The sequence below is a fragment of the Sorex araneus genome, chromosome 1 (assembly GCF_027595985.1).
Source record: "Sorex araneus isolate mSorAra2 chromosome 1, mSorAra2.pri, whole genome shotgun sequence".
NCBI classification, from domain to species: Eukaryota; Metazoa; Chordata; class Mammalia; order Eulipotyphla; family Soricidae; genus Sorex; species Sorex araneus.
In genome coordinates this window covers 449,577,054-449,649,142 of record NC_073302.1, presented here as the reverse complement: position 1 = coordinate 449,649,142, position 72,089 = coordinate 449,577,054, and the positions used below count along the sequence as shown (strand labels likewise).

Genomic DNA, 72,089 nt, shown 5'->3' with positions numbered 1-72,089 from the left:
ACCGCGCAGTCTCTATTGCAGCCTCACGACCTCATATCTTTTTATTCTCAGCAATGGAAAACAAATTATCAAATGCTTCCCTTTCAGCAGGTCCGACTTTGGGGGGAGAAACTCCAAACAAAAATAGTGAGTTTTTTTTTTGTTGAAATATTGAATGTAATCAAAGTAAAGAGAAAGTAAAGTGGGGCTGGAGCAATAGCACAGAGGGTAAGGCATTTGCCTTGCACGCAACCAACCCGGGTTCGATTCCCAGCATCCCATATGGTCCCCTGAGCATGGCCAGAAGTGGTTCCTGAGTGCAGAAACAGGAGTAACCTCTGTGCATTGCCATGTGTGACCCAAAAAGAAAATTAAAAAATAAATAATTAAATAAATAAATGGGAGAGAAGAAAAATGTATTAAAAAAAGAGAAAGTAAAGTGAAATTTATCAGCTACACAGGTGGGGTAGGGGACTGGGAGAGGTGGGGTTTTGGGGGGGAGGTATACTGTGATTCTTGGTGATGGAATATTTGCACTGGTGAAGGTGTGGGTGTTATAACTGAGACTTAAACCTGAAAGCTTTGTAACTTTCCACATGGTGATTCAATAAAAAAAAATAATTAAAAAAAGAAACCTATTAAGAAAAGACATCTGAACTCCTATTCGTAATAGCAAAGTAGCCAAAATATAGAAACACCTAAAGTGCCCAATATCAGAAGATTGTATAAAGAAACTATGATGTAGGGGCTGGAGCAATAGCACAGCGGGTAGGGCGTTTACCTTGCATGCGGCTGACCTGGGTTCGATTCTCAGCATCCCTGAGCACCGCCAGGGGTAATTCCTTGAGTGAAAAATCAGGAGTAACCCCTGTGCATCACCGTGTGTGACCCAAAAAGAAAAAAAAGAAACTGTGATGTATATATACACAACTGAATATCACTCTACTATAGGAAAATATAAAATCATGCAATTTGCTGGTAAATGAGTGGATCTGGGGTGAAGTAAGTCAGAAGGAGAGAGAATGCCCTCTCTCAGATGTGAGATATAAAGAAACTAACATAGTAAGGGAATCACAAAGGGCCTGAAAACAGAAAAAAAGAGCCTGAGAACTGGTATACAGAACAGAGATTTCAGGGGGTAATAGCTATGGGGGAAGGAGATACTCTGGTGGAGAGTGTGGTGTTGGAATACTGTAAGCATGAAATTCTATCAATAACAGTAGTTTAAAATAAAAATAATAGTAGCAATAATAGTAAAATAAAATAAGTACCTTTCACTTAGCTAATGATTTTGAGAATAATCCAATTTGTATGTAAGAGCAATTTGTTTCCTCTTATTGCTTGTTTTGTCTTACAGGTGGACAAAGTTTGTCACTTTTTTCCTTATTCTAAAACCACTAAATGATTTCTCTTGTCTAATTGCATTGGCTTAAGTCCATGTTATAATACGGGTAAGTAGTGGATATGCATGCTTGCGTTGTTCCTGGATACACTTTCTAGTTGTTCCCATTTAAGTAAGATACTGACTACAGTAGTATGCAACACATGTATGCTGGTGTGTGACAAGTTAAACAACTCTCCCCCAATGACTCAGTTCTTCAAGTTGTATTATGAATAACCATTAAACTTTGTTAAGTGTTAAGTATTTTAGTTGTTGTTTGGGGGCCAGACCTTGCTGTGTTTAGAGCTTACTCCTGCCTCTGTGTTCAGAGGTCACTCCTGGAAATTTGGGGGGACCAAATGGGATATCAGAGATCAAATTTGGGTCAACCGCATGCAGGCAAGCACCTTACCCACTATGCTATGTCTCTGACTCCTAAAGATTTATTTGTAATTACCTTGGAAATAATTCTTTTGATTATTGTTTTACTTTAAGTCTATTTGAGATGAATGATACACATTGATATACAAAAGGTAAACAAGCTTTTTAATTCTTTTTAAGATTACATTTATATGGCCTTCACAATAGTACAGTTGTTAAGGTGCTTGCCTTGCACAGGGCTGACCTGAGTTCGATCCCCAGCATTCATATGTTTGGCCACAGGCAACAGATTCCTTACTAAGAGGCAAAACAAAACAGGGTTTGATTTCTTTTTAATAGTGTAGGAGTACTGGTACACTGTGTGTGGGACCTGAGGATGAGACCTCCAAGCCTACTCTGATTGGGACTGGGCCTCTTCCACCCAGATTTCCCATTTTCCAGTAGCAAGGTGATCACACCCAGGGATTTCCCCCAGGGCCATGAAATCCCACCAACGGCCAACATCCAGAGACTTAAAACCAAGCTCCCCAGAAGCATGTGGTCGTTTTGAGGCCACATGACATCTTATAGCCTACTTCTCCCTCTGGGAGAACCTGGCAAGATACCAAGAGTTTTCTGCTCGCATGGGAGAGCCTCGCAAACTCCCCGTGGCGTATTCATATGCCAAAACCAGTAACAATGATGGTCTCATTCCCCTGACCCTGAAAGAGCCTCCAATGCGGCATCGTTGGGAAGGACATGTAAAGAGAGGCTTCTAAAATCTCAGGGATAGGATGAATAGAGACGTTACTGAGACCACTTGAGAAATTCGAAGATCAACGGGATGAAGATGATGATGAGGAGGAGGAGGAGAAGGAGGGGTACTGCTATTTGTTCAACCATTGATTAAGATCATTTAATTGGGCATGAATTCCACATTACTTTTTATTTATGTTTTAATTGTATCACCGTGAGACAGTTACGAAATTTTCATGTTTGAGATTCAGCCATACAATGTTGGAACACCCATCCACCCACCAGTGCACATTTTCCACCAGCCACATCCCAGTCCTCACCCTGCCTCTGTGGCAGACAATTTCCCCAATACTCTCGCTCTAATTTTGGGCAATATGTTTTTCTCAAAAATTTCCCACTACCATTCAAGCCTACCTGCCAAGAAGAGATACTAGATAATTTATTTTCCATTGCTCATTTTGAATATCATGAGCGCTCGCACAGCCATGATTGTAAATGTAAATTTCTAGATTGTAAATGGTTGGGTTCCAGAGACATCTACTTTGGGATTCAATTGGGAGTCTTGGGGCTAGGACTATTTGGTCCTGGAACCCACATACAGTGTAGGGGGTGAGGGAGGGTGGTCATCCTTGTGGAAGCTCTCGGTCACTGGGATTTCATCTGGAGTAGGCGGGAAGACTGTAGCTGCTCCATCTGGGGTGCCCCGAAGAAATTGGTCTGATATGGAGCCCAGAAAGATATCCAGTGCTGTGGTGTCTTCTGGGACTCGCTGCTGTGTCTCTGGGTCAGGCCTGTTGGTGTGCTAAGATCCACATTACAAACTTTTCAGCAGATTATATCTTGGTGATGTCCATCCTGAGGTGGTGGAGTCGGACTGGGGGTGTGACAGCAATTTTAGATTGTTGGAAGCAAGTGGCTGCTGGAGGCTCTGCTTGGGCAGGCACAGGTCAACCTGCTCTCCTCCAATTTACCCTTTGGGTAAGTTCAGCCATGCACAGGTCCAAGCTTTTCTGCAGCTTTTAATCTCTTTCCAGATTTATTTACGGGTCTCTGAAGCAAGGCTGGTTGTAGAGCTTACAGGATGGTGCTGGAGTTGGTTTATGTGGGTGACTGCCAGTGCTCCTATCTGTATTGGGAAGTGGGGGGGAGGTAGCCCACCCCAACTCTGAAAAAGCCTGGAGATTTCAGTCACAAAACACGCATACCAGAATTCTCAGCAGATTATATCTTGGTGAGGTCCGTCCTGAGATGGTGGAGCCTGGCTAGGATATGGCAGCGATTTTGGATTGTGGAAGCAAGTGGCTACTGGAGGCCCTTTTGGCAGGCCACCAAGCAAACCAGCCCCTCTCTGACTTATCCAAGTCTGTTCAGCCATGTGCATGTCCGAGATTAACTGTGGCTTTTGATCTCTCTCGAGATTTATCTGTGACTCTCTGAAATAAGACCAATAAATGAGCTTGTATAGCTGAGCCATGTAAAAAACTAAAGAACACCGAGGGGCGAGTGCACTCGCGGGCTCTCTGGGCGGCTCTGTCTCACTACTTGCGTTCGGTGCTCTGGAACCGCAGTGTGTGGACTGGATCGGGACGGCCGGTGGTCAAGGAAAGGTGAAGGAAGAACGAGGACCAAGCTAGTTGCTGATTAGTTACTGTTTATTCAATCTTCCATCTTTCTCATCTCCCGCACTCCCAGCTCCAGCCTCTCTATGGATCTACTCCCGCTGCCTTCTCTAGTCTCTCCTCCCCTTTCTCTCTCTCTCTCTCTCTCTCTCTCTCTCTCTCTCTCAGAACTCCTTTTTATTGATCATGGCACTTCCAAAGGGCGCAATACATTGAGATCACCAAAGGCACCAAAAGATGTTACAGGAAGAACATCGAGGCAACATTATTCTCTTGTATCTGCAGGCCAGTAATCTAGGCCTCCAGAAAGAAGATACCAAACCAAAACCAAAGCCTTCCTTGGGCTGAAAGCACTCGGATTTACATCCCAAAGACCTGGCTGGGCTGCCACATGAAATCTACATTGTTAATTACAAACTAGGCAGCACCTGAAATCTACATCCCAAAGACTAGGCTGGGCCAGAGCCTGGAATCTACAATGTCAAGTCAGGCCTGGCTAGCACCTAAGATCTGCATGTCAAAGACCAGCCAGGCTTCTGTGAGAAAAGGAAAACTGCCTCTGAAATTATTTCCAGAAGACAGCTGAAAAGGGGAAAATATTCCTGTCTGCAATACAGTGTCTCCAACATCTCCCCCCTTTTTGTTTAGGACAGATTTTAACCATCATAACAATTCAAGCTTAAAATAAAATGCTAGGCACAAAAAGTTCAATAACAATAGCAGAACACCTATTCTCTAGGACAGATACTCTTTCAGCAGGACCCATCCAATGATGAAATCCCATGGTTGTGTTTCTCCTCTCCTTGTCCAACAAACATATAAGCATTCATAATATTATTCATTTTGTATGGGCATATCAAGAGATGCATTAAGCTTTTAGAATTGCTCTCCTGGGGACATCTCAATCTCAGACTATAGTGCTCAGGCCAGATTAGTCTTTCCTATCCCTAGCAGAGTCCTAGTCTCATCATTACTTTAAGATCATGACAGCACTTGTCCATGATCAAACTCTTAACTTATAGTTAAGCATTAGGCACTTTGGCCAGGCCCATCTCGATGCCAGGGTAGCACATAACTTAACGCTTGCCCTGGGTCCTTCTCGTCCCACGTCGGGACCCTGCTTTGGGGATGCTAGGAAGTAAGGGCAGCTGAGACTTAGGTCAAGAGAACAGATACCCTGGAGGAAAATATCATGTAGAGTCAAATGACTCCCAGGTTACAAAAGCATAACATTTGTTAAGTCTTCCTGTGTCCATACAAAAAGGACTTGCTCTGAATAAACTATGCAAAGGCCTCAAGGAGAGGAGAAAAACATTATTTAAAAGTCAACAGAACACTAAGAAAGAAGTTACAAATAAACACAGAGAAATGGGAGCACTGTGACGGGAGTAACCCAATAAACCTAAACTACCTGAAGCTATGTTATCCTACAGAGCCAGAGATGGTTTGTGGGTGTGGCTCCCACATGCCTAACTTTTGGCTGTTTAATATCTTGGTAAACTTGGTCCCAATCTGTTGGGGTCTGGCCATAGCACAGCGGCAATTTTGGAGTATCAGGAAGCCTGAAGGCACCATCAGGCTGCTGATACACTCGCACCACAAGTACAGGTTAGTCTGCTGGTGGCACCATACGCCCAGGGTTTGAGTTTGATACAAGAAGTCCACCTATGGTTAGCTCAGAACTGACTTAAGGACCCAGGAAGCTTTTATTCTTTTTCTCCTATCTGCACCAATTTCTTGGCAACTAATTTTTGTCCTCAACTGGCTGTTTGGGAGTATACCTCAAAACTTCTTGTCTGAATTACAGATATAGTTAAGTGAGAAGAAACAAGACATAACAACATTTATGTTACAAAAGATAAGCAAAACTCCAAAATCCTCACAAGGGTGCCTGCTGAAATGCCTAGACCCCACAGTGACATGGCTGTGAGATTTAACCACTCACACGGGCACGCTGCTTTTAGTGCATAGTAGTTTTGTTGATAAGTAAGAGGAATCAATGCTAAACAGAGGACCAGATCTGCACTCTTTACAACTGTGACTTTGCTTGCGGTTTGGACCTTCCTCTCAACAGATCTCATGTTTTCTCCTATACTTAATCCCTTTCACAGTCTCACACCCAAGTGTTACTGTCATTTTATTTTTTAAGGATTCCTGTTTCTTTTATTTGATTTTTATAATAACATCGTTATTAACATCATTATTTATAAAGTTGTTTATAATGCACTTGTTTCATGCATTCGCTGTTCAATACCAACCCCACCACTGGTGTGACCTTCCCTCCACTAATGTCCCTAATTTCCCACCTCCATCCAAGCCTGTCCCCTTAGCAGACACAAACAAGTTTACTTTATGTTGCTTGTTGCAACAAAAAGACAAATGAAATTATCAAGAGACAAATCAATAAAAGGCAGTTAAGATGAAGGATCCATGTTACATCTCACAATGATGTTATTGAGGATTCACTGAACTGGTTGGTGCTAGCTGGCTTAATGGGGTTCAGTTGTGGATCTGGGCCATTTCTATGCAGGAAGACGTCAAGTGTAGGTGGATTCATGTCATTTTAAACTGTTGTCCATTTGATACATGATCCAAGGAGTGGAGATGAAAACAAAGTCTCAGTCCAAGGAAAGTCTGGTCCCCCCCAAAAAGAAACAGAGAGCAAAGAAATGTCCTAAAGATAAACCGGAGCAAACGATTTCAAATACTAAAAAGCACTGGAGGGGACCATAGTGATATCACAACAGGGAGGGCATTCACCCTGCACGTGGTCAACCCAGGTTCGGTCTCCAGCACCCCAGACGGTACCCTGAGCACTGTCAGGAGCAATCCCTGAGTACACAGCCAGGAGTAAGTCCTGAGCACAGCCAGGTGGTGCCTCCCACCAATAAAAATGCTAGAGAGAAAACAAGGCATTATAGAGCCTGTAGGTATTTAGATCCTTAAGCAGAACCCAGGGAAGTATTCCCTTTGAATAAATTTTCTCCCTTCAGGCCTCTCCACACCACCTCAAGGAGCAAGTTACAAGTCAGTTATTTGACATGAGGCCCCCATAGCTTTGCCACCAGACTCTGCACCAGACTGTTTCACTCAAGGCACCCCAGAAGGGGGCAGATGAGAGCCCTCCTTTTCCCAAGGGACCCCGTTCCACCAACCGAAAGCCTCCACAACCCAACCACCGCCATGTTCAAGGCCTCTCCCCACACGGTCAGGCTGAGCTTCACGTATGAGTAAACGGATTCCTGGACATGATAAGACACTCCTTACCTAAGCTCCATAATTACCACACCATATTGGATTGGGTACAGATATAGGCAGCATATCATAGAGGGAAAAAAAAAATATATATATATATATGCATACATACATCACTTGTATAACTTGTCTTCCTGTTGGTCTTCAATGTGCTCGAGCAGGTGCCAGTAATGTCTCCATTAGTCCGTGTCGCATGCTAGTGTAGCCTAATGATATCTGCTCGCTCCAGGAGCAGGAAGAGCCTCAAACCATTCATTCAGGATTTTAACGAAGAAGTCTGACCATCTCTTTGGTGGGTGGTCACGCGTTCTTTTGAAGTCCTGTGGAATCCAGCCTGTAACAGCTCTGGTCCAGCACTTGTCTCTGAATCGCATTACATGTCTGGCCCACATGATTTTTGATGTCTTGGCAAACGAGACAGCATCCTTGATGCTTGACCGTCGACAGAGGTTAGAGCTCCGGATTCCTTCTCTCACTTGAGTGAGACGTGATACTCCAACCATAACTCTTTCGATTCCTCTTTGGGATACGTGAATAGCATTCTCATCCTGTTTGCATAGGACCAAGGTCTCAGAGGTGTAAGTTAGCACAGGAAGAATGGTGGAATTGAAAAGATGTGCCTGGAGTCAGAGGTCCTTCGTCCTCTTAACCACTTCTTTTATGCTCTTAAAGGCATTCCACGCTGTTCTCTTCCTCCTGCGCAGTTCTGGCGCCAAGTCGTTTCTCATGTTGATTTCTTGACCCAGGTACACATAGCTGCTGCATTCGGAGATGTTCATTCCATTGAGAGCAAATGGAGCATCAGGGACTAGTTTGTTTTTTATGAGCATCATCTTGTTGAGGTTCAGCTGCAATCCTACCTTTCCACACTAGTTGTCGAAGTCGGCCAGCATTTGTGCCGCTTGGCTAATGTTTGGCGTTATGAGAACGATGTCATCAGCAAAGCAGAGGTGGTGTAGTTGCCAACCATCTAGCTTCACTCCCATTCCTTCCCATTCCAGTAGTCAGGGTGACACTGAAGAGTTTCAGTGAAATGGTATCGCCCTGCCAAGCCCCTCTCTTTATGTCAATGATCACTTCCTTGTAGAATGGTGAGATCCTGGTGGTGAATCCATAATACAGCTCATGGAGGATCTTGATGTATTGAGTTTGAACGCCCTGTTTGGCTAGAGCTTCGATGACTGCTACAGTCTCAAAAGAATCAAAGGTCTTCTTTAAGTCGATGAACATTAGACAGAGTGGCATCTTAAACTCTCAAGAAACTTCAATGAGTTTGGTCACTGTGTGAATATGGTCGATCGTGCTGAATCCCGTTCGGATCCCGGCTTGCTCTCATGGTTGTACTTCATCTAGTGTTCTGCCTATTCTATTCAGGATGACATGAGTGAACAACTTGTAGACAATAGACAGCAGGCAGATTGGATGATAGTTGACAATGTAATGGATGTCTCCCTTCTTGTACAACAGAATGGTTCTGCTAGTTTTCCACTGGGACGGAACTTTGCATTCAGACAGGTAGCATGTGAAGAGCTGAGCAGAAGATTCTTCAGGTGTTCAGGTCTGACCTTTTCTGGACCAGGTGCTGTTCACGTCTTTATCGACAAAACGGCGTGTCAGATTTCGGAAGGGAGGATGTTGGAGATGACATATCCATCCTGCGGAATTTGGTATATGTGCAGGTGGACATGGCTGTCAAAGAGATCTGAGTAGAAATCGTGAATAATCTTTGCCATTGCCTTTCTGGAAGATGTGATAGATCCATCAGGATGTCTGAAGGCAGTCATCTTGGTCTTGTAGTTGGTGAAGGACAGGTGAGCATTGCGAATACTTTTCCCAGCTTCAGTTGCACTGGCCAACACTGCTGCTCTTCTCTCTTTGAGGTCTTCCTTTATCGCTTCTCTGCACAGCTTCACAAGCTTGGACATTAGATTGTGGTTTCCTGATGTTCGCGCCAAACCACATTGATGAATGAGCTCGAGAGTTTCCAGAGACAGGCATATGTTTGTGGCTTTCTCACTCTCGGCATTCTTCGTGCAGTCATGGAAGTGCTGAACCAATTGATCGCATTCCTTGTCAATGTTGTCAAGGACGGCATCCTCCCACTTGCCACAATAGTGCCAAATACCTGCCAGTTGGTGGTCATTCTGGGAATTCTTTTCTTAAGCTTTAAATTTGCAGACCTCTCTCCCCACTCGTTGAAGTAGAATTTTGCTTCGTTCTACTTCATTCTGCTTCATTGAAGTAGAATTTCGCTCCAGAACGCTCTCCAGACTGCATGGCAACTTTGCGGCTGTGCGACACACCGTAAGTCACTTAATACCTATTTCCCATAATTCCCGCACCGTATTTGATAGGGTTCGAATATGGTGTGAACCATGGAAACACCTCTAAGGGCGATTGGAGGCCACCCTAAAAGCCTCTGTCCCTCTCGGAGAGCCTGGCAAGCTACCAGGAGTACCCTGCCTGCATGGCAGAGCCTAGCAAGCTACCCAATGGCGTATTGGATATGCCAAAAACAGTAACAACAATGGGCCTCATTCACCCGACACTGAAAGAGCCCCCAATATGACAGCGTTAAGAAAGATGAGCAAGGAGAGGCTGAAAAAAATCTCAGGGATAAACTAGACTGCCAAAGCGAAGAAAGACTAAAATGACTATCTGTACTTTCAACGCATGTACACTGGCATTGGAAGTATCCATCAAAGACCTGATGGTGCAAGCACAGAAGATCAAGTACGACATCATTGATCTGACTGCAACGAGAAGACATCAATCACATCATGCCATTTTCGACACTGGAGAAGAATTTTTCCTCGGAACATGTGACAACAGAGGTGTCAGTGGCTTTGGTGTCCTTGTCAACACGAATTTGGCCATAAGCATTTATTCATTTGAATGCCTAACAACCTGAATAGGATGATTACGCTTGAATAGATGTGGCTCACTGCCTGCAGTTTCTATCTTCGTCGTCTATGCACCAACATCCAACTATGATGAAGAAATTGAGAAGTTCTATATGGAACTGGAGAGGTTCTATAAAGAAGACCACACTTTCTACAAGATCATTGCTGGTGATTTTAATGCCAAGATAGGACCAAGAAGGTCACCCGAAGAACTCCATATTGGGACCCAGGGCCATATTGGAATGATCAGGGTGAGAGACTGTGAGTTCATCATGTCGACCAAGACCATCCATGGTAACTCACAGTTCCAGAAGGCCAAATATAAACGTTGAACATGGGAGTCTCCCGGTGGACAGTTCCACAATGAAATTGACCACATCATATTCAATCGAAGGTTTTGCCTGACCTATGTCACTGTTGTCCCAAAATTCCAAACGGGATCAGACCACAGTCTCCTTTGTGCATACATACATATTTTCAGATATATATAACAGCGTTCACATCCCCAAACTTTAACAACATGTTACTGATATCCTATAGGATGTCTTAATGGCTCCTGCCAAAATAGAACAATCTTCACAGTTTCCTATATAAACACTTTTATGTAAGCTTGTTCAGCAGTCCTTTATAACAGACAATATGAAATATATGATTTCAGTTGTGTTTTGGGACAGGGACTGTGGCTTGGGATGGAAACATCCTGAATTTGGTGGTGGGAAGATGTAATGGTTGGTGGGATTGGTCTTTGAATATTAAATGTAATCAAATATTGTGAAATAACTTATAAAATTAAATAAATACTACTATAAGTCAGTTATCTGATCTACTTCTTTCAGACCAAGGGATTTGTGACAAGTCCAATTAATATTCTCGTCTGGCAGGTTTAAAGATTTAAGGGTCAGTGAGATAGCTCCATCAGTTGAAGCGCATGGTTTGCATGTGGAAAGTCCACATTTGACCCTTAGCACCACACAATCAATTCCCCTGGGCACTGAGCCAGGAGAACTTCCATCACAGTCAGGTGTGACCCAAAAAATACGTTAAACTAAAATTTAAATATTTTTATCTATAAAGCAAATTGTTTTTTATTTTAAATTTTCAACATCTCTTCATAGGATTAGGGATATTAAGACATTCAAAGAAAAGACAGTGTCTTATATTATACTTTTCATAAGACTCCAAGGAGAAGTACTTGAAATTATACAAGTTTTAAATCAATACATCCTTGATAATACTAAAAAATTATCATCCTCTGAAGATAATTGTTTGGTACATTTATGAAGAATGTAATTTCTTTGTTCTTATAGTTTAAAGTTTTCATCTCCTACTAAAAGTTTCCAACCAAACTTTCCTCTACCAAAGGATAGTTTCTTTTATCACCTCTTCAACTAGTGTCTTAATTTTTTGTGTAATAATCTATATTGTTTTAAATCTGTTCTAAGACACAAAATAAGGTGTTTGACTAATTTTTTTATGTTAGAGAAAATGTTTTAACAAATTTGCTATGGTTTGCTATAAATGACTCTAATTGCTCTTTTTTGTTTTAGTCTTCTAAAGAAGAGTGCAATTGTTATTGGTTATAAATTCTGTATCCTGTCATCTTCCAGTTTTTTTTGTCTTGCCAGTTTCTGTCATGATACTTGCCTGCTCAGCTTCATTCATTTCACTGTTATAATTTAGGAAATTGAGTGATACCTAGCAGGACTTAGGGATGTCCATGCGGTGCTGGGTAAGTGGAATGGAACTTCAAATTCTGCCTCTGCTTATGGCAACAACTGCTGACCTCTCTGAGCAGTTTTTCCAATCTTTCAGAAAGTTCTCCATGGGCACTTTAGAGGTGATAGCTCCTCGGTCAGTCAGTAACCTGAAGAGAGTTAGATACTGAATGGCCCTTCCCATACATGAGCTTTGTTCTTTCAGAATACTCAGTAAATTTGAACCTAACTTCTTTGTCTCTTTTTCTACAACAATAATACTATTAATTCATCTTTGGTTTGGTGTCTGCTATTTCTCTTCCGTGTATTTGAAGACTTCAACCTCCATAGCAGCGGCATATATATTTTTTAAATTATTACTATAAGTCATAACCCCATGGTAAACTTGTGCTAAGTAAACAATTGACAAAAACAATCTCCATCTCTGAGCATAATTTTTTAAACAAGCAAAATAAAACCAATCACAATCACATATTCCCAATACACACACACACACACACACACACACACACACACACACACACACACGGATTTACCACCCTGTCAGTCACTGGGAAGATTCCCTCTCTCCCAGAGCCAGGTTCTCTTATGAATTCTTCTATTCTCCTTTTGACCGTTAACACGTTGTAATTTTCTGGGAGACTTCAATGGAGTGGGGAGAGTTTCCTAAACATATAAATGCATATATGGAATAAAAAGCTGTTACACTCCAAAACCCCACTGGAACTATGAAACGTGTTTACTTACATTGTGGTCCCTGGTAGTTACAATACGTGTGAGAGACATGAGAATCAGGAAGAAGACGGAAATTATAAGAAGAGCAAACAGAACAAGCCCAACAATGTCAATAAGTGTTATTTCAACCTAAGATACAGCAGCAAATCAGAGCTGTGAAACTCATCGCTCTCATAAGATGCTGTGCCTGGAGAACAGCGGTTCAGAACCCGCATCAGAGGAAACGCCAGCCTGGTGCTGTGCACTTGGATCCTTTTTTTTTTAACATGTTTATATTTCTATTTTACTTCTCTATATTTTATTTCCTTTTATATGTACAAAATATTCCCATATTTCTCCAGATCATATAAAAATGTTCTTAGATGATGTTATCAGTCAATAACTACATACTATTTTGTAATAAAGATGTACATTAGAATGCAGAGTGATGCTACAGCACAAGATCTATTGTGAGTAACACAATAGAGACACACAACTGCAGAGTCTGAATGACAGGGATGGTCCTGAGCAGTCCTGGGGGTCAGTTGAAAACTCTCCAGAGCTGGGTGGCTTTCCTGGTGTCTGGATCCAGGAGTCACCTCTAGGATGGAGGCTGCTCCACTGTCTTGGGTACCTCATCTATGTGGCCCAAGGTGGTCAGTCATCACACATACCTTCCTGTCCTGTCCATAGGAGTAAGAAAATGGCCAGGGGAAAGAAGAAGGGCCTGCTGCCTGCTATCTTCTGGGTACCATCTAGAACTGCCATCACTTCCATTCATTCATATTTGTGTTCTACCATTCATATTGGTAGAACTTGTTCATGTGGAAATAATTACATGCAAGAGGATGCTGTAAAATAGAATTAACCTTTCAAATTATGGGTACCTAAAAGTTTTCTTCCTATGGAATAGGGGGGAGAAGGAATGGATTGAGGGGAGCCTTGAGGAAATCGTGACTAATAGAGGGCTCTGGTGCTTAGACAAATGTAATCACTATTAGCGGTCCTTTAAATTCTCATCTCAAGATTCTAATAAGATGAAATCCTCCAGGTTTGATAGCACAAAACATTAGTTTGGTAATTTATAATGAGTATGGAGTCCAGATTCTACCAGAACAATTATAGAAATCTAGTCTTGTCCTTTCTTAGAGTAATAAATAGCTTAATTAATGCAGGACCCTTTTCTGTAAATCTCCAATAGTGTCAGTTTCCCTACTCCTTTATCTTAACTTTTAATTTTAATGTCCTCCTTTCACCGCCTTAGAGTGATTTCAAACAATCTCATGTCGCTCAGTGACCATTTACTATTACCTAAATTTGATCTCAGTTCCCTAAACTCATCCTGGAAAACTGGCCTAGTGACGCGAGCTATAATATGGCTTAACTCGGTGGAATTGTGCATCAGTCTTCAGTAGCCAAGGGCAGGACAGGACTTGGCTCTTAACTCTCCATTGGGACTGCTGGGCCTCTGCGGGCTCCTTAACCTCCTCCTCAGTATCTCTTTGTGTCTCTTCCTGAGCCTGAGCACTGTCCTGGTGGAACCTTTCCTCATAGACAGGAGTGCTCAGGGGAGCAGCCGCGATGGTGGTGTGGAGGGGATCCAGGTCTTGACCACACAGGACACACTGGCCTCTGCACCCTCAGTGGCAGCTCTGCGTCTTGGGGTTTCTGATCACAGATGAGAACGTTGTTTTCCATACTTGGTGGAAATTACCAGAACCCAAGTTCTTCAAAACATACTGTTGGCCTCAGGGAAAAGTGAAAACGAAAGAATTTCAAGCAGAAAGTGGGTGGAGAGGAAGGAAAGGGCAGAGCTGGACCCTGATCAGAGGAGGGTGACGGGAAATAGACTGAAGAACTGTTTCTTCCTGAGGAACAAACAGGATGAGGCTTTAGTGAGTGAGGGGTGAGGAACTGAGCAGGCCTCACTCAGGAGTCACAGCGGGCAGGCCCCTCTCCAGCTCACATTTTATTTTAATGTAGGAGTATTGCTATTTATTTAGCCATTGATTAAGCTGACTGAAGCGGGCATGAACTCCACATTATTTTTTAAATTTTTTAATTGAATATCTGTGGGAGAGACCATTACAAAAAGCTGTTCATAACTGGGTTTCAGTCACATAATGATCCAGCACCCATCCTTCCACCAGTGTACATCTCCCACCACAAACTCCCCTATTTCCCTCCCACCATCACCCCAACCCTCCCTCCACCCCAGCCTGCCTCTATGGGAGGCACTTTCCTTCTTGCTCTCTCTCTCCTTTTTCTCTTGTGCATTATGGTTTGCCATACACGTGCTAAGAGGTCATGGTGTTTGTTCAGGGCATTCAGTACTTTTATTGGGATGGTAAGGCTGAATGGAGCTCACATTTTTGTTTTGTTTTTTTTTGTTTGTTTGTTTGAGGACCACACCTGGCCATCCCCAAGGTTCACCCCTGGCTCTGGGCCCAGGGATCATGCCTGGCAGTGCTGGGGGGTGGGGAACCATACAAGAAACAGAGGATCCCTGAAAGAAGAAACCTCAGATTTTCCTTACCAGCTTCTCTTAGCAGTCCAATTTTTTTTACCGCTCTTATCCTACATTTTTAATATTCCTGCAGCCCCTGGCTCTCTCTAATAAGATGTTAACAGTTGCCAAAAATCATAAATTCTGCCCCAGGTCTTAAGCTCATCAAGTCTAAGAGCCTATATCTCAGGTCAAACAGAAAACCCAAAAGACCCAGAGCGCCCAGGCCACTCTGCAAGTTCCCTGCATTCTCTGTGACCTTATGGTCACTGGGCAAGTAACACAAAGACCCAGTTTCTCTATAAAAATCCCCAAAATGAGCCTTACTAAACTTAGTCCTATAACTAAGTTCCTCCCCTTTCGGTTTTACTTACTCTCCATAAATTTTTCTATTTTCCTAACTCTGAGTCTGAGCATCTCTATAACTAAGTATTTTCATTCTTAAAAATTTGGAAGAACCTGAATACTGTGGACCAACACAGAGGCCCACAGCAGCCACTCCACCATCAAACCAGCTTCTACCACTTCCAAGACAAGTGCCTTAACCCCTGTACTCTCTCTCCAGTCCTCCAGCTCACTCTATCCACAGTGCTCTATTCTTAGCTCCGATGGGGTGGAGGGGTGAAGACGCAGTGAATTATGAGAACATCAAGGACCCCAGGGAAGATACTGTTGGAATAACCTTTCTGAGTAAGAACCTAAGTGTAGCCATTTTAGAAGCCTAGAAAGTATGTGACTGACAACTGAGCTGGGCACGAACCCCAGACCCTATCCCGGAGCACACCCTGGAAACAAACAAAGCCAATAGAGAAACAAAGGCTTGAGGTACTTGTGATACTTGGAGGTGGCACCGGCCAATCCGTGGGTGGTCATCAAGTCTCCTTAACTTTGCCCTGTGGTTGAAGGGGGTTGTACCCCAACCATTTCTCTATGGGGTCCAGCCCAGTCAGTCTGTAACAACTTCTCTCTCTGTGTAACAACTCTCTTCAATAAATCTCTGAGCTCCTTTTGAGTGTCTTGTGTTCGAGTCGTGGGCCCAAACAACACCCACATGCAGATCATGTAAAGCGTGAAGAGGCGTTTTGAATTTTTGCTGCTGTGCTCTGCCCCTTTCAGGGCCATGAGGAGGTGGGCAGGCCTCCGGGAGATTGTTCTCCCTCCTTCTCCAGCTCATCCCACTCTGGGCCCTGCAGACGGTCTCTGACCTCTCTCCCTCTCTCTGCCAAATCTCTTTAGGCATCTCCGATTAATACACAAATGTTTACAATGGTTTTGTGGTACACATGTAATGGAAACCTGACCAGGAAACAGGAAGCACCCTAGATGTATGATGGAGGCGACCTAGTCCGTTCTACACAAGTGACCTTGACGCACCTATCACCAAAACAGACCGAGCCACTAATGTAGTTCACAGTTTCTATAGCTTACATAAGGATCTATGGGGGATTTTTCTTCTAACAACGGTTGCTAGCATAACTGCTGACACATATGCAGTTGGTATAATCAGTGATTAATATAATTAGTCTTAAGTTCCATATAGAATTTATTAATTATTTCTGTGACCCTATCCCATTCCTGCTCACCCTGCCGGACCTTGCTCACTTGCTCTGTTCTGGTTGTAACTTTATGATTTACGACTCATTCATCTCATCCCAGCTCCTAGAATGGGTCACTCAAAGGTCCCGTCCCTTAGTTTCCTGCTTCTGCCTATACATTTTCCACTTCTTCTATACACAATAGAATTTTATTCATCTCTAAGGAAAAAAACTAAATCATGCAATATGCCATGATGTGGGGGAATCTGGGGAGTATTCCACTGAGTAAAGTTAGTCAGAAGAAAGACGGACACAGAATGATTTTTTAATGTTTATTTTATAACTTAGTCCACAATATTTGATTACATTTAATATTCAAACACCAATCCCACCACCATTACACCTTCTCACCACCAAATTCAGTATGTTTCCATCCCAAGTTCCAAACCCTGTCCCAAAACACAACCGAAATAATATATTTCGTATTGTCTGTTATGTAGACCTGCTGAACATGCTTACAAAAAAAGTGTTCATATAGGAAACAGTATGAAGATTGTTCTATTTCTGGACTCAGGAATCACTCCTGGTGAATTCTAGGGACCATATGGGGTGTCAGGGATTGAACCTGCCTGGGTCCAGAGTTCAAAGTAAGCTCTGAGTAGTGCCAGGTGTGTCCCCAAAACAACAACAGCAGTAACAAGAAAATCATTCACAGATGACCTTACTGCAAGAACAAGAATCCAGCTAAGTACGTTTAGCTCACTGGAAGAAAATTAAGATTATTCTTTATTTTTTTGGAAATAAAAAAGAAACTGAGTAGGAGAGTAGGCGATTGGGTCTTAGTCCCCAGGAGAGGACATGAGAACAGGACCCTTCTTTCCAGGTCTTCCCTCAACCCCTCCCCTTTTCTGGCCAAGCAGCCAATCCAAGTTCTGTTTCCACCCTTGGGTGGGCCTCGGAGTTGTAAGGGGCAAGTTGCACTGGAAGCTTCAGCTTTGTGCCCAGTGTTGACCAATGGGGGAAGAAACCACCATGAATTTGAACCTGAAGGGAAGTTTGGTGTCGGTGGTGGTTGGCCTCAGCAGAACCGGCTCTGTGTGGATGAGGAACTTAGGACGTCCACATGCTTTCATACTGTTCCTGATTGCATCCTGATTGGCTTCGTGTCCAATCATGACCACCAACATAGTCTCACAGATTTTTTTTGGAGATGCACTTTCCATAAGCATAGAGACCACAAAATGACCAGAAGACTGTAGGGTGGCATTACTAAGTCCCTGCTAATCAACAAATATTTTAAATATGAACGGGTGAAGTCCTCCAATAGAAAAGCAAAGAGTTATTGAGTAGACATGGGGAGTGGAGAAGACCAGACTATATAAGACCCTCATTTAAGCTTCAAGCACATAGATAGACTGAAGTGAAGAAATAAAAGTTTTAGTCCATGCAAAAGTGAAAACAACAGAGCTGCCTTTATTTGTAACAGATTTAATAGATTTTAACTTAAAATCTATAACAAGACATAATTGTTAGTGCTATTCTATTGTATTTTAATTATTGCATATTCCATTACCCCTTGTCATTTACCAAGAGTCAGTGCCAAAAGCCCTTTAAATATAGGACATGGCTTTTGCCACTACTATAACAAGGTCAAAAACCTCAATAAAATGATCTTTTTCACGTTCTGGCCACTTGTCCACTTCCCATGTAGAGCAGCGACTGAACAGCAACTTTGTGATCCTATGGCCCCTGTCATCTCCGCAGCTTACCCCAAGTCCTAGGTCACAACGTGAACCCACCCAGGGGAAGGCTTAGTGTCCTGTCCCTTACAGCAGCATTTTGAAGACCCTGACCCTGGGCCATCTAAGTGAACAATGGTCTGAATTTGTCCCTGTCAGATGTTTATCTGCTCCTTGACTTAGAGAAACAAAACACAGCACAGAGGTGACCTAATAGTGGCTGCTGAGGGCAGCTGGTGGGGAAGGAAGAGGCTGACTAGAAATGACCTAAAATGGTGGTGGAGGAACTTTGACACTGGTGACAGTGAAGTGCAGTTTAGCAAAAGCATATTAACAATATGGTTAACAATATTGTAACCACATAACCTCAACTCCAATAAAATTTAAATTTATTCAAAGCTCACTAAATCCAGTTCAGTCATCCAATTCTTTCACAACCCAGTTCAAGAACCACCAGGCTGAGTAATTTTCCCACTAACATAAAGAACTAGTTTTATAAATATCATCACTGTTATTACTGTCACCACTGTTATCACTGTCATCCTTCATCGATTTTCTCAAGTGGGCACCAGTGATGTCTCCATTCAACCCAGCCCTGAGATTTTAGCAGCCTCTCCTTACTCATATTTCCCAATGCTGCCATATTGGAGACTCTTTCAGGGTCAGGGGAATGAGACTCGTTATTGTTACTGTTTTTGGCAATCAGATACGCCAGGAGTAGCTTGCCAGGCTCTGCTGTGCAGGATACTCTCGGTAGCTTGCTGGTTTCTCCAAGAGGCATATATATATACATATATATTTCCCTCTATGAAGGATAGATATAAGTATAAATATAAGTATAAATATAAGTAAATCAATTCATAGAAGGATATAACAGCAATCATTAATATATGTGTCACCAATGCTGGAACAACCAAATCATTAAAACAATACTAACATATCAAAAGGTGTTAAAGGGGAGATTGAAAGAGAAGAGTAAGAAGTTTTGTTTTTTAAAAGTGTATTTTGTTTGAACTGACTTAACTGTGTCATTCCATAAATACACAGAATTTCCTGCAAGGGCCCGAAAGCCCGTCAGGGATAGCAAACAGGAACAATGGGCAGGTGTCAAAGGGATATGGTTAAAGGTGACTAATTGTTTGCTTCATGTACTCCTGCCATAACCACTTTTTCTCACTTCTGTAACGCTTGCTTTGCAGCGCTTGAACAGGATTTGGACGCTGATGGGCAGAACAAGTTTTGCAGGTGCTTACAACAGTGCTCAGAGACCAGGATGAGTTTTTTTCTAATAAAAGGCCAGTGGTTCTGCTGTGAGGCTTCAGTTCTTGCCAAGAGGACAGTCTGGTGTCAGTAAAGACTTCTCCAAATTTATCCCCACAACAAAGAGGGGGGTTCAAAACCTGGAAACAAAGTCACCTAAACAATGAATAATATGGAAACATTGAAACATAGGCACATCAAAACATTGAAATATTAAGGCACATTTAGTCTGAGGTATGTTTCAATGTTTAGAAACACATAATATATATTTTATATATTAATTTATTGGCACTGTAACACTGTAACACTGTCCTTCCATTGTTTATCAATTTGCTCAATCAGGCACCAGTAACATCCCCTTTATGAGACTTGTTGTTACTGTTTTTAGCATATCAAATACGCCACGGGGAGCTTGCCAGGCTCTGCCATGCGGGTGGGATACTCTCTGTACCTTGCTGGACTCTCCAAGAGAGACGGAGGAATCGAACCTGGGTTGGCCACATGCAAGGCAAACACCCTACCTACTGTGCTATCGATGCAGCCCTTATATTTATATAATAAATTAATATATTTTATAAAATTAATTATATTAATGATATATATTAAATTCTACCCAATAGCAACAGAACACATTTTTCTCAGCACACATAGTACATTCTCCTGGTCATATGCTGTGTCACAGGTAGATAGGGAAGGGCCCCATATCAATGACATTCCTGGGAAGTAATAACCAACGAGCCCTAAGGCTCTCAGGAGGCACCTCATGGGCACAAGAGCTAATGCCTGATAAAACCTTTATCTGGCACCAGCACAAACCCAGAGAAGGCTGGACCCCCCACCCCCCTCGCTCTAAGAGATCCTGCAACAAAAAAAGGAATTTCAAAGAAGATCATCAACTGCTCCCAGTTCTACCCCCTTGGCAACAACCCTAGCAACAGACTCTTACCTACATAGAAAGCCCCATGTGAGGCAGGTGGGGAGAAACCCTATACAAGCCAACTTGAACACAGGAAATATGCACATATGCTGCCCGTGTTTATATGTCGTGGCCAAGCACATGTCGTACCCGCATCTCCCCTCTTGAGATGTACTGAGACACTCTCCGCTTTGGAGAAGCCCGTGTTTCTCTCTTGAACGCGTTACTCTCTCTCCCTTTCTCTCCCTCCTTCCCCTTCCCTAAAAAAACTCCAAATAAAATCTGTTTTTATTTAAGTGTTTGTCTCCTCCTAAAATTCTTTTCTGTGAGAAGGCGAAGGACCAAGCCAAGCTTGGCTAAGGCTAGAACTGACTTTCCTTTTCTGCAAAAAGCAATGCCTAACCCCACCCTGAGGCCACGGCTCCCTGAGAAATCAGATGGTGGGGACTAACTCTTGTGCCCAGAAGACGAAGTGGACGCTAGGGGTGGCTTGAGCTACCCTGTGGGGCTGGTGGGACTCAAAGTCCATCCCATGCAGGGACTCATCGCAGACTTTATCAGTCCTGGACTTCCCAGCCTGTCCTGAGGTGGCAGGAGTGGGTCTGGAGAAAGTGGAAGTGGCTGTTTCTCCCCTTGCTGCTTCACATAAGTCACCAAGGGGGAGGGGGAGCAGGGGAAGGGGGCACCAGAATCATTTTGAAATGAATAAAATGAAACATGAAGACATGAAGTCTGAGCTTCATTCCTCTTTATTTTTTCACTGAATTTGTACATACATCCCTGAAGTCATCATATGAAGAGTTATATAGAAACAAAAGTATTAATGGTGGAGCTACATATTCTTTAATTTTAATTTTAATTTATTATATTTAATCATCGTGAAAAAAATACAAAGCTCTCAGGTTTAAGCCCCAGTCATATAATGATTGAACCCCCATCTCTTCACCAGTGCACATGTTCCACCACCAAGAACCCCAATATACCCCCCTCCCACCCATTCCCCACCTAAGTAGCTAATGATCTTCACTTTATTCTCTCTATACTTTGAATACATTCAATATTTCAATAGAGAACTCATTATTATTGTTTGGAATTTCCCCCCAACAATCAGGCCTGCTGAAAAGGCATCATTTAATAATTTCTTTTCATTGCTGAGAATGAAGATTCCGCGGTTTTGGATTTCTGATATTTTAGTTCAGTTCACAGTCTGGATGCATTTCTGTAAGAAGCCGCTCTAGGTGCCAAAATGGGTTAAAAGACCTCTTGGATCATATGGTCTTTCAGAACAACAGAGGGTCTGTTTTGCGAGCAGCAGCTCCAGATCTTATCTGGGCCTAAGGCGTGCCTGTACCGCCCCCGGGAACTACATATTCTTACAACTGGTTTAATCTTGAAGGGAACTTGATAGATTCTCCCAGAAAGAAGCAGATGACATAGATCCTGTTCTCAAACCATGTGTAAAGTGTTCACACAGAGAACACTCCATCTTGGGAGAAGATTCCAAGATTCCCTCTTCCACACCCCACCTGGAGGTGCTCTCCACGCAGTCTCCTTCAGCATGGAGACAGGACAGAGCTGGGAGCCCAGGGCCAACCCGCCCCTGACCACCTCATCCTGGGCTCCCTTACATGAGCTCCTGAGGAGGCCACCCGTCATTACTTGAGTTCTCTGAGTCATGACCTAATTTCTGATTCTCAGGGATTTTTTTAAAAGAAAGAGACAGTGTAGAGGAACGATTTTATTTTATTTTTCCAGAAGACTTAGAGTTTTTTTGCGTATGCATCTAATCTGGGCAATTTTACCATATTCTGATTTTTTTCCCTAGTACATTCATGGTGTTGATTAGCAACAGAATCTTTTGAATCCTCACAGATTCCTTTTTCCTTAACACAAAAAGCAGGTTGGACCCCACTTTCCCCTCGGGCTTGGAATAAGAAGGGCACTGAGGAGCAGCCACAAGAGCAACATGGTCCTGCGCCTGCCTGAGGCCAGTGGCCACTAGCCCTGGGTAATAGAATGGCCACGGGAGTCAGGCTCCTTCCAGCTGTCACTCTCAGCTCCTAGATGGGCGTGGGCTACTTTCAAGCATTTATAAATGGCTTCCCCTGGTTCTATGCAAATATCTTGTCCTTTGACCCTTTGCCAACCTCATGGTGTCTACTGATTCCAACCTGCCCACATAATTGTGACTCTTGCAGTGTTTTTGATGACAAACCCTTGAACTCAGATTATAAAACTGAGATTACCAAGCAGTGGAGTGAGCAGGGAAAGAGAGAGAAAGAGACTAGAAATATCATAAGGAGAGTGGTGAAGAGTTCTAGGCACTTTGGTATTGGTGAGGTGTTTTGTACATCAAAACTATAAACATTAACACTATTATCACTGTTACCTAAACTGCAAGAAAAATTAAAATTTAAGGCTAGAGAGATGGCCAGAGTGTAAGGCACTTGTCTTAAATGCAGGCACCTGCCCGGGGTTTGATTCCCAGAACCATTATGGTCACCTGAGCACTGTCAGGTGTGATCCCTAAATACAGATCCAGGAATAAGTTCTGAACACCACAAGTATAACCCAAACACCACAAACAGAAGACTGATTTTTCAATTATATAAACATACGTCTATATAGCCTAGTCTCTAAAACATTTTTCCTGATTTTTCGACCTTCTTTCTTCCTTCCTTTCTAACCCCCTACTATCTGCCCCAGCCTGCTCATTTATAACCCCCCAACAAGCAGAAGGGGAATGAGAAGGTGGGTGTTTACCTCTCAAACTCTCCAAGTCATAGGCCCTCTTCCTTTCGCTACATTCTACCATGCCTGCCCCCAGCCTGAGTGTCTCTAAATTAAAGAGGCCCTGGCTATACTAGACACCTTTGGGAACTTTGCTTTTGTTTGTTTGTTTTCTTGCTTCTTTATTTGGGGTGGCTACAACCATGGTGCTCAGGATGCTCTAGAAACCACGTGGTGGCAGGTATTGAAACTTGCCTGCTACCCACAAACATGTGCCCAACCCATTGCGTGATATCTCCAGCCCCTGGTAACTGATTAGGTGTGGGATGATCAGGAGTCCCACCTGGCTATGCTCTGGGATCACTCCTGGACGTGCTCAGTGGATCGCTGATTACAGCTCTTGAAGGTCTTACATACTTATGACCTAATTCTGTTTCTTATCTTTCCATCTGGACTTATCCTGAGAACTTCTCATGAGTTTAATTTTCTTGATGACCTTTTCCAAATCAAAAGGATATCCATGCCCATCATTGTTCTCTATCACTGTATTGGCCATTTTCAGCAGAGCTATCACCTGGGTTTTCCCAGATTCACCTGACTTTCTGTTATTAAAGGCACAAGCTCGCCCTCCACACTCTTCAACAGTCTTCTTAAGAGCTTTGCAATCTACACTCTTAATGTAATCTTTGATGCTGTCACCCCCTAGATCTTCCTCCCGGGTGAACAGCACAATTGTGTATTTCTTAACTTTCTTTCCAAAGATGTTCTCTAACTGCAACAAAACACTTTGATCCACTTGAATGAACATTCCCAACTGGAACACCAGGACAAAGAGAATCTTTTTCACATCACAGAAGTGAAAACAGCGTTTGACCTCCTCTTCTAGCTGGGATGGATCCTCTGAGTCGCTGGGTGCCAGGAGGAATGAGGGTGTGTCCACAACCACCACTTCCTGCCCCCCCCACTTCTTCTTGCTGCTCTGGCAGGTCTTGGTAACCAACTGAGCACTGAGGTGTGAGGGGAACTCCGGCCTCCCAAGGATGGTGTTTCCAGTTGCGCTCTTCCCAGTCCCGCCCCTCCCCACAAGGACAAGGCTCAGGGCATCTGTAGAAAGGGAAGAAGAAGAAAAAATTAGTTGAGCAATACTCCTCAAAGTATTATACAGATTCAATGCTGTTCCTATAAGGATATCCATAACATTTTCGCGTCAGACCCGAACATCTAAAGAATCTGCTGCCAGTACTCAACAATTCACTGGCTCAGAAACCCTCTGTGCCTAAAGACTTTGATTTCAGAGGCCTTCTAACACATTTTGGCATCCAGAGCAGCTTCTTACAGCAATGCACTGGGACTGTGAGCTGGGCTACAACTCCGCACTGCCTGGAGATGGATCTTTCCTCTCCACCCTGTTTTTCTGCATGGAAAATGGCAGCTCAGCAATATCCACGTGGTGAGAGCTACCTTCTAAGACTACTAACCCAGAGGTATACGGTTTTTACACTTTGGGGCTCCTAGGCAATCATGGGAAGTGGGTGTTACCGGCACGCCCTCGGCCCAGATAAATCCGGAGCTGCTGAGAGCGAAACGGACCCTCTGCGCCTCAAGACTTTGATTTCAGAGGCCTTCTAACACATTTTGGCATCCAGAGCAGCTTCTTACAACAATGCACTGGGACTGTGAGATGGGCTATGCAATTCAATTTCTGGCAGAACTTTCCCTGGATTTTATACAGAAATCCAAAACCACACGGCCGACTTAACATCTCTTAATTGTCAGCAATGTGAAACGGTTCCTTTTTAGCAGGTCTGACTTTTGGGGGAGACCGCAAACAATAACAGTTTTTTGTTGAAATATTGAAATATTTAAGGTAATCAAAGTAGCAGCCATTTCTCTAGACTGTGAACTAAGCAATAGCCCCACACCAGCCGAGAAGAGGAAATATCCCTCTTTCCCAGTTGTTTCCCATTTTCGGGGAGAAACGCGGCGCGGCGTCCACCATACTATGAGGCATGGGAAGGGGGATGAGGAAAAAAAAGGAAAAGGAAAAAAAAAGAGTTATGTACTTGGAGCAGTGGGGTTACATATCTGTCCATTCTAAGCAATGGAAAACTAATTATCAAATGCTCCCTTGGTAGTAGGGCTGTCTTTCTTGCGGGGAAATCCAACAACAATAGTGAGTTTTGTGTTGAAATATGGAATGTAATTAAGGTAAAGAGAAAATGAAGTGAAATAATCAGTTATGCAGTTGAGGGTGGGGGGGCGGGCGGGAGGTATACTGGGGTTTTTGGTGGTAGAATATGGGCACTGATGAAGGGGTGGGTGTTTGAATATTGTATAACTGAGACATAAGCTTGAGAACTTTGTAACTTTCCATATGGTGATTCAATTAAAAAAAATACACTGACTCAGCTCTTCACAAGCTACCTGTCTGAATGCAAGGTCCCATCCCAGTGGAAAACCAGCAGGACCATTCTGTTGTACAAGAAGGGAGACATCCATGACATCAGCAACTATTGCCCGATCTGCCTGCTGTCTGTCGTATACAACTTGTTCACTCATGTCATCCTGAATAGAATAGGCAGAACACTAGATGAAGGACAACCATGTAAGCAAGCCGGGTTCTGATAAGGATTCAGCACGATCAACCATATCCACACAGTGACCAAACTCATGGAAGTTTCACGAGAGTTCAAGATGCCACTCTGTCTAACATTCATCGACTTAAAGAAGGCCTTCGATTCTGTTGAGACTGAAGTGGTCATCGCAGCCCTAGTCAAACAGGGCATTCCAACTCAGTAGACCAAGATCCTCCGCAAGCTGTATTACGGATTCACCACCAGGATCTCACCATTCTACAAGGAAGTGATCATTGACATAAAGAGAGAGGTTCGGCAGGGCAATACTTTTTCACCGAAACTCTTCAGTGCCACCCTCAAGAACATCATGTGATCACTGGAATGGGAAGGAATGGGAGTGAAGATAGATGGTCATCAACTGCACCACCTCCACTTCACTGATGGCATTGTTCTAATAACCTCAAACATTAGCCAAGCAGCAGAAATGCTGGCCGACTTCAATCGCAAGTGTGGAAAGATCGGACTGCAGCTGAATCTCAACAAGACGATGCTCATGAAAAACTAACTAGTCACTGATGCTCCATTTGCTCTCAATGGAACGAACATCTCCAAAAGTAGCAGCTATTTGTACCTGGGTTGAGAACTCAACATGAGGAACAACTTGGCGCCAGAACTGCACAGGAGGAAGAGAGAAGCATGGAACGCCTTCAAGAGCGTTGAAGAATTGGTTAAAAGGACGAAGGACCTCCGACTCTGGGCACATCATTTTGATTCTACCATTCTTCCTGCACTAACATACGTCTCAGAGACCTGGTCCCTATGCAAAGAGGATGAGAATGCTATTCGGGTATCCCAACGAGGAATCGAAAGAGCTATGCTAGGAGTATCACGTCACACTCAAGTGAGAGAAGGAATGCGGAGTTCTGACCTCCATCAACGGTCAAGAATCAGGGATGCTGTCTCATTTGCCAAGAATCAAAAATCAGACTGGCACCTTTGCGGCCCCGCGCGAGATCGACCCCGGAGGCAACTGAACCACTTTGGACATGAGCGGCGCCCCCAAAATGCCTCCAAACTGTGTGCTCGGAGCTTCTGGCCCAGGCGCTGCCGGCAGGGTATGCTCTTTTCTCTCTCAACTCTTTCTTTTTGAACGCAGCGAGGCTATAGCCGGTTTTTAGACTCTACAGGAAGCCCGGTATAGCCGATGGGCGGGACTCCCGGATCCGCCCTGTGCCGGCCAACATTTAAGCACAGAGCCATGTGGGGACGACCCTTTGCGGCCCCGCGCGAGATCGACCCCGGAGGCAACTGAACCACTTTGGACATGAGCGGCGCCCCCAAAATGCCTCCAAACTGTGTGCTGGGAGCTTCTGGCCCAGGCGCTGCCAGCGAGTGATGCAATTACCAAAAGAATTTTCCTTGGACTTCATATAGAAATCCAAAACCGCGTGGCTGCTATCGCAGCCTCGCGACCTAATATCTCTTGATTGTCAGCAACATGTAAATGTTCCTTTTTGGCAGGGCTTAACGTGGGGGGAAACTCCAAACAATAGTACTAAGTTTTTTGTTAAAGGGTAAAAGATTGTAGCGATAGAATTTTAGGCAGAATTTTCCCTGGACTTTATATAGAAACCCAAAACCGCGCGGCCGCGGCAGCCTAATGTCATCTAATCATCAGCAATATGAAATGGTTCCTCTGTAATGGGTTGGACTTTGGGGGGACCATAATAGGGTTAAAGTTTGTAGCGACGTGTAATTTCTGGCTGTACTTTCCCTGGACTTTATACAGAAATTCAAAGCCGTGAGGCTGCTGCCATGGCCGCGCAACCTACTGTCATTTAATCATCACCAATATGAAATGGTTCCTTCTTAGCGGGTCGGACTTTGGTGGGAAATCCTAACAAGAATAGTAAGTCTTTTGCTGAAACATTGAAGGCTACCAAAGTGGTAGCCATCTCTATAGACTGAACTAAGCCATATCCCCACGCCGGCTGAGAAGAAATATCCTTCTTTCTCGGGAAGAAACGCGGCGTGGCGTTAACCATAGTATGATGTCCATTAAGCTGACACGGACCTGGTGGCGTGGGAATCGGATACAAGGGAATAAATTATTATGTACTTGGAACAGCGGGACGCTGGTGGAATCTTGAGCCGGGGCCCGATACCAGCGTATTACTTTTGGTTCAAGAAACTGCTTGCAGACATTCTACCAGACTATCAACTAAGCCAGAGCCCCACGCTGGCTGATGACGAGAAATAACCATCTCTTTTGGTTTGTTTTCCCTTTGTCAGGCAGTGTGGTGATTACTAAACAGGCGTGATCTCGGTGGCGCGGGACAAGGGGGGAAAAAATAGAAAAGTTATGTAACAAACAGCGGGACTTAATATCTCTACATTCTCAGCAATGGAGGGCCATCAAATGCTTCCTTGACAGTGGGACTGTCTTCTCTTTTTGGGGGGGAAACCCTAGCAACAATAGTGAATTATGTGTTGAAATATGGACTGTAACCAAGATAAAGCGTAAACGAAGTGAAACTTATCACTTACAAGGGCGGGGACTGGGGGGGCAGGAGGGGGCGGGAGGTATAATGGGGTGGTTGGTGATGGAATGTGGGTACGGGTGAAGGGAAGGGTGTTTGAGTACGGTATAACTGACATAATCCTGAGAACTTTGTAACCCTCCACATGGTGATTCAATAAAATTTAAATTTTAAAAAAAAATCAGACTGGCCGGACATGTAATGCAATTCAGAGATGACCACTGGACTAGAGCTGTTACTGACTGGATTCCACACGACGTCAAACGACTGCGTGGCTGCCCACCAATGAATGAGATGGACAGACTTCTTCGTCAAAACCCTGAATGAACAGTTTGAGGCTCTTCCTGTTCCTGGAGCAAGCAGATATCATTGGGCTACACTAGCATGCGACAGGGACAAATGGAGATGTTACTGGAGCCCACTCGAGCAAATAGAAGATCAAGGGGAAGACAAATGATACAAGTGATAACATTTTTCAAAGGAATAGACAAAACACTCCTGAAATTCATACGGAACTATAAACCCCCACGAATAGCTAAAGCAGTCCTTGGAGAAAAGAAGACAAGCAGCATCACCTCCCCCAACTTCAAATTGTACTACAAAGCAGTAGTAATTAAAACAGCATGGTATTGGAATAGAAACAGACCCTCAGACCAATGGAGCAGAGTTGAATATTCTGACACAGACTCTCAAATATATGATCATTTAATCTTTGTTAAAGAAGCAAGAAATGTGAAGTGGAGCAAGTAAAGCCTCTTCAACAAGTGATGCTGGGAAAACTGGACAACTACATGAAAAAAAAGAACAAACTCAGATCTCTGTCTAACACCAAGCACAGAAGTCAAATCCAGATGGATTAAAGACCTCAGTGTCTCAGACTGGCAAAATGGATTCAGAAACTGAACCCAACATTCTGCTGCCTGCAAGAAACACATCTGAATAGCCGGAACAAACACAGACTCAAAGTTAACGGATGGAAAACAATCCTGCAAGCAAACAACTCCCTCAAAAAGCTGGGGTGGCTTTACTAGTATCGGACAACATAGATTTCAGGTTGAAAAAGATTAGAAGGGATAGTGAAGACCACTTTTTATTAATCAAGGGATATGTACAGCAGGAAGAAATCACACTCCTAAATGTGTACGCACCCAATGAGGGACCAGCTAAATACCTACAACAGCTGCTAACAGACCTTAAGAAGGACATTGCAAGCAACACAATAGTAGCTGGAGACTTTAACACCACTCTTTCACCTCTGGACAGATCAAGAAGATTAAAACTCACCAAGAAAATACAGGCTTTGAAGGAAGAAATAGAAGAGAGAGGGCTAATAGATTTATACAGAGCTCTATATCCAAAAAAGAAAGAATACACATTCTTTTCCAGTGCACATGTATATTTTCCAGAGTAGACCATGAGCTGGGCCACACAACATACCTCAACAGAATCAACAAAATAGACATTGCATCAGCTATCTCTTCAGACCATGATGCACTGAAGATAGAAGTTAATCATGAACAGATGCAGAAAACTAAATCAAACACCTGGAAATTAAATAGCTTGATGTTGAACAATGAGTGGGTCAGGAAGGAAATCAAGGAAGAAATCAAAAGATACCTGGAAACAAATGAGAATGAAGATACGAGCTACCAGAACCCGTGGGACGCAGCTAAAGCCGAATTAAGGGGAAAATTTTTAGCACCTCAAGCATATCTCAGCAAGAAAAAAAGGGCCCGCATAAATAACTTGACTTCACGACTCAAGACCTTAGAAAAGGACCAACAAAGGATCCCAAACCAGGCAGAAGGAAAAGAGATAATAAAACTTAGAGCAGAAACTAACGACATGGAAACCCAAAAGACAATCCGAAAGATCAATGAAAACAAGAGCTGGTTCTTTGAGAAAATAAACAAGATTGATAAACCACTAGCAAGACTCACAAAGAAAGAGAGAGAACTCTTATAAGCCAAATCAGAAATTAAAAGGGGGATATCACAACAGAAACCAAAGAAATTCAAAAGATCATCAGGGACTAGTTTGAAAATCTGTATGTCACTAAACAAGAGAACCTAGAAGAAATGAATAAATTCCTGGATTCCTATAATCTTACAAGGCTAAACCAAGAAGACCTGGAGTATCTGAATAGTCCTATTAATATCAAGGAAATTGAAACGGTAATCAAAAGTCTTCCCAAAAACAAAAGCCCAAGATTCACTAGCGAATTCTTCCAAACATTTAAAGAGGACCTATTGCCAGTTCTTCTCAAGCTATTCCAGGAAATAGAAGAAATAGAAACCCTCCCAAGCAGTTTCTAAGAGACTCATATCTCCCTAATACCTAAAGCAAACAAAGATACCACAAAAAAGAAAACTACAGTCCAATATCTTTGATGAACAAGGATGTGAAGATTCTCAATAAAATATTAGCAAATAGAATTCAACAACTCATCAAAAAGATCATACACCATGACCAAGTGGGATTCATCCCGGGGACGAAAGGATGGTTTAACATTCGGAAATCAATCAACATAATCCATCATATCAACAAAAGAAAAGATTAAAAATCATATAATCATATCAATAGATGCAGAGAAAGCATTTGACAAGAACCAGCACCCATTTATGATGAAAACTCTCGCCAAAATAGAAGGGTATAGAAGGGACCTTCCTCAATATAGTAAAAGCCGTTTATCACAAGCTTACGGCAAGCATCATCCTCAATGGGGAAAAAATAAAAGCCTTCCCTCTGAGAACAGGGAGGAGACAAGGATGTCCACTCTCTCCACTTCTGCTTAATATAGTACTGGAAGTATACTTGCAATAGCGATTAGGCAAGAAAAAGATATTAAGGGCATTCTGGTAAGAAAGGGAGAAATCAAGCTCTCACTATTCGCAGATGATATGATACTATACTTAGAGAACCCTAAAACCTCTACCAAGAAACTCCTAGAGACAATAGACTCATATAGTAAAGTATAGTAAAGTTGCAGGCTATAAATCTATATGCAATAGTCCATGGCTTTCCTATATACAAATAATGAGAGAGAAGAAAGCGACATGATGAAAGCAATCTCGTTCACAATTGTGCCTCAAAAAATCACTTACCTCGGAATCAGCTGAACTAAGGAGATAAAGGACTTGTATAATGAAAACTACAAAACGCTACTTCAGGAAATAAAAGAGGACACGAGGAAATGGAAATATATCCCCTGCTCATGGATTGGAAGAATTAATATTGTCAAAATGGAAATTCTCCCCAAAGCATTGTACAAATTCAATGCGATCCCTATAGGGATACCCTTGTCATTCTTCAAAGAAATGGAGCAAGTGCTCCTGAAATTCATATGGAACAATAAGCCCCCACAAATAAATAGCTAAAGCAATTCTTGGGAAAAAGAAAATAGGAGGAATCAACCTCCCCAACTTTCCTACTCAAAGCAGTAGTCATTAAAACAGCATGGTATTGGAACAAAGGCAGAGCTGCAGACCAATGTAACAGGGTTGAATACTCTGACACACACCCCCAAATATATGATCATCTAATCTTTGATAAGGGAGCAAGAAATGTGAAGTAGAGCAAGGAAAGCATATTTAACAAATTGTGCTGGCAAAACTGGACAGCGACAAGATGACATTTGATCTTGTTAAAATTAATACTCGTATTACATGATAATTTTATTTAAAATATGCATAAGACTAAAGATATGTGTACTTTACAAAATAATCAGAATTTTAGAATTGTAAATATTTGAAAGAAATATTTCAACTATTAAATTAATCCAGAATGTAAAAAAAAAACTGGACAGCTACATCAAAAAAATGGGCTTAGACCTCCACCTATCACCATGTACAAAAGTCAGATCAAAATGGATTAAAGACCTCAACATCAGACCAGAATCCCTAAGGTACATTGAAGAGAAAGTCGGCAAAACTCTACATGACATTGAAGTCAATGGTATCTTCAAAGCTTACACACCACTAGCCAAATGAAAACAGAGATTAATAAATGGGACTATCTCAAACTAAGAAGCTTCTGCACCTCAAGAGAAACAGTGACCAAAGTACAAAGACAATCTAGAGAATGGGAAAGGATATGTACGCAGTACCCATCTGATAAAGGGTTGATATCAAGGATATACAGTGCACTGGTTGAACTCCTCAAGAAAACTGCCAACCCTATCAGAAAATGGGCAAATCAAAACAACAATGAGGTATCATCTCACACCACAGAAAATGGCACACCTCCAAAAGAACAAGAACAACCAGTGCTGGTGCAGATGTGGGGAGAAAGAGACTCTCATTCATTGCAGGTGGGTATGCTGACTGGTCCAGCTTTTCTGGAAAATAATATGGACATTCCTCAAAAACTAGAAAATGAGCTTCCCTATGACCCAGCAATACCACTTCTGGGACTATATCCCAAGGGTGCAAAAAAACACTATAGAAATGGGCTCCCTCCAGCAGGTCAGTGAACAGGACAGGGCCGCCATTTCCCCTGCACCTGCACACCCCCACTCGTCTCTTCTTTGGACCCTGAGCTCCCACCTTGACTGAGCACTGCCCATCCACCCTTTGCCACCCTCCAGCACCCCCACGTCCTGTTTGCTCCCTTGAGCAGGTCAGTAAACCAAACTGGGCTGCCACTTCCCCCCACTGCAAGGCACCCCACCCACATTGCGGTAGTTGGAGCTGGAGGCCGAAGTTACTTTCCTCATGCCAAGCAATTTGTTTTTACATCTCAGTCTTCATCACCTATTTACATCCTAGCTATCACCAAAACAGTTCGCCAATGGGCTGCCAGTCTATTCCAATTTCTCCAAAGTACGAATGAACAAAAGCAGCTGTATAAGCACGATGTAAAAGAGCACATTCTCCAAAAGCATCACTTGTAAAGAATAGAGGAACATCGGAGAAGTACATGTTCTGAGGGGAACATAAGAAGGTGACCACCATTGACTGAGCTCATCCAGAATCCTTTTTCACAACAAAAGGGAATAGGGATAGTGATCTTGAAGGTCACTCCTCCATACCATCACAACAACATGAAGAAACAGCGCAAATCTCCACCGCAAGAAGAGGAGTCCAGAAGCCTCAATAGGCATTTCCCACAAACCTGAGCTTTCTGATAAAGAATTCAGAGATGAAATGCTGAAGATGTTCCATCAACTCAATGTAAAGATTGACCAGGTATCCATTAAATTAAAGGAGGACCTGACAGAAGTGATGGAATGGACAGCCCAGAAAATAGAGGAAGAAATGAAAGCACAAATAAAAAACCTACAAAAAGAAAAGTCACAAATAACGGATTTGGTAGGTGAATTAAAAAACTCAGTGGGTGCCCTCAACAATAGAATGGATACAGCGGAAGACAGAATCAGTGAGCTTGAAGATGATCTGCAGGAAGCCTACAGGCAAAAACAAACAATGGGGAGAGACTTCAAAATAGCTCTAGGGCAAATCAGAGTCCTTTGGGATGATTTCAAGAGGAACAACATTAGAATCATCGAAGTACCAGGACAGGGAAGCAACCCCAATGAAAAAGCTACAGTCAAAGAAATCATTGCTGTGAAAAGTTCCCAGAGCTGGATAACGCAGGCATCCAGATTCAATGAGCCTGAAGGGTGCCCGTTACAAGAGACCCTAACAGAAAAACTCCAAGCCATATCATAGTTAGAATGATGGACGTCATGGATACAGATACAATACTGCAAGCAGCAAGGTCAGAGAGGGAAATCACATACAAAGGAGCACCCCTCAGATTCACAGCAAACCTCTCGGAGGAAACCCTCCAAGCCCAAAGGCAATGGTGGGATATAGTGAAAAAACTCAACGAAATGAACGCCTCACCAAGAATACTTTATCTGGCTAAACACTCACTCAAACTCAAAGAAACAATAAGTGTATTGTTTTAATACAATACAAACAATAAGTATATTGTGTTATTTTGTGGATAAACAATAGCTTAGGAACTTCATAGACTCAAAACTAAACCTAAAAGAAGGACTAAAGGGGCTACTATAAGACAAGAAAAACCCCTACAAACATAACACATCCTTACAGAAAGATGGCACAAAACTCCATAACAATAATCTCTCTGAATGTCAATGGTCTAAACTCACCAATTAAGAGACACAGAGTGGCAAAATGGATTCAGAGACTGAACCCAACATTCTGCTGCCTACAAGAAACACATCTGAACAGCCAGAACAAACACAGACTCAAAGTGAAGGGATGGAAAACAATCCTGCAAGCAAACAACTCCCTCAAAAAAGCTGGGGTGGCCTTACTAGTATCGGCCTTACTAGTATCTAGTAATCTTACAACATATATTTCAGGTTGAAAACGATCAGAAGGGACAGTGAAGGCCATTTTTTATTAATCAGGGGATATGTATAGCAGGAAAAAATCAAACTCCTAAATGTGCATTCACCCAATGAGGGACCAGCTAAATACCTACAACTGCTAACAGATCTTAAAAAGGACATTGTGAGCAACACAGTATATTTGGAGACTTCAACACTGCCCTATCACCTCTGAATAGATAAAGAAGTTTAAAACTTAGCAAGGAAATATTGGCTTTTAAGGAAGAACTAAAGTAAAAGGGGGTGATAGAGCTATACAGGACTTTATATTCCCCCCCCCAAAAAAAAAGAATACACATTCTTTACCAGTGCACATGGAACATTTTCCAGAATAGACCATGTGCCTGGCCACACAACATACCTCAACTGAATCAGGACGATATACATTGTATCAGCTATCTTTTCAGACCATGATGCACTGAAGATAGAAGTTAATCAAGTACAGAAGCAGAAAACGAAATCAAACACTTGGAAATTAAACAACTCAATGTTTTTTTAAATAATTTATTTATTTTTAATTAGTGAATCAAGTGAGGGTACAGTTACAGATTTATGCATTTTTGTGCTCATGTTTCCCCCATATAAAGTTCAAGAAGCCATCCCTTCACCAGTAACCATTCTCTACCACAAGTAAACCCAGCATCTCTCCCACTCCCCCAGTCCCATCTCCCCCACCCCACACTGCCACTATGGCAGGGTATTCCCTTTTGATCTCTCTCTCTCTCTCTGATTAGGTGTTGTGGTTTGCAATTAAGGTGTTGAGTGGCCATTGTGTTCAGTCTCTAGTCTATATTCGGCACGCATCACTCTTCCCCTGCATGACCTCCGACCACATTTTCCTTGGTGTTCTCTTCTCTGAGTTGCCCAGAATGAGAAACCAGCCTCCAAGCCATGGAGACAACCTCCTGGTACTTATTTCTACTAATACTGGGTGTTAGTCTTATAGTCTATAATTCTATATTCCACAGATGAGTGCAATCTTTCTATGTCTATCTCTCTCTTTCTGACTCATTTCACTTAGCATGATACTTTCCATACTGATCCACTTATATGCAAACGTCATGACCTCATTTTTTCTAACAGCTGCGTAGTATTCCATTGTATAGATATACCAAAGATTCTTCAACCAGTCATCTGTTCTAGGACACTCGGGTTTTTTCCAGATTCTGGCTATTGTAAACAGTGCTGCGATGAACATATAAGTGCAGATGTCATTTCGACTATACTTTTTTGCTTCTCTGGGATATATTCCCAGCAGTAGTATTGCTGGGTCAAATGGGAGCTCAACCTCTAATTTTTTGAGAAGAGTCCATATTGTTTTCCAAAAGGGCTGAACTAGTCAGCATTCCCACCAGCAGTGTAGAAGGGTCCCTTTCTCCGCACATCGTCTCCAATAGCGGTTGCTTTTGTTCTTTTGGATGTGTGCTAGCCTCTGTGGTGTGAGGTGGTATCTCGTGGTTGTTTTGATCTGCATCTCTCTGATGATTAGTGATGTAGAGTACTTTTCATGTGCCTTTTGGCCATTCATATCTCTTCCTTGGTAAAGTTTCTGTTCATTTCTTCGCCCCATTTTTTGATGGGGTTGGATGTTTTCTTCTTGTAGAGTTCAACCAGTGCTTTATATACCATTGATATCAACCCCTTATCTGATGGGTATTGTGTAAATATCCTTTCCCATTCTGTAGATAGTCTTTGTATTCTGGTCACTGTATCTTATGCGGTGTAGAAGCTTATTAGTTTTATGTAGTCCTATTTGTTGATCTCTGTTTTTACTAGATTGCTTAGTTCCATGTCATCTTTGAAGATACCTTTATCTTCAATATCGTGGAGGGTTTTGCCGACCTTGTCTTCAATGTACCTTATAGTTTGTGGTCTGATGTTGAGGTCTTTAATCCATTTTGATCTGACTTGTGCATGGTGTCAGGTCAAGGTCTAAGCCCATTTTTTTGCATGTGGTTGTGCAGTTGTGCCTGCACCATTTGTTAAAGAGGCTTTCCTTGCTCCACTTCACATTTCTTGCTCCCTTATCAAAGATTAGATGATCAGACATTTGGGGTTGTGTATAGGGATATTCCACTCTGTTCCATTTGTCTGCATTTCTGCCTTTGTTCCAGTACCATGCTGTTTTAATTGTTACAGCTTTGTAGTAGAGTTTAAGGTTTGGGAGGGTGATGCCTCCCATTGTGAGATTTATTGTTACTGCTTTTGGCATATCAAATACTCCACGGGTAGCTTGCCAGGCTCTGCCGTGCGGGCGTGATACTCTCGGTAGCTTGCGGGCTCTCTGAGAGGGGCGGAGGAATAGAAAACGGGTTGGATGCATGAAAGGTGACCGGCTGCAAATAGAACTCAACAACTCATCAAATGATCATACACCACGACCAAGTGGGAATCATCCTGGGGATGCAAGTATGGTTTAACGTTCGGTAATCAATCAACATAATCCATCATATCAACAAAAGAAAAGATAAAAATCATATAATCATATCAATAGATGCAGAGAAAGCTTTTGACAAGATCCAGCATCCGTTTATGAGGAAAACGCTCACCAAAATGGGTATAGAAGGGACTTTCCTCAATATAGCCAAACCCATTTATCGCAAGCATACAGCAAGCATCATCATCAATGGGGAAAAACTAAGAGCCTTCTCTCTAAGATCAGGGAGGAGACAAGGATGTTCACTCTCTCCACTTCTGTCAGTATAGTACTGGAAGTACTTGCAATATCGATTAGACAAGATAAAGATATTAAGGGCATTCAGATAGGAAAGGGAGAAATCAATTTCTCACTATTCGCGGATGATATGATACTATATTTAGATAACCCTAAAATCTCTACCAAGAAACTCCTAGAAACAATAGACTCATATAATAAAGTTGCAGGCTATAAAATCAATATCCAAAAGTCCATGGCTTTCCTATATACAAATAATGAGAGAGAAGAAAGTGACATGATAAAAGAAATCCCATTCACAATTGTGCCTCAAAATATCAAGCACCTCGGAATCAGCTGAATGAAGGAAGTAAAGAACTTGTGTATAAAGAAAATAACAAAATGCTACTTCAGGAAATAAAAGGGGACACAAGGAAATGGAAATATATCCCCTGCTCATGGATTGGAAGAATTAATATTGTCAAAATGGCAATACTCTCCAAAGCATTGTACAAATTCAATGCGACCCCTATAAGGATACCCATGACATTCTTCAAATAAATGGACCAAACACTGATGAAATTCATCTGGAACAATAAGCCCCCACGAATACCTAAGGCAATTTTTGGGAAAAAGAAAATGGGAGGAATCAACCTTCCCAATTTCAAACTCTACTACAAAGCGGTAGCAATTAAAGCAGCATGGTACTGGAACAAAGGTAGAGCCACAGACCAATGGAACAGGGTTGAATATTCTGACACACACCCCCAAATATATTATCATTCCTATCATGTCCCTAATCTTTGATAAGGGAGCAAGAAATGCGAAGTGGAGCAAGGAAAGCATGTTTACCAAATTGTTCTAACAAAACCATGCACAAAAGTCAGATCAAAATGGACTAAAGACCTCAACATCAGGCCACAATCCATAAGGTACATTGAAGACAAGGCCGGCATAACCCTCCAAGACATTGAAGTCAACGGTATCTTCAAAGATGACACTCCACTGGCCAAGCAAGTGAAAACAGAGAAAAATAAATGGGACTATCTTAAATTAAGAAGCTTCTGCACCTAAAAAGAAACAGTGACCAAAATACAAAGACAGTCTACAGAATGGAAAAGGATATTTACCCAATACCCATCCAATAAGGGGTTGATATCAAGGATATGCAAGGCACTGGTTGAACTCCACAAGAAGAAAACTGCCGACCCGATCAAAATGGGGTGATGAAATGAACAGAAACTTTCCCAAAGAAGAAATCAGAATGACTGAGAGGCACATGAGAAAATGCTTTACATCACTAATCATCAGGGAGATGCAGATCAAAACAACAATGAGATATCATCTCACACCACAGAGACTGGCCCACATCCCAAAAAACAAAAGCAACCGGTGTTGGCACGGATGCGGGGAGAAAGGAACTCTCCTTCACTGCTGGTGGGAATGCCGACTGGTTCAGCCCTCTTGGAAAACAATATGGATGCTTCTCAAAAAATTAGAAATTGAGCTCCCATTTGACCCAGCAATACCATCCTGGGAATATATCCCAGAGAAGCAAAAAGGTATTGTAGAAATGACATCTGCATTTGTATGTTCATTGCAACACTTTTTACAATAGCCAGAATCTGGAAAAAAAACTGGAGTGCCCAAAAACAGATGAATGGTTAAAGAAACTTTGGTTCATCTATATAATCAAATACTATGCAGCTGTTAGAGAAGTTGAAGTCATGAAATTTTCATATAAGTGGGTCAACATGGAAAGTATCATGTTGAGTGAAATGAGTCAGAAAGAAACAGTTATAGAAAGATCGCACTCATATGTGGAATATAAAGTAGCAGAATGGGAATTGGACACTAACAGTCAAGAGTAGTAGAGATAAGGACCAGGAGGTCTGCCCCATAGCTTGGAAATTGGCCTCACATGCTGGGAAAAAAAGCAGCAGAGATAGAGAAGGGAACACCTAGTAGAGAATGTTGGGAGGACCCACTCGGGTTGAAATCTGTGTACCAAAAGTAGACTATAGACCGAATATGATGGCTACTCAATACCTCTGTTGCAAATTACAACATCCAACAGGAGAGAGAACAAAAGGGAATGCCCTGCAGCAGAGGCAGGGTGGGGTGGTGGGGGTTGGGGTGGGGGTGGGGAGGCATATTGGGAACATTGGTGGAGGAGAATGGGCACTGGTGGAGGATTGTAAACGAAATGAAAAGAGGAAAGTTCATAAGTTTGTAACTGTACCCCACTGTGATTCACTAATAATTTTTTTTTAAAAAAGAATAAATAAGATTTTATATAGCGGGGGAAAAATAATACAGAATACTAATGCCAATTATCACACCAGTGTTTCAGTGAAACTTTTCACTTTAAAATTATAGCACCCCAAAAGTAGAGAGAGTATATAGGGAATTTTGTCTACCATGGAGACAGGGGGAGAGTTGGGAAGGGGGGTATACTGGGGAAATTGGTGGTGGGGAGTGTGCACTGGTGGAGGGATGGGTGTTTGATCATTGTTTGATTGTAAACCAAACATGAAAGCTTGTAACTATCTCACAGTTATTCTCTAAAAATTAAAAAAAATAAATAAATGTATTTGTATGTTTATTTCAGCACTGTTAACAATAGCCAGAATCTGGAAACAACCCAAGAGCCAGAGAACAGAGGACTGGTTACACAATGAAACATTATGCAGCTGTTAGAAAAGATAAAATCATGAAATTTGCTTATAAGTGGATGGACATAAAGAATATCATGCTAAATGAAATGAGTCAGAAAGAGAGGGACAGACATAGAATAACTGCACTCATTTGTTGAATATAATAACATAATATGAGGCTAACACCCAAGGACGGTAGACACAAGGGCCAGGAGAATCACTTCACAGTTTGGAGGTCTGCCTCATGTGTTGGGGGAGAAAACAGATATAATAGAGAAGGGAACACTAAGTCAATGATGGTTGGAGGGGTCACTCGGGATGGGAGATGTTTGCTGAAAGTAGAGTAAGGACCAAACACAATGGCCTCTCAGTATCTGTATTGCAAACCATGATGCCCAAAAAGTAGAGAGAGAATAAGAAGGAAGGTCTTGGGGCTGGAGCGATAGCACAGCGGGTAGGGCATTTGCTTTGCATGCGGCCAACCCGGGTTCGATTCCCAGCATCCAATATGGTCCCCTGAGCTGCCAAAGGTAGTTCCTGAGTGCAGAGCCAGGAGTAATCCCTGAGCATTGCCTGATGTGACCGCAAAAAGCAAAAAAAAAAAAAAAGAAGAAGAAGGATGGTCTCTGCCTTGGAGGCAAGGCGTGGGGTGGGGTGAGGTGGAGGGAAGAATACTGGGGACATTGATGGTGGAAAATGTGCATCAGTAGAGGATGGTTATAATCATCAAATGACTGAAACTCAGTCATGAAAGCTTTGTAACTGTATCTCATGGTGATTCAATTAAAAATCACGAATCACGAATCACGAAATAACATTGATCATTGATTTCTCAAGCAGGCTCAGTAACCTCTCCATTCATCCTAACCCTGAGATTTTAGAAGCCTCTCTCCCCTTGGCTTTCCCAACAGTGCCGCATTGGAGGCTCTATCAGGGTCAGGGGAATGAGATCCACCTGTTACTGGCTTTAGCATATGAATACACCATGGGAAGCTTGCTAGGCTGTCCCATGTGGGCAGGAAATTCTCAGTAGCTTGCTAGTTTCTCCCAGAGGGAGAAATAGGTTGTAAGATATCACGCGGCCCTGAAGCTATTAAGAATAAATAAATAGGGGTTGGAGTGATAGCACAGCGGGTAGGGCGTTTGCCTTGCACGAGGCCGACCCGGGTTCGAATCCCAGCATCCCATATGGTCCCCTGAGCACCGCCAGGGGTAATTCCTGAGTGCATGAGCCAGGAATGACCCCTGTGCATTGCCGGGTGTGACCCAAAAAGCAAAAAAAGAAAAGAATAAATAAATATTAAAAAAAGAAAAATTAGTTGACATGAGTACACCTCTCCCAGTTAGGCCACATATTACATAAGAGGATGCTCAGAACGCAGAACCCCCCTATCACCTGGAAGCTCCTGCCCCACACATAGAAATGACTTGTACATCAGAATGTTTATTAACTCAGAAGCAGGACGTGATACCCAGTCTGTGTCCAGTGCTAATCCTGACAGGGAACTGAATCTCTTCTGCTCCTATTCTGGAATGTTCTCTGACATCTTAGCACCCTGTGAGTGCTCTCTCATTCATCTCCTACTTTCTCATTCATCTCCTACTCATCTAGCTCCAGTCTAATATTTTATCTTTGTCTTCTGTTTGTCTTATTCCTTTGTCTTTCTTTACTGCCACCTAAAGCAAAATATCTTCATTATTTGAAAAATTATTTTATTAAACTTTACACTTTTGTTAAAAAGCAATTAAATTACACAGATGGCGGAAGGATTGACACTTCCTTCAGCAGAACCATGCTAGCATGCATTTCTCATTTAAATCAACTTGGGGTCCAGGAGATAACAGGAAGGTGAGGGCATATATCTGGCCAGGCTTTCATCCCCAGTACTACACTGCCTCTGAGTATCAGGAATTACCTGATGCAGCCCTGGAGGTCCCTGAGCACTGCCAGTGTGGCCACAGTAAGGGCCAGTACTGGGCCCTGGCACAGTAAGAATTTGACACTACCATGTCCTCCTGATTGGCCAAGAATTTCTAAAAGAAGCCACATGCCCCCTGAGCTCCACTTGGAAGGCAAGAAGAGCACTTATTTTAAACTTGTATTTAAAAATATGTTAAGTTAAAATTTAAACTTGTGTTTAATTGTATCTTCACAATGAATCAAAAGCCATTCATGATCTTAATAAAGGATAATCCACTACCTTGGTTCTGTATGGTGTGGATGGAGAATAAATGTCCCTGTTAATGAAATGTCAGGTGAAAAGATCTCGCAATATGTTTGTTAGGGGTCCCTGTGTCTTCGTGTCTAAGACAGACTGTGACTTGTCCATCCATTAGACCTTTTTATGTATCTCCTCAGCCATAAAGCCTTTGCCAGTTATGAATATCCACTTTAACACATAAAGGAGAGAACTCTACCTAGGAGAAATTTTCAAATATCTTATGCTAAACCTATAGTCTCATAATTATGTTTAGAGGATGAAAAGAAGTAGACTGACCCTCTGACACCTCCATATTTGTCATGCAATTTAGTCTCTGCTTCATAATTTCAGGATGACACTCAAGGACCTCTGTCATTGATATCCCCTCTCATTGCCATTATCAAGAAGTGTGACACCTCCATCTACATAAAGATCGTTCCTTTTGTTCCCTACAAATGCTGTGCTCAAGCCACCACTTAGATTCCCAATTGAGTATACTCTTGAGAATATCTTCCAATTTCCCATACCTGCACCCATACTCTACTCATTCTCCGGAACCCACTACAAGTTGTGTTTTCTCCACGAAGGTTCTACTCACTTTCCCACATGTCCCTCCTTTAAGAGGCTTCCAGCGCCTGGCTCCCTCCATGCAGAACATGACAAGTCAATAAACAGATGTGTCTCAGACCCCGAGCCAAGAGCAACCCTTTCTCCTCTACTTCAAACATTCTCATCTGAATGAGGGAAAGGAATGTGTAAGGCTGAGTTGAAAGGATCTCCAACTGAGTGGTTAGAACAATAGGGAGAAGTATCTGGAGACTCCTGCCCAAGCAGTAGATATGACAGAGTGACGGGGATTCCAAAGCCCACCTAGTGCCATGTGACCCTGCCTATGAGAGCGTTCAAGATCGCTGAGCTTATCAAATCAAAGTGGCCTCCCCTCTCTGATGGAGAAAAAAATTGACACTCTACAAAGACTCTACAAAATCCCTAGCTTTACTCTGGATTGTGATATTCTAGTTTTCTCATTGTTATATTCTTGAAATGTGCATTTATATCAAGGCTTAGGGGAAAAATATTTCTAAAGCCTATTCGTTTCCCTCAAAAGTACAAGTTCATAATCCATATAGGGTGCTCAGATGTCTATAGTTTTTAAACTGCAAATTTCAGATGGGCAGCAAAGACTCTGAAATACTTCTCTGCAGACAACATTAATACAAACATGACTTCAGACAGCAGACAGACTCTATCCCTCCTACCAAATGTTGATAGAAAACACACTATCTAAATCTATTTGACTTTCTTTCTCGATTTCTGTATTAAGAGTTCCAAAACTTGATCAAGTTCCTGAGTTGAAGCAGTAGGAGGTTAATAATGTGAGAACATCAATATTCTGACTAATGCCCTGAACTGGGACTAACAACTTCCCTGGGTGAGGTGAGCACGATGGGGACAGTAAAGGGGAATTACAAATTAGACCGACTTTTAGGCTTCCTTGGAATGATAGACACTTTCAGTGATATGCAAATAATGGATAGAAGGTGTGGGTAAGTAGGTCTCAGTCTAAATCTTTCCAAAAATAACCCAATCCATTAATGGTTGACGTTTTTTTAATATAGAGGAAAATGTGGGCTAGTTATGATTTCCCTCACACTACCCTTCAGATATTTCCAGTGTTTGCATTTACTCTATCTTTGTGTTTTTATTCTTGGGCACTTAACTAAGTGTGAATATATAAAGAGTTTAGTTTATTTTGTACATAAATGGGATTATGCTCAAATAAGCAGTGCCTTTTTTTTTTGCTTTTTTGGGGGGGTCACACCCGGCAATGCACAGGAGTCACTCCTGGCTCTGCACTCACAAATTACACCTGGCGGTGCTCAGGGACCATAAGGGATGCTGGGAATCAAACCCAGGTCGGCTGCGTGCAAGGCAAACGCCCTAACCGCTGTGCTATCGCTCCAGCCCCACAGTGCCTATTTTTTCTCTCTCTCTCTCTTTTTTTTTTGCTTTTTGGGTCACACCCAGAAATGCACAGGGATTACTCCTGGCTCATGCACTCATGAATTACTCCTGGCGGTGCTTGGGGGACCATATGGGATGCTGGGAATCAAACCCGGGTCGGCCACCCGGCAAATGCCCTACCCGCTGTGCTATCGCTCCAGCCTCCACAGTGCCTATTGAACAAATATAAAAACTATAATTAAAATTCTTCTTAGTTGTATATTCACATAATAGATATTATTTCAGGGTTAAGAATAAGAGTTGGGGTTGGGCTGACAGCACAGCGAGTAGGTGTTTGTCTTGCACGCAGCTGACCCAGGTTCGATTCCCAGCATCCCATATGGTCCCCTGCGCACCGCCAGGAATACCTGAGTTCAGAGGCAGAAGTAACCCCTGTGCATCACCAGGTATGACCCAAAAACCAAAAAAAAGAAAAGAATAAAAGAGCTGGACCCAGAGAGATAGTTCAGTGGTTAGGATGTTTCCTCTGCATGTGGTCAGCTCAGGTTTGATTCCCAGCACCCCATATGGTTCCCTGAGCTTTTCCATTGTTAATCCCCAAACACAGCCAGGAGTAAGCCCAGAGAACCACTATATGTGGTCCCCCAAAATAAATAAATAGTAAATGACATGCAACACAATGAATCTCAAAAACATTAAAAAAGAACAAAGTCAGACATAAGTCCACATGTTGTATGAGCCCATTATAAGACATTCAATAATAGTCGTATTATACTATGTTGATAGACCTGAAGGTACTTTTGAGAAGCAGCAGCAAGAACACCCAAGTGATACAAATGCGAACATCTTTATCTAAATAGTGGTCGAATATGTAGACGTATCAAAAGTCATCACACTTATCAAATATGATCATACATTGTTGGATTATAGTCCTAAGCTTTTTAAGAAGTAACATTGGTTTGTACTTTCTCCCCCCACAGGAAGCTTAGGTTTATTGTGTTATACTCACCACAGTGCTCCCGAGGCATACCAAAGTTCCTTGGGGCACTCCCAACTCTCTGTGTTCATTTTTCACCTCTCCTTTGTGCTCATCTTCCCTGTCTGTTTATCACAAATATCCCCCAATCAGACCCTGTAATCTATAGGTCAAATCTTCTGAGGGCTCTAGATTTTGTGTATGCGAGTGAAATGTTGCTTTTTTTCTTTTCTTTATGTCCTTCGCATAGTTTATTTTAGAGCAGCATCTTTTCTGTATAGACACAGGAAGACAGTGCTATGCTTTTGTAACATGGGAGTTGGTTGACTCTGAATAATATTCACTCCTGGAAATCTATCATATTTAGTTGACATAAGCCTCAGTTTCCCTTAGTTTCTAACACTCCACAAAAGGGTCTCACTGAAGGACATAGATGGACCCAGGTCAAGTCTGACATCAAAAAGGAACATGATAAACACCATAAGTATAAGTCAAAAACCCAAAAAGGAGGGGACTGGAATGATAGCGCAGCGGGTAGGGCATTTGCCTTGCACACTGCCAATCCGAGTTCAATTTCTAGCATCCCATATGATCCCCCAGCACCGCCAGAGTAATTCCTGAGTGCAGAGCCAGGAGTTTCCCCTGTGCATAGCCGGGTGTGACCCAAAAAGAAAAAAGAAGTATAAGTTAGGAGCATAGTCAGGGAACAAACTAACATGACCCCAAAAGAAGTGATTGAATAAGGACCCTGTTAGGGTTAGGAAAAACTACCCTGGTCTGAGGACTGTGGTCTGGGATATAAAGCAAGATTTCCCCAGGAAGAGCCACTTTTTAAGCTTAATATATCTCTTACTGTGTTCATACAAAATGACTAGAAATATTATTAAGAACTAAAATTGATATGATTATTTAAATGGATTATTAGCAAAGGAAAGGAGAAAACAATAGTTCTTAAATGAAATTCCACCCTTGGGAGGATATACTTATAGGAATCTAGAGAGAATCTAGAGAGCTCGAGCCCCTAGATGAGATTCTGTGCTTGGGTAAATCTCCTAGAAGAACTTCCCCTGAAGGAAGGGCTTTACATATTTTCATAGTTTATGATAATGTTCAACCACACCTGTGTGTAACTGCTACCCCTCAACCCTTCATGATTTTTCTCTATAACTAATGCTGTAAGACTTAAACAAATGGCCACTGATTACCAACCAACACCTGGCCCCGTTCTTTCATCCATCATCAGCTGACTGAGGGGACAGTGACTAGCCCCAATCATACCTGGGGATCCCCTGCTCACCACGGGACAGTGACACCCAATGACAATACATGTCAAAAGTCATTATACTTAATGGTGATTTTATTTAAATTGTGACTTTATCTAAATGTTTAGCTAATCAGTGTATCACTGTCATCCCGCTGTTCATTGATTTACTCAAGTGGGCACAGTAACGTCTCCATTTGTCCCCACCCTGATATTTTTGCAGCCTCTCCTTACTCATTTTTCCCAACAATTAGAGGCTCTTTTCAAGGTAGGGTAATGAAACCTGTTACTGTTACTGTATTTGGCATATCAAATATGCCAAGGGGAGTTTGCCAGGCTCTGCCGGTGGACAGGATACACTCAGTAGCTTGCCGGGTTCTCCGAGAGGCATATATATATATATATATATATATATGTATATATAAAATCATTATCATCATCCATCATCATCATCATCACGTTGATTGTCAAATTTCTCGAGCGGTCTCAGTAATGTCTCCATTCGTCCTAGCCCTGAGATTTTAGAAGACTCTTTACTCGTCCTTTCCAATGGTGCCACATTGGAGGCTCTTTCAGGGTCAGGGGAATGAGATCCATCATTGTTACTGGTTTTGGCATATGAATATGCCACAGGGAGCTTGTAAGGCTCTCCCATGTCGGCAGGAAACTCTCAGTAGCTTGCCATGTTCTCCCAGAGGAAGAACTAGGCTAAAAGATGTCTTCCAGGAGCTTGGTGTTATAGTCTCTGGATGTTGGCCATTGGTCGAATTACACGGCACTGGGGGCAGTCCCTGGGTGTGATCTCCTAGCTACTGGAAAATGGGGAATCTGGGCAAAAGAGGCCCAGTCCCGATCCAAGCAGCCTTGGAGGTCCCAGCGCCAGGTCCCACACACCTGGATTCCTCTTCCGGTTCCTTCATGCATGAGCTCATACGAATGTGTGGAGAGGGGCCTTGAGCATGGCTGTGGCTAGGCTCTGGAGGTCTTTGGCCACAGGAGCTCTGCTCAGGGCGGGGAGGGAAACTGAGGCCCACCTCCTCCAAGGGGTCCCAGGGAAGACAGCCAGGTGCGGGGCCAAGAGATTCTCTGCCCATATGGGTTTATTTATCTTTAATCTGCATTATCTTTCCCAAAGATTGAGGTATCACTTAGCAGCTGGTTCTCAAATTCATTTTCTGGTTGTGAGCTCCAGATTCTTAATCTATATACATACTCTGCACCCGCAATTAGATTTTTCAAGGTACTTGAAATCCAACATACCAAAAGTGTAGTTAATCATCTTCTCACAAGCCTTCTTGCCTCCCATCCCCCTAAACAAACCTCATATGAATGGCACCATTATTTTTCATCTGTGTTTTGTGTATTAAAGGAGAAAAAAGAAATTCTTGACCCCAGATCTCTTCCCCACTCTGGGGTCCAATCTACCAGTATCTCATTTGCATCTAGGTCTCTGCTCCAATATCACATCCAGTGGTGAAAATCTGAAAATTTCCCCGAAAATCGGGCACAAATCAAGGATGTCCACTTTCACTACTCTTATTCAACATTGTTTTGGAAGTCACTGTCATAGCAATCAAAGAAAAAAAATCAAAGGGATCCAAACTGGGAAAGAAATCAATTATCACTATTTGCAGATGACATGACATGATGCTCAGAAAGCCCTAAAGACCACAAAAAAACTTTTAGAAATAAACCAGTTCAGCAAAGTAGCAGGCTACAAAATTAACACACAAAAATCAGTGGCATTTCTGGTTAGCACATGCAAATCCCAGTCCAATACATGTGAATTTTAAATATATATATTTCCCACTATGATTTTATGGAAAATGGGTTGGTAGGGAGGCCCAGCCCAACGGACTGTTCCTACCACCTGACCTGCCCAGCACACCAGTCCCAGCCTCCCAGCGTCCCTGCCCACTGTCCTAGGTCCGCCCTTCCCTGGAGAGGTGTGTATGCGTGCACCTGGCAAATGGATCGTTCTCGCCAACTGACCCACCCAGTACCCCTGTTACAGCCCCTAGCCCTGTCCCCCAAGAGGTTGCTGGGGGCATGGCCTGTGCCTCAGGGAACTAGGCCTCAAAGGGGCGTGGCCTCCTGCCAGAGCCACCGCAGTTCTTTTTTTTCTCCCTCCCCCACTCTCCGAACTTAGGTTGTAATCCATATAACCTATTTCTTTGAAGAACACCCTCGCTATCTCAATCACTCTATGCCAATAGTCCATTAGCCTATTCTAATTTCACAAAAACTGTCAGTGAACAATAGAAACTGCAAAAGCCCTTCGTAAAGAGAGCATAGCCTCACGTCTTCACTAGAGGCCCGCATAAACCAGGAGGAGCGCCTGAGAGTAAGGAAGTATTCTAGAAGGGGGAAAAAGGCTAACATCACTGACTTAGCTCATCCAGAATCTTCTCCTGCAGCAAGAGGGAATAGGGATAGATAACTAGAAGGTTCCAACTCTATAGCTCCATAACAATATGAAGAAACAGCGAAAATCCCTACCATGAGGAGAGCATGAAGAAAAGGTTCCAGAAGCTTCAACAGGGGTTACCCCCAAATATGACCTCTCAGATAAAGAATTCAGAGAGGAAATCTTGAAGATTGTCGAGGAACTCAAAGCAAACATGGAACAGATATCCAATCATTAAGGGAGGATAGAGGCTGGAGCGATAACACAGGGCATTTGCCTTGCATGCAGCTGACCTGGGTTCGATTCCCAGGATCCCATATGGTCCCCTGAGCACCGCCAGGGGTAATTCCTGAGTGCAGAGCTAGGAGTAACCCCTGTGCATCACCAGGTGTGACCCAAAAAGCAAAATAAAAAAGGGAGGATATGAATGAAGCATTGGAACGGTCCACCAAGAAAATGCAGGAAGAAATGAGAGCAGAAATTTCTATTTCAAAGCTACGAACAGAAGTCACAAAAATTAAGAAATTGGTAGATGAATTAAAAATCTCAGTAGGTTCCCTCAACAGTAGAATGGCTACAGCCAAAGACAGAATCAGCGAGCTTGAAGATGAGCTGCAGAAAGCTTACAGACAACAACAAATAATGGCAAAAGACCTCAAAATGGCTATAGAGTGAATCAGAGTCCTAGGGGATTACCTCAAGAGAAACAACATAAGAATCATTGGAGTACCAGAAGAACAGGGAAGTAACTCCAACGAAAAAAACGCAGTTAAAGACATCATTGCTAAGAAATTCCCAGAGCTGGAGAAGGCAGGCATCCAGATCCAAGGGTATTGAAGGGTACAAGCAAAAAGAGAACCTAATAAAAAGACTCCAAGGTATATCATAGTCAGAATGATGGATGCTGTGGATAGAGACACAATACTGCAATCAGCAAGGTCAAAGAAGGAAATCACACACAAAGGAGCACCCCTTAGATTTACAGCAGACCTATCAGAGGAAATCCTCCAAGCCCGAAGACAATGGTGGGACATAGTGAAAAAAATGAATGATTGAAATATTGAATGTAATCAAAGTAGATAGAAAGTAAAGTGAAATTTATTGGCTACACAGGCAGGGTGGGGGTTGGGAGGGTGGGGGGTGGGGGGAAGGTTTACTTTGGTTCTTGGTGGTAGAATATGTGCACTGGTGAAGGGATTGGTGTTTGAGCATTGTGTAACTGAGACTTAAGCCTGAAATCTCTGTAACTTTCCAATGATGATTCAATAAAAAAATAAAATAAAATAAATGCAACATTCTGTTTTATAAAAAATTCTGATTTATAAAAAAATCTCATTATAAACATTTCCCATATCAGTAATTTTGTTATTGTTATTTAAATTGTAAATTAAAGTTATCCCTGTCTAAAAAAATCCTCAACGAAATGAATGCTACACCAAGAATACTTTATCCAGCTAAACTCTCACTCAAACCCAAAGGAACCATACACTATTTTACGGATAAACAACAGCTCAAGAACTTCAAAGACTCAAAACCAAACTTAAAAGAAAAACTAAAGGGGCTACTGTAAGACAAGGAAAAACTCTACAAGAACAACAAACCCCACAGAAAGATGACACCAAACCCCATAACAATAATCTCTCTCAATTTCACTGGCCTAAATTCACCAATCAATAGACACGGAGTGGCAAAATGGATTCGGAAATTAAACAAACATTCTGCTGCCTACAAGAAAATCAACTGAACAGTCAGAGCAAACACAGATTCAAAGTGAAAGAATGGAAAACAATCCTGCAAGCAAACAACTCCCTCAAAAAAGCTGGGGTGGCCATACTAGTATCCGACAACATAGATTGCAGGTTGAAAAAGATTAGAGGGGAGGCTGGAGCAATAGCACAGCGGGGAGGGCATTTGCCTTGCACACGGCCGACCCGGATTTGAATCCCAGCATCCCATATGGTCCCCTGAGCACTGCCAGGAGTAATTCCTGAGTGCATGAGCCAGGAGTAACCCCTGTGCATCACCAGGTGTGACCCAAAATAGAAAAAAGGAAGAAAGAAAGAAAGAAAGAAAGAAAGAAAGAGAGAGAGAGAGAGAGAAAGAAAGAAAGAAAGAAAGAAAGAAAGAAAGAAAGAAAGAAAGAAAGAAAGAAAGAAAGAAAGAAAGAAAGAAAGAAAGAAAGAAAAAGATTAGAAGGGACAGCAAAGGTCATTTTATATTTATCAAGGGATATGTACATCAGGAAGAAATCACACTCTTAGATGTATACGCACCACACACATATACATACACATACACACATCTCATAAAGTCCTATTTCCATACATCTCCTGTCCCAATCACTTCCACTTTTCCCAGGAGCTACGATCAACACCAAGTCAATGAGCTAAACAAAGTGCATATAGCATCTGATGTGGTCACTGAGTCAAGTCCTTCATGCCCTATTATGAGATTCTTGTTTTTAGGTCTAAGCACCAAGACTGGGAGAGGGAATTGATATGCATTTAAAGTATTAGCTGATACAAATGGCCAAAAGGCACATGAAAAAATGCTCCACATCCTTAGTCATCAGGGAGATGCAAATCAAAACAACAATGAGATATCATCTCAACACCACAGAGACTGGCACACATTCAAAAGAACAAAAGCAACCAGTGCTGGTGTGGATGTGGGGAAAAAGGGATGCTCCTTCACTGTTGGTGGGAATGCCGACTGGTCCAGTCTTTCTGGAAAACAATATGGGTAGTCCTTCAAAAACTAGAAATTGAGCTTCCACATGACCCCACGATACTATTTCTGGGAATATATCCCGAGGATGCAAAAGAGCACATTAGAAATGACATCAGTACCTATATATTCATTGCAGCACTGTTCACAATAGCCAAAATATGGAAACAACCCGAGTGCCCTAAAACAGATGACTGGTTAAAGAAATTTTGGTACATTTACACAGTGGAATACTATGCAGCTGTTAGGAGAGATGAAATCATGAAATTTGCTTATAAATGGATAAACATGGAGAGTAACATGCTAAGTGAAATGAGCCAGAAAGAGAGGGACAGACATAGAGGGACTGCACTCATTTGTGGAGTGTAGGGTAGCATCACATGAAGCTGACACCCAAGGACAGTAAATACAACGGACAAAGGGATTTCCCCATAGCTGGAAGCCTGCTTCAAGAGCAGAGGGGAGAAGGCAGATGGGATAGAGAAGGGATCACTAAGAAAATGATGGTTGGAGGAACCAGTTGGGATGGGAGATGCATGCCAAAAGTAGATAATTGACCAAACATGATGACCTCTCAGTGTCTGTTGCAAGCCATAATGCCCAAAAGTAGAGAGAGAGTATGGGGAATATTGTCTGCCATAGAGGCAGGGGGAGGGTGGGAAAGGGGGGGTATACCCGTGATATTGGTGGTGGGGAATGTGCATTGGTGGAGGGATGGGTGTTTGATAATTGTGAGATTGTAACCCAAACATGAAAGCTTGTAACTATCTCACGGTGATTCAATAAAATTTTAAAAAAAATTAAATAAAAATAAAAAATAAAAGTATTAGCTCAAAGGCTACTGACACTGTGGAACCTAGTGAACACATTTCACACAAGCCTACATCCTACACACAGTACTTTCTCTCACCCTCACTCTGAGGCTTCCCATGGTGTACCATTGCTTGCTTGCCAACAGTCAATGAACCCAACTCTGTTCAGTGATAACTTTGTGTCTGGGGAGTGAGACTGAAGAGCATTGATAGAACTGAATGTTGCACATGTTGGCAGAATTTGAGTGTCCATATTTCTGGTTAAATTGGCTCATCTGTAAAATTAGAATGTTGGTAGTACCCATTTCCCTATAAGCGTTATTATGAACATAATATTTTATATATTCTAAGTAGTAAATGGTATATATCCTGTTGAGTGATGTATTTAATTTCTCAGTATGTAATGTCAGCTTAAATCACTATCATTCTTTGGTTAATAACCTTGGTTATTATTGGGCATTAGGACAGAGAAGTTATCTATTTTGTTCACCATTGAATATTTACTTATTGCACATAGTTGATCCATAAATAACCTGAGAGCTGATCAGTGAGACAATGGCAAAATCAGCTGTATTTGCCCCTATTTGGACACAACTCCAGCAACTACATAGAATGAGATAGATCTCTGCATACTGACAAATCCAGTGCACGCAAGAAGCGCCACTTTTGGTCACCATTGCATTAGAAATTGGGCTCTATGAGCCAGAGTTACCCATCACTGTCATCCCGTTGCTCATCGATTTGTTTGAGCGGGTACCAGTAACATCTCTTATTGAGAGACTTATTGTTACTGTTTTTGGCATATCCAATACGCACGGGTAGCTTGCCAGGCTCTGCCGTGCAGGCTCAATACTCTCGGTAGCTTGCCGGGCTCTCCGAGAGGGGTGGAGGAATCGAACTCGGGTCAGTAGTGTGAAAGGCAAATGCCTAACCGCTGTGCTATCGCTCCAGCCCAGAGTTACCCATAAAGTAACTATTTCTGTTTCTTCAAAGGGACTAAAAAACGGACCATGCTTAACCAGGATCCAGAAAGAAGAGGTAGAGTCAGGCCCAACTCCATAAGATTTCAGAGGAAGTCAAGGGTTCTCTCATCACACCCTTGACTGGTGCTACACCCACCGTACACATTAAAAGTCCCCTGGGGAACCGACTATGGGCCTGATCTGGGGAAGGTCTTCAGGGCGCACTTCTGTTCTGACTAATTTACTTTTCTTTCAAATATATAATACATTCGAATGAATATAAAATTGAGCTCAAAATATTTAAAGATCATCTTACCACGTGAATTGTCATGTCTTTCATTCATAGTATCCTGGAAAATAAAGGCAGAAATTACATACAGATCGGTGAGATCCCACTTCTCTACTAAGTGTTCGGAACTTAATAGATGCTTCATAAACTCATCAGAGTTTCCTCTCCTTGCTTCCTGTTTGGGCATCAAACTCATCCATTCCAAGAAGTCCCACTTTGACCAAAAGCAGCCCCCTGTGGTTAGTTTTTGCTTGTCTTCCTTTCTCTGGCACTTAAATTCATAGAATTTCCCATAGCAACATTCTCTTACAGCAAAGCAGAAATACCTTTGTTTCCGCAGAGAAACCACTCCAATTGATTGCAAGCGGCTCAAAAAGTCTGTGTTTGTGTGTAGTTACAAATGCCTTTTCCATTAAATACTGGATTGAGGAATAGGGGAATAGGGCAAGTGAGGGTGGAGTGATTGGAAGGCTCTGGCAAGACAGCAGGAATGAGAAAACAGCCTGACAGGACCAGGGGGTGGCAGCAGGAAAGGAGAGAAGTAGGTGGGTGACTTGACTTGGAGGATATCTGAGGTGAGCGGGCAGTGGTCTGACGCTGACATCTGGGTCTAGGTTGGATGAAAATGGTGAGTACCTGACTTGAGAGGAAAAGCGAAGTATTACAGAGTTAAGATGAAAACCCAAAAGGTTTGAGTGTCAACCTTGAGGTCCTCTAAGGGAGACACCCAGAAACTTGGTCAGAGTCAGCACGGGAATAGGGGAGGAGATGGAGTCACCTCAAAGCTGTATTAATGCGGGGCCCAAGGGGAGAGAATTGGGGAAGGCTGAGACTACATCGTAAATGCCAGTGTCAGAGCCCATGAAAAGGCTCGGTGATTTCCGGGGTCCCAGGAACAGAAGGTAGACACCAGAGTAGGTGATTATATTGAAGCCAAGGGGACAGAGGGTGGAGGAGTCACAACTAAGTCCTACTTTGCCAACAAAGTCCCTAAGGGACTATTTAAAGGACCCTACTCTGCGCCCCTCTTCCCAGAGTATGGTAACCATCCGCTAAAGGAAACCTCTCTTCCATGAAGTCCCACTTACTCGAGCCTCTATTGTCCCACTCGCTCTAGCATCACAGTGGTGCTTGGAGACATGGGCATGAGTTCTCACCTGCAATTCACTGTGCTCGTTTCCGAGGTCCAGGCAATAGGGCTGTTCTCCGTTCTGGTCCACCAGACCCTTTATCTTCCAGAGGAGCTTGGACACCTGCGCGTCCCTCTCCGCCCCCGAGGCCTTGTTGTCGATAGCGCAGTACCGGCCCCCGCAGTCCTGCACCAGCGCCGTTAGGGCCTCGTCGCTCTCCACGAGCTCATCCAGGGAGTCCTCCCCCAACTCATCCTTCCTGGTGAAGACCACGATGCTATGCTTCCCGGTCTCCCGTCCAAACCTGGACTTGGCTTGATGGAAGGTTTCCGCGTCCTCTTTCTTGAAGTTGCCGATGGGGATGACCAGAAGCAGCGCGTGGGGGCCGGGAGCTGAGAGCTCCGCGCAGCGCTCGAGGTGGCCACGCTGGGCCTCGGCGCTGACGCTCGAGGAGAAGAGGTCGGGGGTGTCGATGACCACAAGCTCCGTGTCCCGCACAGTCCCGTGAGCGCTCTGGCACTCTGTGGTGACCGCCTGCGCCCTGAATCTGGACGCAAACGCCTCCCGGCCCAGGATGCTGTTCCCCGTGGCACTCTTCCCCGCGCCGTGTTTTCCCAGGAGGAGAAGCCTCAGGCCCGGCTCCCGCGTGCTCCGGCTGCTCCTGTTAAGGGGCAGAAGCAGCACGTGGACCTTCCCCTCTCTGGGAACCCGACTGTCTTTGGGGCCCTGCACCCTGAGGTGCCTGGGACGGGCTGGGAAACCATCTCTGTGCGCTTGCTCTGGGGCAAACCCGGCTTCCCGGGGTTCACTAAAGGCTTGTTTTGTCGTTAGGACCCACCAGCCCTTCTACATGCGCGTTCCTCACTCTCTCTCCAACCGTGGCCGCCCCCAAACTGTGTTTCCTTCCTGGGCCTGCCCTGCCCTGCCGGACGGCCCCCAGCCTTGTGCTGTGGTGGCACATTTATGTGAATTTATTACCTGTGGCCCTCTCTGAATATCCCAGAGGCCCATAAGTGAGGCAGGAGTGACAGGGGGGCATTTCTCAAGCCCTGACTGAGAAATATGGCAAACAGCAAGGGCCAATGTTGGGACTACGGATACAGTAAAGGATAAATGTTCAAAGTGTGGATTTCCAGTATCCAGCCTAGACCTACCAGATCAAGACCACAAAGGAAGGAGCCATGCGAGTGGTGCTCACCCTATGTGAGGAGTCACTCAATGTAGCCCTGGGGGACCCTGAGCACCCTCAGGTGTGGCCATTTGCAGTCGATTCAACTCTAAATAAAAGCTTATATAAAAATAATTCTCAACATTTGGGGCTAGAGAAGTCACAGATATAGTACAACAGGAAGGGTGTTTGCCTTGTATGTGGCCCACCCAGGTTTGATCTGGCATCCCATATGACTCCCTGAGCCCCGTCAGAAGTGCTCTGTGAGCAAAGAGCCAGGAGTAACCCCTCAACACCACTAGGTTTGGCCAAAAACAATGGGGACCAGAGTGATAGTACAATGGGTAGGGCATTTGCTTACATTCAGCCAAATCAGGTTCCATCCCTGGCATCCCATATGGTCCCCCAAGCACTGTCAGGAGTAATTCCTGAGTGCAGAGCCAGGAGTAACCCCCCGAGTGTCACCAGACGTGATCCAAAACAACATTATTCTCAAAATTAGGCAACTAATCCTGCAAAGGGCGGGTAGGGCATTTGCCTTGCATGCGGCTAACCCAGGTTTGATTCCTCCATCCCTCTCAGAGAGCCGGGCAAGCTATCAAGAGTATCCTACCCACATGGCAGAGTCTGTCAAGCTACCCATGGTGTATTCGATATGCCAAAAACAGTAACAAGGGGCTGGAGCAATAGTACAGCGGGTAGTGCATTTGCTTTACATGCGGCTAGCCCAGGTTCGATTTCCAGCATCCCATATGGTCCTCTGAGCAATGTCAGGAGTGATTACTGAGTGCAGAGCCAGGAGTAACCACTGTGCATTCCCAGGTGTGACCCAAAAAGCAAAAGATAAAGTAACAAGTCTCACAATAGAGATATTACTGGTGCCCACTCGAGCAAATCCATGAACAACAGGAGGACAGTGCAGTGCTACAGTGCAATCCTGCAAAGAATGCCAGTGAATCTACACAGGTCCAAGCTGAGAATTCTGGGGCCTTCTCAAAATGGGGGTAGGAGACACCCCCCTCCTCCTGCTGGAGGACCAGCAGCTCCCATTATCACCATCTTATGGTGTAGAAACAGCCCAGCTGCACAACTGAACCTCTTCAACATGCCAAGCCACCAAGTCATTGCAGGTCCCAGAGCACACGCCGCGAGACACCTCCAAATTTCATAGCACTGACAGCCCAGTGGAATCACCGCAACTTGGTTGGGAAAGCTGCACAGAAGCCCACCGAGCTCAGTGAACAAAAACAGTAACACAGAAGCCTCGACTAGCACCAACCAGCTCTGTGCATCCTCAGACAAGGACCTTAGTGACACCATGTGAGTTACAACAATTATCACAAATTGGCTTTTATGATTTATTTTCTGACAGGTCCTTGTTAAATAAGCAATATAAAGCAAATACTGAGGCCAGAGAGATGGTAGGGCAGGTAGGGAGCTTGCCTTGCATGTGGCTGACCCAGGTTTGATCCTCAGCACCATGTATGGTCCCCTAAGCATGGCCAGGAGTGATCTCTGAGCACTGTTGAGTGTGTCCACCCAGCCCCCCCCAAAAAGGTATTAATATTTTCTGACTGGTAAGAACTGGTTCCTTTCTACACAGGACATTCCCCGCAAATTGCGAAACCCATCTCTTCTTTCTCCTCCTAGTAACCACAACCATTGTGACTAAAATCCAATGAATTCAAAGAAATAAAACCCACAATCAGTCCCAGGTCTAGGCAAAGACCTCAGCAACCCCACCGTCACCTTTTACCCCGTACATCCCCTTACACAGATATGGGGCCCACATGTGTGATATGTAAACCCCACAGAAAGGCCATTTCCTGCTAACTAGCAGCGTTTCTGCCGCGACCACGCACCTCAGCTGCCCGGCTCCCCTCTCTCCTTCCCTGCTCACTCACTGTGCTCCTGTGTCTGTTCTTCACTTACCCTGGGTGGGGAGCTCCAGAGAAGCACCCTTCCCCCCACCCCACCCCACCCCACCCCCACCCTGCTCCCTGTCCTGGGCCCTAACCCCCGGCCTGCACACAGTGGTGCTCAGTGAGTGCTGATGGGGAAACAGCCAGCAATAAGGCAGGTGGCAGGAGGGTAGCAGACAGCTCTCAGGGCCCTCAGGTGTGGATAGGGGACTCAGGTGGCCCAAATGAACAGGGACACAAAAATTCTCCTGTTATAGTATCTTGAGAAAGTGAAGTGGGACTTTTGGGCAGAGATTTTTCTTTTTTTAGACTCCAGTGGGAAAGAAAGCTAAAAGAAACAGAGAAAATCCAACAGGTCTGAAAAAGGAACTTATTTTCCAAAGAGGCAGCGCTCTCTCTCTCTCTCTCTCTCTCTCTCTCTCTCTCTCTCTCTCACACACACACACACACACACACACGCTGATTCCATGTCATTTTAGCCCCTCCAAGGACACACACTCCTAGTGTTCCCTTGTCTTCTAACACCACAAACACATATGCACACACACAGAGAAACACACCGGTTCTCTCTCTCAATCTCTCTCTGTCTCTCTCTGTCTCTGTCTCTCTCTCTCTCTCTCTCTCTCTCACACACACACACACACACACACAATTGCCCAACCCAAGCACAGAGAAGGCCAGAACAGACAGCTGCCCTTCCCTCCCCTCCCCTCTGCTCCCTTCCCCTCCCCTCCTCTCCCCTTCACTGTCCCCTTCACTCCCCCCTTTCATCTCCCCCTCAAGCCAATCCCCCTGTGACAAGGCTTAGCAATGTCCAGAAATAACTGATTCTCTCCAGACCTCTGGCAGAGGTTTTCTGAGATATTCCCCGGAGGGCGCTCCAGCACCCACCCAAGTTTCCAGGGTGTCAGGATTGTCCCTGAAGTCCAGCTCAGGGGTCAGAGAAGCTTCTGGGTAAGCCTGGGCCCCGAGTAGGGCAGACTCCCTTCCTGCCCTCAGCTGGCCTCAGGACCTCAATCCCAGGGTCTAAGACCCCACAGAACAGGACCCATCAGCAGGACCTGGGGCTGCGCCCTGCACTGCTCCCTCCCTGCGACCTGCTCCCCCAAAATCACAGGGCCCTGAGCTGGGCCAGAGGACCCAGGGAGTCCCTGAAATCCAGCCCTCGGGAGACTCCTGGCCCTTCTATGGCTGCAGCCCCCCAGCCCGCCCCCCGTGTCCGAACTGACCCCCTTACCTGGGCACTGCGCCCGGGCCCGTGGCAGCCTCCGGACCCCCAGGGACCGCCAGCATCTCCATCGCGGCAGCTCCCGAGGTCTGTTGGCGAGCTGGATTGGCGGGCGGGGCAGCGGGCCGGGGCAGCGGGCAGGGAGAGCGGGCAGCGGGCAGGGGCAGCGGGCAGCAGGCAGGGACAGCGGGCAGGGGCAGCGGGCAGGGGCAGTGGGAGGGATAGCGGGCGCGGCCCGGGCTTCCTGGCTGCGTCTCCCAGACTTGGTTCGGGCAGCTCCTGACCTGGCCTCGGCGTCACACACTGGGGGCCGAGCAGGTTGGGGACAGGCGCCCCGGGCTCAGCTCTTACCACGCCCCTGGGCTGGGCGCGAGTGGGGACTGGACGCTGGGAATCCCGACGGGTTTGACTCGGTGAGACCATTCCGGGCCGGCCCTGGGAGGAAGGACGGGCCGCTCCTGCCCCCTGGCGGCCAGTCCCCTCTCCCGCCGGCCCTGCCCTGGGCCCCCACGTCCAGGATCTACCTGCGCTGGTCGTGGGCCTTCAGGGTCCACCAAGCCTGACCCAGCATGCAGGGGGGAGGAGCGGGCAGCCGCCAGCAGGGGCTCTGGGCGGTCAGTGCGGCAGGCGCTGTCCAGCAGGACCGCAGCCTCAGACACGCTGGGAAACCTACAGGCCGGGCGCGATTGCAACAGAGCCGCCACCAAGCCCCTTGGCAGGGCTGGGCAGGATGGCGAGGTCACAAGGCCACAGGCAGGGAGAGGCCGCACCCCAGGTCACTGCCCGCCCAGGGTCCCCCCAGAGGAAGAGTAACCGAGGCCACCACCACCGCATGTGGTGCAGGGAGCGGCCGCGCAGACACGGGTCAGGGAGGGACAGCGGCTAGAAATAAGGACGAGCCTGGCCCAGGCGCCTGGACAGCGGAGAGAGCAGATGTGCGCGGGGCCCAGGCGGGAGGCCGAGCAGGACAGTCCAGGGAGACCCCAGGGCTGCTATCCTGGTCAGGAGGCGCCTTCCTAGGTGCTGCTGCTCCCCAAACCTCTGGTGTTTCCCGGGGGAACGTGTGTTCCCCACCCCCCTCCCGGGGCGATGGCAGCGCCCTGTGTCAGAGCCAAATTTGTTTTTTCTGACAATTTTCTGATGGAATTAAATATCTTATCGGAGTACCCATTTTTTATAAGGATGACAACGACACAGTTTTGTTTGGGGGCCACATCGGTGATGCTCAGGGGATACTCCTGGCTCTCTGCTCAGGAATTACTCCTGGCCGTGCTTGGGGCCAGTGTGAGAATCTGGGGACCAAACCCTGGTTGGCAGCGTGCAAGGTAAATGCCCTCCCCACTGTACTAACTCTCGGCCCCTCGTTTGAAATTTTTAACTTAAAGCAGAAACACCAGGTCAAAATGGATTAAAGACCTCAACATCAAACCAGAATCCCTAAGGTACATTGAAGACAAGGCCAGCAAAACCCTCCACGACATTGAAGACACTGGTATCTTTAAAGCTGACATGCCACTGGCCAAGCAAGTGAAAACAGAGATAAATAAATGGGACTATCTCAAACTAAGAAACTTCTGCACCTCAAAAGAAACAGTGACCAAATTACAAAGACAATGTACAGAATGGGAAAGGATATTTATGCAGTACCCATCCGATAAAGGGTTGATAACAAGGGTATACAATGCACTGGTTGAACTCCACAAGAAGAAAACTGCCACCCGATCAAAAAATGGGCTGATGAAATGAACAGAAACTTCCCCAAAGAAGAAATCTGAATGGCTGAGAGGCACATGAGAAAATGTTCAACATCACTAATCATCAGGAAGATGCAGATCAAAACAACAATGAGATATCACCTCACACGACAGAGACTGGCCCACATGCCAAAAAACAAAAGCAACTGGTGTTGGCGTGGATGTGGGGAGAAAGGGACTCTCCTTCACTACTGGTGGGAATGCCAACTGGTTCAGCCTTCTTGGAAAACAATATGGACGATTCTCAAAAAATTAGAAATTGAGCTTCCATTTGACCCAGCAATACCACTCCTGGGAATATATCCCGGAGAGGTAAAAAGCTATAGTAGAGACGGCATCTGCATTTGTATGTTCATAGCAGCACTGTTTACAATAGCCACAATGTGGAAAAAAAACAGAGTGCTCAAAAACAGATGACTGGTTAAAGAAACCTGGTATATCTACACAATGGAATACTATGTAGCTGTCAGAAAACATGAAGTCATGAAATTTGCATATAAGTGGATCACCATGGAAAGTATCACACTGAGTGAAATAAGTCAGAAAGAAAGAGACAGATATGGAAAGATTGCACTCATATGTGGAATATAAAGTAGCTGAGATGTACAAGCTTAAAATGACGCAATTTCTGGCAGATATTTTCTGGACTTAGTTACTAAAGTACTAAAATACAGAAATTCAAACCCATGCGGCTGCTAGTGTGGCCTCTCGACCTATATCTCTTCATTCTCAGCAATGGAAAACAAATCATCAAATGCTTTCTTTTCAGCAGGTCGACTTTAGGGGGGAGAAACTCCAAATCAATAATAGTGAGTTTTTTGTTGAAATATTGAATGTAATCAAAGTAAAGTGAAAGTAAATTGAAATTTACCAGTTACACATGTGGGGTGGGGGGCTGGGGAGGTGGGGGGTAGGGGGGAGGTGTACTGTGATTCTTGGTGGTGGAATATGTGCACTGGTGAAGTGATGGGTGTTTGAGCATTGTATAACTGAGACTTAAACCTGAAAGCTTTGTAACTTTCCACATGGTGATTCAATAAAAGAATAAATTTTCAAAAACTACAAAAAATAAAATAAAAATAAAAAGTTGGTTTTCAGAGATAAAATTTCTACAACATATATCCAGGAATAACTTTACAAGAGACCGACCCTAGGGTCAAGCTTAGCCACCTGGAATATCATTTCTGGAGGCACAATTAATTACACTCAGTTAAGTGTTGATTCTATGTGAGGTAGAAATGGTAAACATTTATACAAATTCCCTTTATGATTTGGTGGTCATCACTCTTCAAAGGGCTACCTAGAAAGAAATAAAATTCTTCTATTCACATACAAGTAAGAGAGATCATGCCTTAGATGCTCATGAGATATTGCAGTTGCTAACGACTGCTCATGTACCTTCAGAGGTAGCTGAGATTCATTGTCCCAAACTCCAAAAGGGAGAATAGTTTTGTTGAAAAGGAAAGCAAAAGAGGGACTAGATATGTAAAGGGCTGTTAAGTGAAAAATTGTAACCACGACATCACCTTGATGCTCAAATATGTCACCGCCAGGTGACAGCTTGGGGAAATTTCCCACATTCCAGGCTGAGAGTTTGAGTTTTCAAAGGATCAAGATTAGGGTGATGAGGAGGATGAGGCCACCATGGAAAGGACGCAGGTGGCTTGGTTTTCACTGTTTGTCTGATTTGGGGGATTTGGGAAGCCCCAGGCTGTACTCAGGCGTCACTGCTGGCAGGGTCACTCCTGCAGGGCTAAGGGGACCTCAGGTGGTCCAGGGACTGACCTTGAGGGGGCCGAGGCAAGGTCAGGTTTGGACTGTTGCACACAAATATGTGGAATTGTAGCAAGTGCTTAGAGCTGCCAGAAGACCGTCCTTCACTAGCCAGCGAGGTTTACCTCCTGTTTCCTTCACATGCTTTCTGATGTGGAACCATCCTGAACTTTTTTTTCTTTTTAAAAAAATTTCTTTATTTTTTAATTAGTGAATCACCGTGAGAGTACAGTTACAGATTTACACATTTTCTTGCTCCTGTTTCCCTCATACAATGTTCGAGAAACCATCTCTTCACCAGTGCCCATTCTCCACCACCAATAAACCCAGTATCCCTACCACCCCCAATCCCATCTCCCCCCACCCCACCCTGCCTCTGTGGCATGGTATTCCCTTTTGTTCTCTCTATCCATTGGGTGTTGTGGTTTGCAATAGGGTTGTTGAGTGGCCATTGTGTTCAGTCTCTTGTCTACTTTCAGCATGCATCACCATTCCTGCGCATGGTCTCCAACCACATTTTACTGGTGTTCCCTTCTCTATCTGAGCTGCATTTTCCCCGAAATGTGAGGCCGGCTTCCAAGCCATGGAGCCAACCTCCTGGTACTTATTTCTACTATTCTTGGGTGCTAGTCTGCTACTTTGTTATTTTATATTCCACAGATGAGTGCATTTTTTCGATGTCTGTCTCTCACTTTCTGACTCATTTCACTTAGCATGATACTTTCCATGTTGATCCACTTATATGCAAAGTTCATGACTTCATTTTATCTAACAGCAAGATAGTATTCCATTGTATAGGTGTACCAGAGTTTCTTTATCTAGTCATCTGTTCTAAGGCACTCGGGTTTTTTCCAGATTCTGGCTATTGTAAACAGTGCTGCAATGAACATATAAGTGCAAATGACATTTTGACTATACTTTTTTGCTTCTCCGGGATATATTACCAGAAGTGGTATTGCTGGGTCAAATAGGACCTCGATTTCTAGTATTTTGAGAAGCCTCCATATTGTTTTCCAAAAGGGCTGAACCAGTCGGCATTCCCACCAGCAGTGTAGAAGACTCCCTTTCTCCCCACATCCTCTCCAACAGCGGTTGCTTTTGTTCTTTTGGATGTGTGCCAGTCTCTGTGGTATGAAGTGGTATCTCATGGTTGTTTTGATCTGCCTCTCCCTGATGATTAGTGATGTAGAGCACTTTTTCATGTGCTTTTTGGCCATTTGTATCTCTTCCTTGGGAAAGTTTCTGTTCGTTTCTTTTTTTATTGAATCACCATGTGGAAAGTTACAAAAGTTTCAGGTTTAGGTCTCAGTTATACAATGCTCAAACACCCATCCCTTCACCAGTGCACATATTGACCATCAAGAATCACGGTATACCTCTCCCCTTCCCCCCACCTTCCCAGCCCCCCACCCCGCATGTGTAACTGGTAAATTTCAATTTACTTTCACTTTACTTTGATTACATTCAATATCTCAACAAAAAATTCACTACCATTGATTTGGAGTTCCTCCCCCCTAAAGTCGACCTACTGAAAAGAAAGCATTTGGTAATTTGTTTTCCATTGCTGAGAATGAAGAGATATGAAGTCAGGAGGCCGCACTAGCAGCCGCACAGTTTTGGATTTCTGTTTTTCAGTATTTTACTAAGTCCAGAGAAATATCTGCCAGAAATCACAAGCTTCTGTTCCTTTTTTTTTCCCCCATTTTCTGACGGAGTTGGATGTTTTCTTCTTGTAGAGTTCAACCAGTGCTTTATATAGTCTTGATATCAACCCCTTATCGACAGGGTATTGGGTGAATATCCTTTCCCATTATGTAGATTGTGTTTGTATTCTGGTCACTGGATCTTTTGCGGTGCAGAAACTTTTTATTTTAATGTTGTCCCATTTGTTGATCTGTTTGGTTGGTCAGTTGCATGTCATCTTTGAAGATACCATTAGCTTCAATATCGTGGAGGGTTTTGCTGACCTTGACTTTAATGTACCTTATGGATTGTGGTCTGATGTTGAGGTCTTTAATCCATTTTGATCTGACTTTTGTGCATGGTGTAAGGTCGAGGTCTAAGCCCATTCTTTAGCATGTGTTTGTCCAGTTGTGCCAGCACCTTTTGTTAAAGATGCTTTCCTTGCTCCACTCCACATTTCTTGCTCCCTTATCGAAGATTAGATGGTCATACAGTTGGGGTTGTGTGTAGGGATATTCCACCCTGTTCCATTGGTCTGAGGCTCTGCCTTTGTTCCAGTACCATACTGTTTTGATTATTACCACTTTGTGCTAAAGTTTAAGGTTGGGGAGGGTGATGCCTCCCATCGTAATTTTCCAAAGAATTGTTTTAGCTATCCGTGGGCGTTTCTTGTTCCATATGAATTTTAAGGTTGCTTGATCCATTTCTTCGAAGAATGTCATGGGTTTCCTTATAGGGATCGCGTTGAATCTGTATAATGCTTTGGGGAGTATTGCTGTTTTGACAATGTTGATTCTCTGTATCCATGAGAAGGGATATGTTTCCATTTCCTCATGCCATCATTTATTTCATGGAGTAGTGTTTTATAGTTTTCTTTGTAGAGGTCCTTTACTTCCTTGGTTAAGCTGATTCCGAGGTACATGATTTTCTGAGGCACGATTGTGAATGGGATTGCTTTTTTGTATGTCCCTTTCCTCTGTCTCATTGTTTGCATATAGGAAGGCCATGGATTTTGGGGTATTGATTTTATAGCCTGCAACTTTACTGTACAAGTCAATTGTTTCTAAGAGTTTCTTAGTAGAGTTTTTAGGCTTCTCTAGATATAGTATCATATCGTCTGTGAATATTGAGAGTTTGATTTCTTCCTTTCCTATCTGAATGCCCTTAATATCTTTTTGTTGTCTAATGGCTATGGCTAGTACTTCCATTACTATGTTAAAGAGTAGTGTTGAGAGTCGGCATTCTTGTCTTGTTCTCTATCTTATAGGAAAGGCCCTTAGTTCTTCCCCATTGATGATAATGCTTGCATAGATTTGTGGTAGATGGCTTCGACTATCTTGAGGAATGTTCCTCCAAAACCCAGTTTGGTGAGAGTTTTTATCATGAACGGATGTTGAATATTGTCAAATGCTTTCTCTGCGTCTATTGATATTGTCATATTGTTTTTATCTTTACTTCTGTTGATATGATGGATTATGTTGATTCATTTCTCAATGTTAAACCATCCTTGCATCCCCGGGATGAATCACAATTGGTCATGTTGTATGATCTTTTTGATGAGTTGTTGGATTCTGTGTGCTAGTATTTTGTTGAGGATATTTGCATCGGTGTTCATCATGGATACTGGTCTATAATTTTCTTTCTTAGTGGTGTCTTTGTGTATAAAAATAAAAAGAAAAGGCGCGGGCGAGGGAAGGGACGCCTCACCGCACCGAGCCAGGCACAGGGCCTAGGGCAGCAGCTGTCTCTCCTGCCACCCGAGTTCGGTAGCCTCTGGCCACTTCCCCCACCCCGGGGAGGTTGATGGCGAAGATGTAGCAGGCGAAGGAAGGAACGGAGCCAAATGGTTGGTCTCACTTGCAGTTTATTCCAATCTTCTCTCTATACACTCTCCCCGACCTCTCTACACCTTTCTGCCCTCTATACACTTTCTGCCCCCTCATCTTCTCTCCGAACCCCTTTTATTCCTCATGGCCCTTCCAAAGGGCGCAATACATGTCAATTACAAACTAGACAGCACCTGAAATTTACATCCCAAAGACTAGGCTGGGCCAGAGCCTGGAATCTACAATGTCAAATCAAGCCTGGCTAGCACCTTAGACCTGCAGGTCAAAGATCAGCTAGGTTTCTGTGACAAAAGGTTTCTGTGACAAAACTCCAGAAGGCAGCTGGAAAAGGGGAAATATTCCAACATCTTTGTTTGCTTTTGGTATTAGGGAGAAATGTGTTTCATAGAAACTGTTTGGGAGGGTTCCTGTCTTTTCAATTTCTTGGAAAAGCTTGAGGAGAACTGCCAACATATCTTCTTTAAATGTTTGGAAGAATTCACCAGTGAAACCATCTGGGCCTGGGCTTTTGTTTTTGGGGAGACTTTTGATTACAGTTTCAATTTCCTTGATATTAATAGGTCTATTTAAATATTCCAAGTCTTCTTGGTTCAGTCTTGGGAGATTGTAGGAATCAAGGAATTCGTCCATTTCTTTTAAGTTCTCTTGTTTTATGGCACACAGATTTTCAAAGTAGTCTCTGATGGTCTTTTGAATTTTATTGGTTTCTGTTGTGATGTCCCCTTTTCATTTCTGATTTGGTTTATTAGGGTTCTCTGTCTCTCTTTCTTTGTGAGTCTTGCTAGTGGTTTATCATTGCCTTGCTATCACCTTTCAGGTTATTTATGGACCAACTCTGTGCCATAAGTAAATATTCAATGGTGAACAAAATAGATAACTTCTCTGTACTCATGCCCAATAATAACCAAACTTATTTATCAAATAATGATAGTGAATTAAGGTGAAATTACATCCTGGGAAATAATTAAATATATCACTCAATAGGATATATACCATTTAATACTTAGAATATATAAAATATCTTCTTCATAACCCTTTTAATGAAAATAGTATTACCAATATTCTCATTTTACAGATGAGCCAAATTATCCAGAAATATGGATACTCAAATTCTGAGAACATGTGCAAAGTTCAGTTCTACCAATGCCCTTCAGTCTCACTCCCCAGACAAAAAGTTATCACTGAACAGAGTTGGGTTCATTGACTGTTGGCAAGGAGGCATGGAACACCATGGGAAGCCTCAGAGTTAGGGTGAGAGAAAGGACTGTGTGTAGGATGTGGACTTGTGTGAACTGTGTTCACTAAGTTCAGTAGCCTTTCAGCTTATACTTTAAATCTGTTTCCTTTCACAGTCTTGGTGCTCAGACCTAGAGACAAGACCCTCATGATACGTCCTGAAGGAGTCAGACTTAGTGATCACATCAAGATGGTATCTGCACTTTGTTTTGCTAATTGACTTGGTATTGATCGTAGCTCCTGGGAAATGTGGTTTGGACAGGAGAGGTATGAAAATTAGACTTTATTGGATGTGTGTGTGAGTTTTTCAGCATACTCGGTGGTGCTTGGGGCTTATTCCTGGCTCTAGGCTAAGGGATAACTCCTGGCTTTGCTTGGGCACCATATAAGATGCCATAGATCAAACCAGCCAGTATTGGCTGTGTACAAGATAATTGCTTACCCACTGTACTCTCTCTGGACCCAAGAAATATATGTTCGATTTTATTTTTTTGGCTTTAGAGCTACAATCAGCTTTACTTAAGGCTTAGTTTTGGCTTTGTGCTCAAGAATCACACTAGGCAGTGCTGGAGATTGAACTAGGTTTGGCCTCATGCAAAGCAAACTGCTTATCCCCTGTGCAATCTCTCTGGTCCCTATTGTTTGGATTTCACAGTAATTCATTGAGGAATAATTCATATGGAAGAAGACGTTCATGTCATGATAGTCTTAAATATGATATATAATGATAGTCTTAAGTATGATGACTTTTGACATGTATGATGATTTTAATAAGTATGAGTTTGACATGTCTATATATATGATCACCATTTAGAGAAAATATTAGATAAACATTTAGATAAGGATACAATTTGAGAAAATTGCCACTAAACATGATGATTTTTGACATGCATTATCATTGTTTGGGGGTCACTTTCCCGTGGTGACCTGAGGATTCTCAGGTATGTTCAGGGCCAGTCACTGTCCCCCGAACCAGCTGATGATGGATGAAGGAATGGGGCCTGAGTTGGTTGGTAATCAGGAGCCATTTATTTAAGCCTCACAGCATTAGTTATAGAGAAATCATGAAGGGTTGGGGGTATCAATTACAGATAGGTGTGGTTGAACATTATCATAAACTATGAACACATGTAAAGCCCTTCCTGTGGGGGAAGTTCTAGGAGATTTACCCAAGGACAGAATCTCATCTAGGGGCTCAAGCTCTCTAGATTCTCTAGATTCCTAGATCCCAAGGGTAGAATTTCATCTAAGGACTATTGTTTTCTCCTTCACTTTGCCAATCACTTCTATCACTTGTAGTCTTATTAATCTTAGATTTGAGGGAAGGGGCGCCAGTAACATCTCCATCCGTCTCTGTCGCAAGCCAGTTTAGCCCAATGATAATTGCTTGCCCCAGGAACAGGAAGAGCCTCAAATCGTTCATTCAGAGATTTGATGAAAAAACCTGACCATCTAGTTTGTGAGCAGTCATGAGGTCTTCTGACATCTTGTGGAATCCAGTCGGTAACAGCTCTAGTCCAGTGGTCGTCTCTGAATCGCATGACATGACTGGCCCATCTGATTTTGATGCCCTGGCAAATGAGACAGCATCCCTGATTTTTGACCCATCGACGGAGGTCAGAACTCCGGATTCCTTCTCTCACTTGAGTGAGACAAAATATTCCCAGCATAGTTCTTTCGATTCCTCTTTGGGATACCCTAATAGCATTCTCATCCTGTTTGTGTAGGGCCCAGGTCTCTGAGGCATATGTTAGTGCAGGAAGAATGGTGGAATCGAAAGAATGTGCCCAGAGTCGGATGTTCTTCATTCTCTTAACCACCTCTTCGATGCTCTTGAATGCATTCCACGCTGCTCTCTTCCTCCTGCGCAGTTCTGGCACCAAGTCTTACTCATATTGATTTCTCGACCCAGGTACACATAGCTGCTGCATTCGGAGATGTTCGATCCATAGAGAGCAAATGGAGCTTCATGGACCAGTTTGTTTTTCATGAACATCGTCTTGTTGAGATTCAGCTGCAATCCGACCTTTCCACACTCGTGGTTGAAGTCGGTCAGCATTTGTGCCGCTTGGCTAATGTTTGGTGTTATGAGAACGATGTCATTAGTGAAACGGAGGTGGTGTAATTGCCAACCGTCTATCTTCACTCCCATTCCAGAGAACATTGCATGATGTTCTCGAGGGTGGCACTGAAGAGTTTTGGTGAAATGGTATCACCCTGCTGCACCCCTCTCTTTACATCAATGATCACTTCCTTGTAGAATTGTGAGATCCTGGTGGTGAATCCACAATACAGCTCATGGAGGATTTTTATATACTGAGTTTCCAAGCCCTGTTTGGCCAGGGCTTTGATGACCGCCTCAGTCTCAACAGAATCAACGGCCATCTTTAAGTTGATGAAGTTAGACAGAGCGACATCTTGAACTCTTGCGAAACTTCAATGAGTTTGGTCACTGTGTGGATATGGTCTATCGTGCTGAATCCCCTTCTGAACCCGGCTTGCTTGCATAGTTGTCCTTTGTCTAGTGTTCTGCCTATCCTATTCAGGATGACAAGAGTGAACAACTTGCAAACGATAGTTGCCTATGTCGTGGATGTCTCCCTTCTTGTACAACATAATGGTCCTACTGGTTTTCCACTGGGATGGAACCTTGCATTCGGACAGGTAGTATGTGAAGAGTCGGGTTTGTGTATTGATGGGTACTGGCGGCAGATTCTTCAGGTGTTCGGGTCTTACCTTGTCCAGACCATGTGCTGTTCTTGTCTTTACCAGCAAAATGGCGTGCAGATTTCAGAAGGGAGAACGTTGAGAACGACATTTTCATCCTGCAGAATTTGTTATGTGGGCAGGTGGACATGGCTGTCAAAGAGATCCGAGTAGAAGTCATGAATAATTTTCTCCATTGCCTTTCTGGAGGATGTGATAGATCCATCGGGACGTCGAAGGGCAGTCATCTTGGTCTTGTAGTTGGAGAAGGACAGGAGAGCATTGCGAATACTTTTCCCGGCGTCTGCTGCACTGGCCAACACTGCTGCTCTTCTCTCTTTGAGGTCTTCCTTTATCGCATCTCTGCATGGCCTTGTGAGCTCGGACATTACCTTGTGGTTACCTGAGGTTTGTGCCAAACCACGTTGACGAATGAGCTCGAGTTTCCGAAGACAGGTGTCTGTTTGTGGCTTTCTCACTCTCGCCATTTTTCGCACAGAAATGGAGGTGCTGAACCAGTCGACCATATTCCTCGTCGATGTTGTCAAGGATGGCATCTTCCCACATTGCTGCAATAGTGCCAAAGAGCTCCCAGTTGGTGCTCATTCTGGGAGTTGTCTTCTTAGACTTAAATTTTGCAGACTTTCTCCCCGCTCTGTGAAGTAGAATTTCGCATGGAGGAGATGGTGGTTTGATCCCGTTTGGAATTTTGGGACAATAGCGACATCCGTCAGGAAAAACCTTCAATTGAATATGATGTGGTCAATTCCATTGTGGAACTGTCCACCGGGAGACTCCCATGTCCAGCGTTTAGATTCGGCCTTCTGGAACTGTAAGTTACCGTGGATGTTCTTGGTCCACATGATGAATTCAGACAGTCTCTCACCCTGATCGTTCCATTCTAGGCCATGTGTCCAAATGTGGATTTCTTCGGGAGACTTTCTCAGACCTATCTTGGCATTAAAATCAACAACAATTATCTTGTAGAAGGTGTGATCTTCTTTATAGAACTTCTCCAGTTCCATGTAGAACCTCTCAATTTCCTCTTCATCATAGTTTTAAGTTGGTGCATAGATGATGAAGATAGAAACTGCAGGCAGTGAGCCACATCTATTCAAGCGTAATCGTCCAATTTGGGTTGTTACGCATTCAAATGAATCAATGCTCATGGCCAAGTTTGTGTTGACAAGGACAGCAACGCCACTACCCAGCCACTGCCACCCTCCAGGTTGCTCTCCGGACACCTGGGCTGAACCTCATGCACGAGTGAAGCCCCGCAAAGCCAGGTAAGCAGAACTTTGCGACCTTAGCTCTAGGTTCAAGGAGACCTGGAAACAAGATCCTCTGTCTGCCTCCTCCAATCTCTGGCATCTGACGGAGGGGTCCAACCCAGATGCTCCACCCTACCCAAGATAAATAGCTCACTGGCCGACCCCCACTACATCCGCTACCCAGCCACTGCTACTATCCAGGTTGCTATCCGGACACAACATAAAACACTTAATACCTACTATTCCTGCACCATATTTGATAGGGTTCAAATTTGGTGTGAACCATGGTAACACCTCTAAGGGCGATTGGAGGCCACCCTAAAAGCCTCCGTCCCTCTCGGAGAGCCCAGCAAGCTACCGAGAGTATTGAGCCCACACGGCAGAGCCTAGCAAGCTACCTGTCATGTATTCATAATGCCAACAGCAGTAACAACAATTGGCCTCATTCACCTGTCACCGAAAGAGCCCCCAATACAGTAGCATTAAGAAAGATGAGCAAAGAGATGCTGAAAAAATCTCGGGGACAAACTAGACTGCCAAAGTGAAGAAAGACTAAAATGGTTGTCTGCACTTTCAATGCACGGACACTGGCATCAGAAGCATCCATCGAGGACCT

At 43.7% G+C, this 72,089-nt stretch overlaps 1 protein-coding gene across 1 annotated transcript; it reads right to left on the bottom strand.

Moving 5' to 3' along the window:
* Window positions 1-21,658: 21,658 nt before the first annotated feature.
* LOC129406825 (GTPase IMAP family member 8-like) lies at window positions 21,659-59,453 on the bottom strand. Its single transcript, XM_055146123.1, has 4 exons — window positions 59,213-59,453; window positions 54,913-55,546; window positions 53,783-53,816; window positions 21,659-24,472 (listed from the first exon to the last, which is right to left on the bottom strand). The coding sequence occupies exons 1-4, from the start codon at window positions 59,272-59,274 to the stop codon at window positions 23,793-23,795; spliced, it is 1,410 nt and encodes a 469-aa protein (XP_055002098.1). The 5' UTR covers window positions 59,275-59,453; the 3' UTR covers window positions 21,659-23,792.
* Window positions 59,454-72,089: the final 12,636 nt, after the last annotated feature.

Bases quoted from the DNA above. Each gene is read 5' to 3' on its own strand.
- LOC129406825 (XM_055146123.1), bottom strand. From the start codon at position 59,274: ATGGAGATGCTGGCGGTCCCTGGGGGTCCGGAGGCTGCCACGGGCCCG. The intron at 53,817-54,912 runs GTGAGAACTCAT...TTTATTTTCCAG, and splicing joins ACGAGCACAGTGAATTGCAG to GATACTATGAATGAAAGACA. The intron at 24,473-53,782 runs GTAAGATGATCT...CCCTTTCTACAG, and splicing joins AAGACATGACAATTCACGTG to ATGCCCTGAGCCTTGTCCTT.